The following is a 71,525-nucleotide window of genomic DNA, read 5'->3' as shown; positions in this document are numbered from 1 at the left end:
AGAGCCAGGGAGGTAGCTAGGTCTCTTTTGACCTGCCAGTACCCTGAGACACTTACGCTGCGTGTCAACCTGGAGATGGTGCCTGATGGGACTGGCCTTGTTTTCCCACCTTGAAAGCTCCTCTTATACGCCTTGAAGCTCCCTTTAAAACACTGCTGTTGTCAGGCTTCTACTCATTGCAGGCATGGTTGTGAGAGGGAAAAAGAGGTTACACGAAGAGACAGGGTATTTCAGTTTCTGAGTCAGAGCTCATCCTGTCCTGTTTTATAGCGAAAGGGAAACTCAAGGTGAGCCCTCGCTTCGAAGGAGGACCCTGATATGCCATGCAGCGGGCTAGGCGTGCAACAGCTTCCAGGAGGCCTTAGTCACTCTTCTGCTTTACTTGAACGCTAGGAAGCTTTTCAGGACTCCTAGACCCCTCGCGGAGCACTCCTTTCCGTATAAGGACACTGAGTACTCCAAGGTTTCCCTGGGCTTGCTGGGCCACCATCAGGCCCGTCGGCCCGTCAGGGGGCCACTGGCTAGACCTAGTGAAGGGGAACACGCTGCACTCTTCCTTGGGGGAGCTAGATATCCCCAGCTATCGAAAGGTTTCATGAACACGGTAGTAGAAAGTTCAGCATACCATGGAAGTCGTCCTCGTTGCCCTAGTCTGAGCTGTACTGAGGAAAACTCTCTGCTTCCAAGTCCTTCTAGGACCTCATACCTGAAGTCACCGTATCTCAAGGAGAAAGGAGGCTTGCATTGCAACTTCCTCTACAGCACAGTTTTGTGTGTAATACTTCAGGCTTTAGGGAGAGGCACAGGACCCTAGGAGTCCTAGGGCACTCTTTCGTCTAGGCAGTTCGTTAAAGCAGAGCCCCCTGTGTAGATAAGTTGAATCAGGGAACAGCCAGGGAGGTAGCTAGGTCTCTGCTGAGCTGCAAGAATCCACGGACTTTTACACTGCGTGTCACCCTGGAGATGGTGCCTGATGGGACTGGCCTTGTTTCCCCACCTTGAAAGCTCCTCTTATGCGCCTTGAAGCTCCCTTAAAAACACTGTGGTTGTCAGACTTATGCTCACGGCAGGCATGGCTGTGAGAGGGAAAAAATGGTTTTACGAAGAAACCGGGTATCCCAGTTTCTCGGTCAGAGTTCATCCTGTCCTGTTCTCTAGCTAAAGGGAATCTCAAAGTGAGGCCTAGCTTCGAAGGAGGGCCCTGATATGCCATGCAGCAGGGTAGGAGTGCGCAGCTTCCATGAGGCCTTAGTCGCACTTCTGCATTAGTTTAACGGTACTAATCTTCTCAGGACGCCTGCTTCCTTGCGTCTGCACCCGTTTCCGTACAAGCACACTGAGTACCCCCAGGCTCTCCTGAGTTGAAGATCAACATTCAGACACGTAGACCCTTCGGAGTACCCGTGTCTGTGCCGAGTGAAGGGCAGCATGATGCACGCTCCCTCGGGGGAGCTCGATTGCCTCAGCTCACCAACAGCCTCAGGAACACGGTTGTAGTAGGTGCAGCAGGCCATGCAAGTCTGCCTGCTTACACTAGTCCGAGCTGTACTGAGAAAAACTCTTTGCTTACAATTCCTTCTACCGGCTCCTAGCTGAAGTCAACCAACCTCTAGGAGAAAGTCGGCTTGTGGTCCAAGTGCAACTAGAGCACACTTTCGGGTGTAACGCCGCAGGCTTTCGGAAGATGCCCAGGAGCCCAGGACACCTAGGGAATTCTTTCATTTAGGCAGTTGGCTACACGCAGAGCACCCTGCATAGAAAAGTTGATTCTCCAAGGACCCAGTGAGGAGCTAGGTCTCTTTTGACCTCTTAGAAACCACAGATACTTCTGCTGCGTGTCAATCTGGAAACAGGACCTGATGGGGCTAGCCTTGTTGTCCCGTCATGAAAGCCCCTTTCATGCGCCTAGAAGCTAACTGAAAAACACTGTTGGTGTCGGGCTTATACTCACGACAGGCATGGCTGGGAGAGGGGAAAAGAGGTTTCACGAAGAAACACGTAGTCCAGTTTCTGATTCAGCGCTCATCCTGTCCTGTTCTCTAGCTAAAGGGAAACTCAAAGTGAGGCCTAGCTTCGAAAGAGGGCCCTGATATGCCATGCAGCGGAGTAGGCGTGCAGCAGCTTCCAGGAGGCCTTAGTCACTCTTCTGCTTTAGTTGAACGCTAGTAAGCTTTTCAGGACTCGTAGACCCCTCGCGGCAGCACTCGTTTCCGTACAGGGACCCTGAGTACCCCCAGGCTCCCCTGGGCTTGCTGGGCTTGCTGGGCCACCCTCAGACCCGTAGGCCATTCAGGGTGGCCCTGCGGAGGTCGAGTGAAGAGTCACACGCTGCACTCTTCCTTGGGCGAGCTAGATATCCCCAGCTCACCAACGGCTTCATGAACACGGTCCTAGCAAGTCCAGCATACCATGGAAATCGTCCTCGTTGCCCTAGTCTAGGCGGTACTGAGAAAAACTCTCTGCTTCCCAGTCCTTCTAGGACCTCATACCTGGAGTCACCGTATCTCTAGGAGAAAGGCAGCTTGCGTTGCAACTTCCGCCACAGCACAGTTTTGTGTGTAACACTTCAGGCTTTGGGGAGAGGCACAGGACTCTAGGAGTCCTAGGGCAGTCTTTCATCTAAGCAGTTCGCTACAAGCAGAGCACCTTATGTAGAAAAGTGGAGTAAGGGAAGAGCCAGGGAGGTAGCTAGGTCTCTTTTGACCTGCCAGTACCCAGAGACACGCTGCGTGTCACCCTGGAGATGGTGCCTGATGGGACTGGCCTTGTTTTCCCACCTTGAAAGCTCCTCTTGGGCGCCTTGAAGCTCCCTTAAAAACACTGTTGTTGTCAGGCTTATACTCATTGCAGGCATGGCTGTGAGAGGGAAAAAGAGGTTACACGAAGAGACAGGGTATTTCAGTATCTGAGTCAGAGCTCATCCTGTCCTGTTTTATAGCTAAAGGGAAACTCAAAGTGAGCCCCCACTTCGAAGGTGGGCCCTGATATGCCATGTAGCGGGGTGGGCGTGCAACAGTTTCCATGAGGCCTTAGTCGTTCTCTTGGTTTAGTTGAACGCCAGTAAGGTTTTCAGGACTCCTAGACCCCTCGCGGCAGCACTCGTTTCCGTGCAAAGAACCTGAGTACTCCAAGGCTTCCCTGGGCTTGCTGGGCCACAGTCAGACCCGTAGGCGCGTCTGGGGGCCCCTGGGTAGGCCGAGTGAAGGGTAACACGCTGCACGCTTCATTTGGGGAGCTAGATATCCCCAGCTACAGAAGGGTTTCATGAACACGGTTCTAGAAAGTCCAGCATACCATGGAAGTCGTCCTCGTTACCCTAGTCTGAGCTGTACTGAGAAAAACTCTCTGCTTCCAAGTCCTTCTAGGACCTCATACCCGGAGTCACCGTATCGCAAGAGAAAGGCAGCTTGCATTGCAACCTCCACTACAGCACAGTTTTGTGTGTAACACTTCAGGCTTTTGGGAGAGGCACAGGACCCTAGGAGTCCTAGGGCAGTCTTTCATCTAAGCAGTTCGCTACACGCAGAGCACCTTATGTGGAAAAGTTGAATAAGGGAAGAGCCAGGGAGGTAGCTAGGTCTCTTCTGACCTGCCAGTACCCTGAGACACTTACGCTGCGTGTCAACCTGGAGATGGTGCCTGATGGGACTGGCCTTGTTTTCCCACCTTGAAAGCTCCTCTTATACGCCTTGAAGCTCCCTTTAAAACACTGCTGTTGTCAGGCTTCTACTCATTGCAGGCATGGTTGTGAGAGGGAAAAAGAGGTTACACGAAGAGACAGGGTATTTCAGTTTCTGAGTCAGAGCTCATCCTGTCCTGTTTTATACCGAAAGGGAAACTCAATGTGAGCCCTCGCTTCGAAGGAGTACCCTGATATGCCATGCAGCGGGCTAGGCGTGCAACAGCTTCCAGGAGGCCTTAGTCACTCTTCTGCTTTACTTGAACGCTAGTAAGCTTTTCAGGACTCGTAGACCCCTCGCGGCAGCACTCGTTTCCGTACAGGGACCCTGAGTACCCCCAGGCTCCCCTGGGCTTGCTGGGCTTGCTGGGCCACCCTCAGACCCGTAGGCCATTCAGGGTGGCCCTGCGGAGGTCGAGTGAAGAGTCACACGCTGCACTCTTCCTTGGGCGAGCTAGATATCCCCAGCTCACCAACGGCTTCATGAACACGGTCCTAGCAAGTCCAGCATACCATGGAAATCGTCCTCGTTGCCCTAGTCTAGGCGGTACTGAGAAAAACTCTCTGCTTCCAAGTCCTTCTAGGACCTCATACCTGGAGTCACCGTATCTCTAGGAGAAAGGCAGCTTGCGTTGCAACTTCCGCCACAGCACAGTTTTGTGTGTAACACTTCAGGCTTTTGGGAGAGGCACAGGACCCTAGGAGTCCTAGGGCAGTCTTTCATCTAAGCAGTTCGCTACACGCAGAGCACCTTATGTGGAAAAGTTGAATAAGGGAAGAGCCAGGGAGGTAGCTAGGTCTCTTTTGACCTGCCAGTACCCTGAGACACTTACGCTGCGTGTCAACCTGGAGATGGTGCCTGATGGGACTGGCCTTGTTTTCCCACCTTGAAAGCTCCTCTTATACGCCTTGAAGCTCCCTTTAAAACACTGCTGTTGTCAGGCTTCTACTCATTGCAGGCATGGTTGTGAGAGGGAAAAAGAGGTTACACGAAGAGACAGGGTATTTCAGTTTCTGAGTCAGAGCTCATCCTGTCCTGTTTTATAGCGAAAGGGAAACTCAATGTGAGCCCTCGCTTCGAAGGAGGACCCTGATATGCCATGCAGCAGGCTAGGCGTGCAACAGCTTCCAGGAGGCCTTAGTCACTCTTCTGCTTTACTTGAACGCTAGGAAGCTTTTCAGGACTCCTAGACCCCTCGCGGAGCACTCCTTTCCGTATAAGGACACTGAGTACTCCAAGGTTTCCCTGGGCTTGCTGGGCCACCATCAGGCCCGTCGGCCCGTCAGGGGGCCACTGGCTAGACCTAGTGAAGGGGAACACGCTGCACTCTTCCTTGGGGGAGCTAGATATCCCCAGCTATCGAAAGGTTTCATGAACACGGTAGTAGAAAGTTCAGCATACCATGGAAGTCGTCCTCGTTGCCCTAGTCTGAGCTGTACTGAGGAAAACTCTCTGCTTCCAAGTCCTTCTAGGACCTCATACCTGAAGTCACCGTATCTCAAGGAGAAAAGAGGCTTGCATTGCAACTTCCACAGTTTTGTGTGTAATACTTCAGGCTTTAGGGAGAGGCACAGGACCCTAGGAGTCCTAGGGCACTCTTTCGTCTAGGCAGTTCGTTAAAGCAGAGCCCCCTGTGTAGATAAGTTGAATCAGGGAACAGCCAGGGAGGTAGCTAGGTCTCTGCTGAGCTGCAAGAATCCACGGACTTTTACACTGCGTGTCACCCTGGAGATGGTGCCTGATGGGACTGGCCTTGTTTCCCCACCTTGAAAGCTCCTCTTATGCGCCTTGAAGCTCCCTTAAAAACACTGTGGTTGTCAGACTTATGCTCACGGCAGGCATGGCTGTGAGAGGGAAAAAATGGTTTTACGAAGAAACCGGGTATCCCAGTTTCTCGGTCAGAGTTCATCCTGTCCTGTTCTCTAGCTAAAGGGAATCTCAAAGTGAGGCCTAGCTTCGAAGGAGGGCCCTGATATGCCATGCAGCAGGGTAGGAGTGCGCAGCTTCCATGAGGCCTTAGTCGCACTTCTGCATTAGTTTAACGGTACTAATCTTCTCAGGACGCCTGCTTCCTTGCGTCTGCACCCGTTTCCGTACAAGCACACTGAGTACCCCCAGGCTCTCCTGAGTTGAAGATCAACATTCAGACACGTAGACCCTTCGGAGTACCCGTGTCTGTGCCGAGTGAAGGGCAGCATGATGCACGCTCCCTCGGGGGAGCTCGATTGCCTCAGCTCACCAACAGCCTCAGGAACACGGTTGTAGTAGGTGCAGCAGGCCATGCAAGTCTGCCTGCTTACACTAGTCCGAGCTGTACTGAGAAAAACTCTTTGCTTACAATTCCTTCTACCGGCTCCTAGCTGAAGTCAACCAACCTCTAGGAGAAAGTCGGCTTGTGGTCCAAGTGCAACTAGAGCACACTTTCGGGTGTAACGCCGCAGGCTTTCGGAAGATGCCCAGGAGCCCAGGACACCTAGGGAATTCTTTCATTTAGGCAGTTGGCTACACGCAGAGCACCCTGCATAGAAAAGTTGATTCTCCAAGGACCCAGTGAGGAGCTAGGTCTCTTTTGACCTCTTAGAAACCACAGATACTTCTGCTGCGTGTCAATCTGGAAACAGGACCTGATGGGGCTAGCCTTGTTGTCCCGTCATGAAAGCCCCTTTCATGCGCCTAGAAGCTAACTGAAAAACACTGTTGGTGTCGGGCTTATACTCACGACAGGCATGGCTGGGAGAGGGGAAAAGAGGTTTCACGAAGAAACACGTAGTCCAGTTTCTGATTCAGCGCTCATCCTGTCCTGTTCTCTAGCTAAAGGGAAACTCAAAGTGAGGCCTAGCTTCGAAGGAGGGCCCTGATATGCCATGCAGCGGAGTAGGCGTGCAGCAGCTTCCAGGAGGCCTTAGTCACTCTTCTGCTTTAGTTGAACGCTAGTAAGCTTTTCAGGACTCGTAGACCCCTCGCGGCAGCACTCGTTTCCGTACAGGGACCCTGAGTACCCCCAGGCTCCCCTGGGCTTGCTGGGCTTGCTGGGCCACACTCAGACCCGTAGGCCATTCAGGGTGGCCCTGCGGAGGTCGAGTGAAGAGTCACACGCTGCACTCTTCCTTGGGCGAGCTAGATATCCCCAGCTCACCAACGGCTTCATGAACACGGTCCTAGCAAGTCCAGCATACCATGGAAATCGTCCTCGTTGCCCTAGTCTAGGCGGTACTGAGAAAAACTCTCTGCTTCCCAGTCCTTCTAGGACCTCATACCTGGAGTCACCGTATCTCTAGGAGAAAGGCAGCTTGCGTTGCAACTTCCGCCACAGCACAGTTTTGTGTGTAACACTTCAGGCTTTGGGGAGAGGCACAGGACTCTAGGAGTCCTAGGGCAGTCTTTCATCTAAGCAGTTCGCTACAAGCAGAGCACCTTATGTAGAAAAGTGGAGTAAGGGAAGAGCCAGGGAGGTAGCTAGGTCTCTTTTGACCTGCCAGTACCCAGAGACACGCTGCGTGTCACCCTGGAGATGGTGCCTGATGGGACTGGCCTTGTTTTCCCACCTTGAAAGCTCCTCTTGGGCGCCTTGAAGCTCCCTTAAAAACACTGTTGTTGTCAGGCTTATACTCATTGCAGGCATGGCTGTGAGAGGGAAAAAGAGGTTACACGAAGAGACAGGGTATTTCAGTATCTGAGTCAGAGCTCATCCTGTCCTGTTTTATAGCTAAAGGGAAACTCAAAGTGAGCCCCCACTTCGAAGGTGGGCCCTGATATGCCATGTAGCGGGGTGGGCGTGCAACAGTTTCCATGAGGCCTTAGTCGTTCTCTTGGTTTAGTTGAACGCCAGTAAGGTTTTCAGGACTCCTAGACCCCTCGCGGCAGCACTCGTTTCCGTGCAAAGAACCTGAGTACTCCAAGGCTTCCCTGGGCTTGCTGGGCCACAGTCAGACCCGTAGGCGCGTCTGGGGGCCCCTGGGTAGGCCGAGTGAAGGGTAACACGCTGCACGCTTCATTTGGGGAGCTAGATATCCCCAGCTACAGAAGGGTTTCATGAACACGGTTCTAGAAAGTCCAGCATACCATGGAAGTCGTCCTCGTTACCCTAGTCTGAGCTGTACTGAGAAAAACTCTCTGCTTCCAAGTCCTTCTAGGACCTCATACCCGGAGTCACCGTATCGCAAGAGAAAGGCAGCTTGCATTGCAACCTCCACTACAGCACAGTTTTGTGTGTAACACTTCAGGCTTTTGGGAGAGGCACAGGACCCTAGGAGTCCTAGGGCAGTCTTTCATCTAAGCAGTTCGCTACACGCAGAGCACCTTATGTGGAAAAGTTGAATAAGGGAAGAGCCAGGGAGGTAGCTAGGTCTCTTCTGACCTGCCAGTACCCTGAGACACTTACGCTGCGTGTCAACCTGGAGATGGTGCCTGATGGGACTGGCCTTGTTTTCCCACCTTGAAAGCTCCTCTTATACGCCTTGAAGCTCCCTTTAAAACACTGCTGTTGTCAGGCTTCTACTCATTGCAGGCATGGTTGTGAGAGGGAAAAAGAGGTTACACGAAGAGACAGGGTATTTCAGTTTCTGAGTCAGAGCTCATCCTGTCCTGTTTTATACCGAAAGGGAAACTCAATGTGAGCCCTCGCTTCGAAGGAGTACCCTGATATGCCATGCAGCGGGCTAGGCGTGCAACAGCTTCCAGGAGGCCTTAGTCACTCTTCTGCTTTACTTGAACGCTAGTAAGCTTTTCAGGACTCGTAGACCCCTCGCGGCAGCACTCGTTTCCGTACAGGGACCCTGAGTACCCCCAGGCTCCCCTGGGCTTGCTGGGCTTGCTGGGCCACCCTCAGACCCGTAGGCCATTCAGGGTGGCCCTGCGGAGGTCGAGTGAAGAGTCACACGCTGCACTCTTCCTTGGGCGAGCTAGATATCCCCAGCTCACCAACGGCTTCATGAACACGGTCCTAGCAAGTCCAGCATACCATGGAAATCGTCCTCGTTGCCCTAGTCTAGGCGGTACTGAGAAAAACTCTCTGCTTCCAAGTCCTTCTAGGACCTCATACCTGGAGTCACCGTATCTCTAGGAGAAAGGCAGCTTGCGTTGCAACTTCCGCCACAGCACAGTTTTGTGTGTAACACTTCAGGCTTTTGGGAGAGGCACAGGACCCTAGGAGTCCTAGGGCAGTCTTTCATCTAAGCAGTTCGCTACACGCAGAGCACCTTATGTGGAAAAGTTGAATAAGGGAAGAGCCAGGGAGGTAGCTAGGTCTCTTTTGACCTGCCAGTACCCTGAGACACTTACGCTGCGTGTCAACCTGGAGATGGTGCCTGATGGGACTGGCCTTGTTTTCCCACCTTGAAAGCTCCTCTTATACGCCTTGAAGCTCCCTTTAAAACACTGCTGTTGTCAGGCTTCTACTCATTGCAGGCATGGTTGTGAGAGGGAAAAAGAGGTTACACGAAGAGACAGGGTATTTCAGTTTCTGAGTCAGAGCTCATCCTGTCCTGTTTTATAGCGAAAGGGAAACTCAAGGTGAGCCCTCGCTTCGAAGGAGGACCCTGATATGCCATGCAGCGGGCTAGGCGTGCAACAGCTTCCAGGAGGCCTTAGTCACTCTTCTGCTTTACTTGAACGCTAGGAAGCTTTTCAGGACTCCTAGACCCCTCGCGGAGCACTCCTTTCCGTATAAGGACACTGAGTACTCCAAGGTTTCCCTGGGCTTGCTGGGCCACCATCAGGCCCGTCGGCCCGTCAGGGGGCCACTGGCTAGACCTAGTGAAGGGGAACACGCTGCACTCTTCCTTGGGGGAGCTAGATATCCCCAGCTATCGAAAGGTTTCATGAACACGGTAGTAGAAAGTTCAGCATACCATGGAAGTCGTCCTCGTTGCCCTAGTCTGAGCTGTACTGAGGAAAACTCTCTGCTTCCAAGTCCTTCTAGGACCTCATACCTGAAGTCACCGTATCTCAAGGAGAAAGGAGGCTTGCATTGCAACTTCCTCTACAGCACAGTTTTGTGTGTAATACTTCAGGCTTTAGGGAGAGGCACAGGACCCTAGGAGTCCTAGGGCACTCTTTCGTCTAGGCAGTTCGTTAAAGCAGAGCCCCCTGTGTAGATAAGTTGAATCAGGGAACAGCCAGGGAGGTAGCTAGGTCTCTGCTGAGCTGCAAGAATCCACGGACTTTTACACTGCGTGTCACCCTGGAGATGGTGCCTGATGGGACTGGCCTTGTTTCCCCACCTTGAAAGCTCCTCTTATGCGCCTTGAAGCTCCCTTAAAAACACTGTGGTTGTCAGACTTATGCTCACGGCAGGCATGGCTGTGAGAGGGAAAAAATGGTTTTACGAAGAAACCGGGTATCCCAGTTTCTCGGTCAGAGTTCATCCTGTCCTGTTCTCTAGCTAAAGGGAATCTCAAAGTGAGGCCTAGCTTCGAAGGAGGGCCCTGATATGCCATGCAGCAGGGTAGGAGTGCGCAGCTTCCATGAGGCCTTAGTCGCACTTCTGCATTAGTTTAACGGTACTAATCTTCTCAGGACGCCTGCTTCCTTGCGTCTGCACCCGTTTCCGTACAAGCACACTGAGTACCCCCAGGCTCTCCTGAGTTGAAGATCAACATTCAGACACGTAGACCCTTCGGAGTACCCGTGTCTGTGCCGAGTGAAGGGCAGCATGATGCACGCTCCCTCGGGGGAGCTCGATTGCCTCAGCTCACCAACAGCCTCAGGAACACGGTTGTAGTAGGTGCAGCAGGCCATGCAAGTCTGCCTGCTTACACTAGTCCGAGCTGTACTGAGAAAAACTCTTTGCTTACAATTCCTTCTACCGGCTCCTAGCTGAAGTCAACCAACCTCTAGGAGAAAGTCGGCTTGTGGTCCAAGTGCAACTAGAGCACACTTTCGGGTGTAACGCCGCAGGCTTTCGGAAGATGCCCAGGAGCCCAGGACACCTAGGGAATTCTTTCATTTAGGCAGTTGGCTACACGCAGAGCACCCTGCATAGAAAAGTTGATTCTCCAAGGACCCAGTGAGGAGCTAGGTCTCTTTTGACCTCTTAGAAACCACAGATACTTCTGCTGCGTGTCAATCTGGAAACAGGACCTGATGGGGCTAGCCTTGTTGTCCCGTCATGAAAGCCCCTTTCATGCGCCTAGAAGCTAACTGAAAAACACTGTTGGTGTCGGGCTTATACTCACGACAGGCATGGCTGGGAGAGGGGAAAAGAGGTTTCACGAAGAAACACGTAGTCCAGTTTCTGATTCAGCGCTCATCCTGTCCTGTTCTCTAGCTAAAGGGAAACTCAAAGTGAGGCCTAGCTTCGAAGGAGGGCCCTGATATGCCATGCAGCGGAGTAGGCGTGCAGCAGCTTCCAGGAGGCCTTAGTCACTCTTCTGCTTTACTTGAACGCTAGTAAGCTTTTCAGGACTCGTAGACCCCTCGCGGCAGCACTCGTTTCCGTACAGGGACCCTGAGTACCCCCAGGCTCCCCTGGGCTTGCTGGGCTTGCTGGGCCACACTCAGACCCGTAGGCCATTCAGGGTGGCCCTGCGGAGGTCGAGTGAAGAGTCACACGCTGCACTCTTCCTTGGGCGAGCTAGATATCCCCAGCTCACCAACGGCTTCATGAACACGGTCCTAGCAAGTCCAGCATACCATGGAAATCGTCCTCGTTGCCCTAGTCTAGGCGGTACTGAGAAAAACTCTCTGCTTCCCAGTCCTTCTAGGACCTCATACCTGGAGTCACCGTATCTCTAGGAGAAAGGCAGCTTGCGTTGCAACTTCCGCCACAGCACAGTTTTGTGTGTAACACTTCAGGCTTTGGGGAGAGGCACAGGACTCTAGGAGTCCTAGGGCAGTCTTTCATCTAAGCAGTTCGCTACAAGCAGAGCACCTTATGTAGAAAAGTGGAGTAAGGGAAGAGCCAGGGAGGTAGCTAGGTCTCTTTTGACCTGCCAGTACCCAGAGACACGCTGCGTGTCACCCTGGAGATGGTGCCTGATGGGACTGGCCTTGTTTTCCCACCTTGAAAGCTCCTCTTGGGCGCCTTGAAGCTCCCTTAAAAACACTGTTGTTGTCAGGCTTATACTCATTGCAGGCATGGCTGTGAGAGGGAAAAAGAGGTTACACGAAGAGACAGGGTATTTCAGTATCTGAGTCAGAGCTCATCCTGTCCTGTTTTATAGCTAAAGGGAAACTCAAAGTGAGCCCCCACTTCGAAGGTGGGCCCTGATATGCCATGTAGCGGGGTGGGCGTGCAACAGTTTCCATGAGGCCTTAGTCGTTCTCTTGGTTTAGTTGAACGCCAGTAAGGTTTTCAGGACTCCTAGACCCCTCGCGGCAGCACTCGTTTCCGTGCAAAGAACCTGAGTACTCCAAGGCTTCCCTGGGCTTGCTGGGCCACAGTCAGACCCGTAGGCGCGTCTGGGGGCCCCTGGGTAGGCCGAGTGAAGGGTAACACGCTGCACGCTTCATTTGGGGAGCTAGATATCCCCAGCTACAGAAGGGTTTCATGAACACGGTTCTAGAAAGTCCAGCATACCATGGAAGTCGTCCTCGTTACCCTAGTCTGAGCTGTACTGAGAAAAACTCTCTGCTTCCAAGTCCTTCTAGGACCTCATACCCGGAGTCACCGTATCGCAAGAGAAAGGCAGCTTGCATTGCAACCTCCACTACAGCACAGTTTTGTGTGTAACACTTCAGGCTTTTGGGAGAGGCACAGGACCCTAGGAGTCCTAGGGCAGTCTTTCATCTAAGCAGTTCGCTACACGCAGAGCACCTTATGTGGAAAAGTTGAATAAGGGAAGAGCCAGGGAGGTAGCTAGGTCTCTTCTGACCTGCCAGTACCCTGAGACACTTACGCTGCGTGTCAACCTGGAGATGGTGCCTGATGGGACTGGCCTTGTTTTCCCACCTTGAAAGCTCCTCTTATACGCCTTGAAGCTCCCTTTAAAACACTGCTGTTGTCAGGCTTCTACTCATTGCAGGCATGGTTGTGAGAGGGAAAAAGAGGTTACACGAAGAGACAGGGTATTTCAGTTTCTGAGTCAGAGCTCATCCTGTCCTGTTTTATACCGAAAGGGAAACTCAATGTGAGCCCTCGCTTCGAAGGAGTACCCTGATATGCCATGCAGCGGGCTAGGCGTGCAACAGCTTCCAGGAGGCCTTAGTCACTCTTCTGCTTTACTTGAACGCTAGTAAGCTTTTCAGGACTCGTAGACCCCTCGCGGCAGCACTCGTTTCCGTACAGGGACCCTGAGTACCCCCAGGCTCCCCTGGGCTTGCTGGGCTTGCTGGGCCACCCTCAGACCCGTAGGCCATTCAGGGTGGCCCTGCGGAGGTCGAGTGAAGAGTCACACGCTGCACTCTTCCTTGGGCGAGCTAGATATCCCCAGCTCACCAACGGCTTCATGAACACGGTCCTAGCAAGTCCAGCATACCATGGAAATCGTCCTCGTTGCCCTAGTCTAGGCGGTACTGAGAAAAACTCTCTGCTTCCAAGTCCTTCTAGGACCTCATACCTGGAGTCACCGTATCTCTAGGAGAAAGGCAGCTTGCGTTGCAACTTCCGCCACAGCACAGTTTTGTGTGTAACACTTCAGGCTTTTGGGAGAGGCACAGGACCCTAGGAGTCCTAGGGCAGTCTTTCATCTAAGCAGTTCGCTACACGCAGAGCACCTTATGTGGAAAAGTTGAATAAGGGAAGAGCCAGGGAGGTAGCTAGGTCTCTTTTGACCTGCCAGTACCCTGAGACACTTACGCTGCGTGTCAACCTGGAGATGGTGCCTGATGGGACTGGCCTTGTTTTCCCACCTTGAAAGCTCCTCTTATACGCCTTGAAGCTCCCTTTAAAACACTGCTGTTGTCAGGCTTCTACTCATTGCAGGCATGGTTGTGAGAGGGAAAAAGAGGTTACACGAAGAGACAGGGTATTTCAGTTTCTGAGTCAGAGCTCATCCTGTCCTGTTTTATAGCGAAAGGGAAACTCAATGTGAGCCCTCGCTTCGAAGGAGGACCCTGATATGCCATGCAGCGGGCTAGGCGTGCAACAGCTTCCAGGAGGCCTTAGTCACTCTTCTGCTTTACTTGAACGCTAGGAAGCTTTTCAGGACTCCTAGACCCCTCGCGGAGCACTCCTTTCCGTATAAGGACACTGAGTACTCCAAGGTTTCCCTGGGCTTGCTGGGCCACCATCAGGCCCGTCGGCCCGTCAGGGGGCCACTGGCTAGACCTAGTGAAGGGGAACACGCTGCACTCTTCCTTGGGGGAGCTAGATATCCCCAGCTATCGAAAGGTTTCATGAACACGGTAGTAGAAAGTTCAGCATACCATGGAAGTCGTCCTCGTTGCCCTAGTCTGAGCTGTACTGAGGAAAACTCTCTGCTTCCAAGTCCTTCTAGGACCTCATACCTGAAGTCACCGTATCTCAAGGAGAAAGGAGGCTTGCATTGCAACTTCCTCTACAGCACAGTTTTGTGTGTAATACTTCAGGCTTTAGGGAGAGGCACAGGACCCTAGGAGTCCTAGGGCACTCTTTCGTCTAGGCAGTTCGTTAAAGCAGAGCCCCCTGTGTAGATAAGTTGAATCAGGGAACAGCCAGGGAGGTAGCTAGGTCTCTGCTGAGCTGCAAGAATCCACGGACTTTTACACTGCGTGTCACCCTGGAGATGGTGCCTGATGGGACTGGCCTTGTTTCCCCACCTTGAAAGCTCCTCTTATGCGCCTTGAAGCTCCCTTAAAAACACTGTGGTTGTCAGACTTATGCTCACGGCAGGCATGGCTGTGAGAGGGAAAAAATGGTTTTACGAAGAAACCGGGTATCCCAGTTTCTCGGTCAGAGTTCATCCTGTCCTGTTCTCTAGCTAAAGGGAATCTCAAAGTGAGGCCTAGCTTCGAAGGAGGGCCCTGATATGCCATGCAGCAGGGTAGGAGTGCGCAGCTTCCATGAGGCCTTAGTCGCACTTCTGCATTAGTTTAACGGTACTAATCTTCTCAGGACGCCTGCTTCCTTGCGTCTGCACCCGTTTCCGTACAAGCACACTGAGTACCCCCAGGCTCTCCTGAGTTGAAGATCAACATTCAGACACGTAGACCCTTCGGAGTACCCGTGTCTGTGCCGAGTGAAGGGCAGCATGATGCACGCTCCCTCGGGGGAGCTCGATTGCCTCAGCTCACCAACAGCCTCAGGAACACGGTTGTAGTAGGTGCAGCAGGCCATGCAAGTCTGCCTGCTTACACTAGTCCGAGCTGTACTGAGAAAAACTCTTTGCTTACAATTCCTTCTACCGGCTCCTAGCTGAAGTCAACCAACCTCTAGGAGAAAGTCGGCTTGTGGTCCAAGTGCAACTAGAGCACACTTTCGGGTGTAACGCCGCAGGCTTTCGGAAGATGCCCAGGAGCCCAGGACACCTAGGGAATTCTTTCATTTAGGCAGTTGGCTACACGCAGAGCACCCTGCATAGAAAAGTTGATTCTCCAAGGACCCAGTGAGGAGCTAGGTCTCTTTTGACCTCTTAGAAACCACAGATACTTCTGCTGCGTGTCAATCTGGAAACAGGACCTGATGGGGCTAGCCTTGTTGTCCCGTCATGAAAGCCCCTTTCATGCGCCTAGAAGCTAACTGAAAAACACTGTTGGTGTCGGGCTTATACTCACGACAGGCATGGCTGGGAGAGGGGAAAAGAGGTTTCACGAAGAAACACGTAGTCCAGTTTCTGATTCAGCGCTCATCCTGTCCTGTTCTCTAGCTAAAGGGAAACTCAAAGTGAGGCCTAGCTTCGAAGGAGGGCCCTGATATGCCATGCAGCGGAGTAGGCGTGCAGCAGCTTCCAGGAGGCCTTAGTCACTCTTCTGCTTTAGTTGAACGCTAGTAAGCTTTTCAGGACTCGTAGACCCCTCGCGGCAGCACTCGTTTCCGTACAGGGACCCTGAGTACCCCCAGGCTCCCCTGGGCTTGCTGGGCTTGCTGGGCCACACTCAGACCCGTAGGCCATTCAGGGTGGCCCTGCGGAGGTCGAGTGAAGAGTCACACGCTGCACTCTTCCTTGGGCGAGCTAGATATCCCCAGCTCACCAACGGCTTCATGAACACGGTCCTAGCAAGTCCAGCATACCATGGAAATCGTCCTCGTTGCCCTAGTCTAGGCGGTACTGAGAAAAACTCTCTGCTTCCCAGTCCTTCTAGGACCTCATACCTGGAGTCACCGTATCTCTAGGAGAAAGGCAGCTTGCGTTGCAACTTCCGCCACAGCACAGTTTTGTGTGTAACACTTCAGGCTTTGGGGAGAGGCACAGGACTCTAGGAGTCCTAGGGCAGTCTTTCATCTAAGCAGTTCGCTACAAGCAGAGCACCTTATGTAGAAAAGTGGAGTAAGGGAAGAGCCAGGGAGGTAGCTAGGTCTCTTTTGACCTGCCAGTACCCAGAGACACGCTGCGTGTCACCCTGGAGATGGTGCCTGATGGGACTGGCCTTGTTTTCCCACCTTGAAAGCTCCTCTTGGGCGCCTTGAAGCTCCCTTAAAAACACTGTTGTTGTCAGGCTTATACTCATTGCAGGCATGGCTGTGAGAGGGAAAAAGAGGTTACACGAAGAGACAGGGTATTTCAGTATCTGAGTCAGAGCTCATCCTGTCCTGTTTTATAGCTAAAGGGAAACTCAAAGTGAGCCCCCACTTCGAAGGTGGGCCCTGATATGCCATGTAGCGGGGTGGGCGTGCAACAGTTTCCATGAGGCCTTAGTCGTTTTCTTGGTTTAGTTGAACGCCAGTAAGGTTTTCAGGACTCCTAGACCCCTCGCGGCAGCACTCGTTTCCGTGCAAAGAACCTGAGTACTCCAAGGCTTCCCTGGGCTTGCTGGGCCACAGTCAGACCCGTAGGCGCGTCTGGGGGCCCCTGGGTAGGCCGAGTGAAGGGTAACACGCTGCACGCTTCATTTGGGGAGCTAGATATCCCCAGCTACAGAAGGGTTTCATGAACACGGTTCTAGAAAGTCCAGCATACCATGGAAGTCGTCCTCGTTACCCTAGTCTGAGCTGTACTGAGAAAAACTCTCTGCTTCCAAGTCCTTCTAGGACCTCATACCCGGAGTCACCGTATCGCAAGAGAAAGGCAGCTTGCATTGCAACCTCCACTACAGCACAGTTTTGTGTGTAACACTTCAGGCTTTTGGGAGAGGCACAGGACCCTAGGAGTCCTAGGGCAGTCTTTCATCTAAGCAGTTCGCTACACGCAGAGCACCTTATGTGGAAAAGTTGAATAAGGGAAGAGCCAGGGAGGTAGCTAGGTCTCTTCTGACCTGCCAGTACCCTGAGACACTTACGCTGCGTGTCAACCTGGAGATGGTGCCTGATGGGACTGGCCTTGTTTTCCCACCTTGAAAGCTCCTCTTATACGCCTTGAAGCTCCCTTTAAAACACTGCTGTTGTCAGGCTTCTACTCATTGCAGGCATGGTTGTGAGAGGGAAAAAGAGGTTACACGAAGAGACAGGGTATTTCAGTTTCTGAGTCAGAGCTCATCCTGTCCTGTTTTATACCGAAAGGGAAACTCAATGTGAGCCCTCGCTTCGAAGGAGTACCCTGATATGCCATGCAGCGGGCTAGGCGTGCAACAGCTTCCAGGAGGCCTTAGTCACTCTTCTGCTTTACTTGAACGCTAGTAAGCTTTTCAGGACTCGTAGACCCCTCGCGGCAGCACTCGTTTCCGTACAGGGACCCTGAGTACCCCCAGGCTCCCCTGGGCTTGCTGGGCTTGCTGGGCCACCCTCAGACCCGTAGGCCATTCAGGGTGGCCCTGCGGAGGTCGAGTGAAGAGTCACACGCTGCACTCTTCCTTGGGCGAGCTAGATATCCCCAGCTCACCAACGGCTTCATGAACACGGTCCTAGCAAGTCCAGCATACCATGGAAATCGTCCTCGTTGCCCTAGTCTAGGCGGTACTGAGAAAAACTCTCTGCTTCCAAGTCCTTCTAGGACCTCATACCTGGAGTCACCGTATCTCTAGGAGAAAGGCAGCTTGCATTGCAACCTCCACTACAGCACAGTTTTGTGTGTAACACTTCAGGCTTTGGGGAGAGGCACAGGACTCTAGGAGTCCTAGGGCAGTCTTTCATCTAAGCAGTTCGCTACAAGCAGAGCACCTTATGTAGAAAAGTGGAGTAAGGGAAGAGCCAGGGAGGTAGCTAGGTCTCTTTTGACCTGCCAGTACCCAGAGACACGCTGCGTGTCACCCTGGAGATGGTGCCTGATGGGACTGGCCTTGTTTTCCCACCTTGAAAGCTCCTCTTGGGCGCCTTGAAGCTCCCTTAAAAACACTGTTGTTGTCAGGCTTATACTCATTGCAGGCATGGCTGTGAGAGGGAAAAAGAGGTTACACGAAGAGACAGGGTATTTCAGTATCTGAGTCAGAGCTCATCCTGTCCTGTTTTATAGCTAAAGGGAAACTCAAAGTGAGCCCCCACTTCGAAGGTGGGCCCTGATATGCCATGTAGCGGGGTGGGCGTGCAACAGTTTCCATGAGGCCTTAGTCGTTCTCTTGGTTTAGTTGAACGCCAGTAAGGTTTTCAGGACTCCTAGACCCCTCGCGGCAGCACTCGTTTCCGTGCAAAGAACCTGAGTACTCCAAGGCTTCCCTGGGCTTGCTGGGCCACAGTCAGACCCGTAGGCGCGTCTGGGGGCCCCTGGGTAGGCCGAGTGAAGGGTAACACGCTGCACGCTTCATTTGGGGAGCTAGATATCCCCAGCTATAGAAGGGTTTCATGAACACGGTTCTAGAAAGTCCAGCATACCATGGAAGTCGTCCTCGTTACCCTAGTCTGAGCTGTACTGAGAAAAACTCTCTGCTTCCAAGTCCTTCTAGGACCTCATACCCGGAGTCACCGTATCGCAAGAGAAAGGCAGCTTGCATTGCAACTTCCACTACAACACAGTTTTGTGTGTAACACTTCAGGCTTTTGGGAGAGGCACAGGACCCTAGGAGTCCTAGGGCAGTCTTTCATCTAAGCAGTTCGCTACACGCAGAGCACCTTATGTGGAAAAGTTGAATAAGGGAAGAGCCAGGGAGGTAGCTAGGTCTCTTTTGACCTGCCAGTACCCTGAGACACTTACGCTGCGTGTCAACCTGGAGATGGTGCCTGATGGGACTGGCCTTGTTTTCCCACCTTGAAAGCTCCTCTTATACGCCTTGAAGCTCCCTTTAAAACACTGCTGTTGTCAGGCTTCTACTCATTGCAGGCATGGTTGTGAGAGGGAAAAAGAGGTTACACGAAGAGACAGGGTATTTCAGTTTCTGAGTCAGAGCTCATCCTGTCCTGTTTTATAGCGAAAGGGAAACTCAATGTGAGCCCTCGCTTCGAAGGAGGACCCTGATATGCCATGCAGGGGGCTAGGCGTGCAACAGCTTCCAGGAGGCCTTAGTCACTCTTCTGCTTTACTTGAACGCTAGGAAGCTTTTCAGGACTCCTAGACCCCTCGCGGAGCACTCCTTTCCGTATAAGGACACTGAGTACTCCAAGGTTTCCCTGGGCTTGCTGGGCCACCATCAGGCCCGTCGGCCCGTCAGGGGGCCACTGGCTAGACCTAGTGAAGGGGAACACGCTGCACTCTTCCTTGGGGGAGCTAGATATCCCCAGCTATCGAAAGGTTTCATGAACACGGTAGTAGAAAGTTCAGCATACCATGGAAGTCGTCCTCGTTGCCCTAGTCTGAGCTGTACTGAGGAAAACTCTCTGCTTCCAAGTCCTTCTAGGACCTCATACCTGAAGTCACCGTATCTCAAGGAGAAAGGAGGCTTGCATTGCAACTTCCTCTACAGCACAGTTTTGTGTGTAATACTTCAGGCTTTAGGGAGAGGCACAGGACCCTAGGAGTCCTAGGGCACTCTTTCGTCTAGGCAGTTCGTTAAAGCAGAGCCCCCTGTGTAGATAAGTTGAATCAGGGAACAGCCAGGGAGGTAGCTAGGTCTCTGCTGAGCTGCAAGAATCCACGGACTTTTACACTGCGTGTCACCCTGGAGATGGTGCCTGATGGGACTGGCCTTGTTTCCCCACCTTGAAAGCTCCTCTTATGCGCCTTGAAGCTCCCTTAAAAACACTGTCGTTGTCAGACTTATGCTCACGGCAGGCATGGCTGTGAGAGGGGAAAAATGGTTTTACGAAGAAACCGGGTATCCCAGTTTCTCGGTCAGAGTTCATCCTGTCCTGTTCTCTAGCTAAAGGGAATCTCAAAGTGAGGCCTAGCTTCGAAGGAGGGCCCTGATATGCCATGCAGCAGGGTAGGAGTGCGCAGCTTCCATGAGGCCTTAGTCGCACTTCTGCATTAGTTTAACGGTACTAATCTTCTCAGGACGCCTGCTTCCTTGCGTCTGCACCCGTTTCCGTACAAGCACACTGAGTACCCCCAGGCTCTCCTGAGTTGAAGATCAACATTCAGACACGTAGACCCTTCGGAGTACCCGTGTCTGTGCCGAGTGAAGGGCAGCATGATGCACGCTCCCTCGGGGGAGCTCGATTGCCTCAGCTCACCAACAGCCTCAGGAACACGGTTGTAGTAGGTGCAGCAGGCCATGCAAGTCTGCCTGCTTACAGTAGTCCGAGCTGTACTGAGAAAAACTCTTTGCTTACAATTCCTTCTACCGGCTCCTAGCTGAAGTCAACCAACCTCTAGGAGAAAGTCGGCTTGTGGTCCAAGTGCAACTAGAGCACACTTTCGGGTGTAACGCCGCAGGCTTTCGGAAGATGCCCAGGAGCCCAGGACACCTAGGGAATTCTTTCATTTAGGCAGTTGGCTACACGCAGAGCACCCTGCATAGAAAAGTTGATTCTCCAAGGACCCAGTGAGGAGCTAGGTCTCTTTTGACCTCTTAGAAACCACAGATACTTCTGCTGCGTGTCAATCTGGAAACAGGACCTGATGGGGCTAGCCTTGTTGTCCCGTCATGAAAGCCCCTTTCATGCGCCTAGAAGCTAACTGAAAAACACTGTTGGTGTCGGGCTTATACTCACGACAGGCATGGCTGGGAGAGGGGAAAAGAGGTTTCACGAAGAAACACGTAGTCCAGTTTCTGATTCAGCGCTCATCCTGTCCTGTTCTCTAGCTAAAGGGAAACTCAAAGTGAGGCCTAGCTTCGAAGGAGGGCCCTGATATGCCATGCAGCGGAGTAGGCGCGCAGCAGCTTCCAGGAGGCCTTAGTCACTCTTCTGCTTTAGTTGAACGCTAGTAAGCTTTTCAGGACTCGTAGACCCCTCGCGGCAGCACTCGTTTCCGTACAGGGACCCTGAGTACCCCCAGGCTCCCCTGGGCTTGCTGGGCTTGCTGGGCCACACTCAGACCCGTAGGCCATTCAGGGTGGCCCTGCGGAGGTCGAGTGAAGAGTCACACTCTGCACTCTTCCTTGGGCGAGCTAGATATCCCCAGCTCACCAACGGCTTCATGAACACGGTCCTAGCAAGTCCAGCATACCATGGAAATCGTCCTCGTTGCCCTAGCCTAGGCGGTACTGAGAAAAACTCTCTGCTTCCCAGTCCTTCTAGGACCTCATACCTGGAGTCACCGTATCTCTAGGAGAAAGGCAGCTTGCGTTGCAACTTCCGCCACAGCACAGTTTTGTGTGTAACACTTCAGGCTTTGGGGAGAGGCACAGGACTCTAGGAGTCCTAGGGCAGTCTTTCATCTAAGCAGTTCGCTACACGCAGAGCACCTTATGTAGAAAAGTTGAGTAAGGGAAGAGCCAGGGAGGTAGCTAGGTCTCTTTTGACCTGCCAGTACCCAGAGACACGCTGCGTGTCACCCTGGAGATGGTGCCTGATGGGACTGGCCTTGTTTCCCCACCTTGAAAGCTCCTCTTATGCGCCTTGAAGCTCCCTTAAAAACACTGTGGTTGTCAGACTTATGCTCACGGCAGGCATGGCTGTGAGAGGGAAAAAATGGTTTTACGAAGAAACCGGGTATCCCAGTTTCTCGGTCAGAGTTCATCCTGTCCTGTTCTCTAGCTAAAGGGAATCTCAAAGTGAGGCCTAGCTTCGAAGGAGGGCCCTGATATGCCATGCAGCAGGGTAGGAGTGCGCAGCTTCCATGAGGCCTTAGTCGCACTTCTGCATTAGTTTAACGGTACTAATCTTCTCAGGACGCCTGCTTCCTTGCGTCTGCACCCGTTTCCGTACAAGCACACTGAGTACCCCCAGGCTCTCCTGAGTTGAAGATCAACATTCAGACACGTAGACCCTTCGGAGTACCCGTGTCTGTGCCGAGTGAAGGGCAGCATGATGCACGCTCCCTCGGGGGAGCTCGATTGCCTCAGCTCACCAACAGCCTCAGGAACACGGTTGTAGTAGGTGCAGCAGGCCATGCAAGTCTGCCTGCTTACAGTAGTCCGAGCTGTACTGAGAAAAACTCTTTGCTTACAATTCCTTCTACCGGCTCCTAGCTGAAGTCAACCAACCTCTAGGAGAAAGTCGGCTTGTGGTCCAAGTGCAACTAGAGCACACTTTCGGGTGTAACGCCGCAGGCTTTTGGAAGGGGCACCCGGAAACTTTTCTGAGTGATGGAAATATCTTCTATCTTGATTGTGGTGGTGGTTACATGACAGCGTGTTTCTGTCAGAATTCATAGTACTGTACACTTGAAAAGATGGATTTTGCTCTATGTGCTTTACTTTAATTTTTGTTAAGAAATTAAATATATAAAATGCATATTCAAACCCTCTTTGGTCTGTGTAGCAAAGTCCAAGTAATTTTTTTAATGATTTACTCTTGACTCTTAAAAAAATAAAACTTTCTCAAAATGAAATCTCAGAGATGGTGGTTTCTGCACTCTCATGTTCATTGCAGCATTGTTTCCAATAGCCAAAACATAAAAGTGTCCATTAACACATGAATGGATAAAAATGTGGCGCATATATATATATAGTGTGTGTGTGTGTGTGTGTGTGTGTGTGTGTGTAAAATTAATAAACAGAAACCTCAATCAAATACAGCTGGGAGACCAGAGGGGGAGCTCTCACCTCCTGCACCTATAGCAGAGCCCCACAGGAATAATGACTCCTCCTCATTCCTGGCAAGGACTCAGCCAATGAAAAGCCATGGACTCTTTGTTTACTGTAGCCCTCCCTGCTTCTGTTTCCCTCTCTTAAAGCCTGTTCCTTCCTTTGCCCAGTGGCTTGCCATGGCTGGAGACCCCAAATTGCAATCCTTTGCTGATCCCAAATAAACCCATCTTTGCTGGAGAAATATCTGGCAGTCTATTTGTTTCAGGTCAACAAATGGAATATTATTCAGAAAAAAAAAGAAGGAAATCCTGCCATTTGCAACAACGTGGATGGACGGTGAGGATATTATGCTCATAGTGAAATAGATCAGAGAAAGACAAATACCACATATGATCACATATGATCTCACTCATATGTGGAATCTAACAAAACCAGACTCATAGAAACAGAGAACAGATTAGTGATTGTCATGGGCAGGGCTGTAAATGAGTGAAGGTGGTCAAAAGGTGCAAACTTCCAATTATAAGATGAATAAGTTCTGGGGACTTAATATACAGCTTGGTGACTAGAGTTAACAATACTGTGTTGCGTACTTGAAAGTTGCTGGAAGAGTAAATTTTAAATATTCTCACCACACACACGTACACAAAGTTGTAACTACGTGAGGTGATGGATGTGTTAACTCACCTTATTGTGGTAAACGTTTCACAATATATGCATATATCAAATTATTACATGTACCCCTTACACTTACACAGTGTTATATGTCAATTACATCTCCATAAAGCTGGAAGAAGTTCTTCTCAAGATCAGTAAAATAATTTCATAAGCTTGTGGATCTCACATTTTAAAAAGTGAAACTATTAATAAGAAGAAAATGCTAGAATAGAGAAATGAAACAGTTGGTTTTGCTAAAAATAATATCTAACAAGCACTATGCTATGGGCTTTACATGAATTATCTCATTTAAAGTGTACAGCCCTTAATGGGTTGCTACCACTATTCAAAAAACGAACAAAACAAACAAAACAAAACAAACAGACAAAAGAAAACAACAAACCCCCCCCCCCAAAAAAACCAAGAGGCTTAGGACCATTAAGAAACTTAACCAAGAATCCACAGATGTGGACTTCCCTGGTGGTGCAGTGATTAAGAATCCACCTGCCAATGCAGGGGACATGGGTTCAATCCCTGGGCCAGGAAGATCCCACATGCCACAGAGCAACTAAGCCCACAAGCCACAACGGCTGAGCCCGCGCACCACAACTACTGAAGCCTGCGTGCTCTAGGGCCTGCGTGCCGCAACTTCTGAGCCCGCATGCTGCAACTACTGAAGCCCACGCACCTAGAGCCCGTGCTCCACAACAAGAGAAGCCACTGCAATGAGAAGCCCGTGCACTGCAACGAAGAGTAGCCTCGACTCGCCGCAACTAGAGAAAGCCTGTGCGCAGCAGCGAAGACCCAACACAGCCAAAAAAAACCCCCAAAGAATCCACAGATGATAGGTGATAAAACCAGAACTCAAATCTAGATCAATTTGGCTCCAAAGTACAAGCTTTTTAATTTTACTTTATTACATTTTTTCTAATCAAGGGGGCGCTTCCTCTATTTCCTTGAGTATTATTTCACTGCTGAAATATAGTTTGCTAGGAAAGCTCAAAATAACTTGGAAACCGTGGCACAGTACGCATGAGGTCAAGGGGCAAGAGAGTTTCTGGAAGCATACATTAGTGCTGCTGGCAGAAAGGGCAGAAGAAACCTTTGAGCCGAGCTTGGTGCTTCTAGGCCATCCCTTGAGAAAGCAGCGTCTTTTTGTTCAAGGGGGGACACTGATAGGCACTGTCATAGGCTGAATTACGGGGCGCGAAGATACCCAGATATCTTTCTAGTCCTTGGAACCTGGGAAAGTTACCTTACATGGCAAAAGGGACTTTGCAGATGTGGCAAACTTAAGGATTTATTGAAATGAAGAGATCATCCTGGATTATCTAGGTGGCATGTCCTGAAAGTTTTCCCCCAAGGCAGGTCAGTATTGGTATATTAGATCTGGACTCACTAAATTTGTTTGTTACAGGATGGAGCACTTTTTTTAAACCCTCATGACATTAGTTATCTGAGCAAAAACATAGACCAGCTCCCCAATATTTAAATAACAATCTGAAGCAGCTTTGCAGCCCCATGTCAGAAGTGCTCGAGGTATAAAGAGTGATGGATGTAGGAGTTCATTCCGGGATTACGCTCATCCATTTACGTAACCTGAGGCCCAAATGCAGCCAGGATTTGAACCTGGCTTTAGAGTTTGGACTCACATAATGAGTAAATTACAGGTTCCGGAATGAAAGGCTTACCTCCAGCATTTACTGTTAGGTGACCTTGAGCAGGTCATTTTACCTCAAAAGGCTCATCTGTTAAACAGGGAAATAGTATTTAGCTCAAAGAGGTGTTGCGGAGGACGAAGTAAAATAAGGCATGTGAAGCATTTGGCCCAGTACTGACTTGATTCAAGTACTCAATAAACCTTAGCTCCCGATGCTGGTATTGTTATTCAGGGCTATTATTTCGTCTTTCTGCCTGGGAGGTTCAGGGAAGAGTGCCCTCTGGAGTTGTGCAGTGGCCAGCTTTCTCTCTCTGGTCCTACAGAGACCACTGCCGGCTGCCAGAGAGAAAGATGTTGTCCCTGCTCATGACCGAAAGGTCCCACCAAGCATCGTCCCCCCATGACCTACATCTGGATTTACACTCTGTGCTTGGCACCCTTTCCTAGCACATCCCCTCTGCCTCAGTGGAGGGACCAGAAATAAAAGAGCCCCAAATCTAGAAGGCAAGTCCTTCTTGGTCTCCATTTCACTTATCTAGACCTGAGAAGAGTTTAGCTCTAGGACTATGCCAGGCACTCCGTGGATGGGCATCTTGTCCCTGTTCACAGAATCACAAGACTTTTAAAAGTGCAAAGGCTGGGTCTTACGAGCTCTTGTCAACTTAGCTCCTCATTTTTCAGTTGAGGAGAGAGAGGCCCTAAGAGTAAGTGGGTTGCCCAGACTCACACCAGAAGCTTGCATCAGAGCCAGGATTAGACGCCTAATTCCCATCCATGCTGCCTACCTGCCTCTCCTATCGCTGATTCAGGTAGAACCTCATCACCCTGCCAGGGACTTTGATCCCAGCGAGGGTCAGGGGACTGGGGCTGCCCAGAGCCCCCAGCTGGGGCGCACTGGAGACGCCCGGCTCTGTCCCCTCTCTCCTTGCTCACTCTGGCTCACACACCCTCGTTGTCTGCTCTTTCTGCCCCACGGACAGCTTTTCCTCCAGAGGAAACAATACCCTGAAATCCCCTCAGAGCCACAGGGGCCTGGAGTAGGAGTGGGGGTGGGTTAGGAGAGTAGGGAAAGCAAACTCAGTGACTCCAGGGCTTCAGAGGACTGAAATACACCTGGGCCTGGTGGCTTTGTTTCCCCAAAACCCTGAGCTGCTCAGTGAAGGAAGTCACCCTTTTCTGCTCTGCCTTTCTGTCCCTTTAGACCATCAGTCAGGGCTGGGAAGGCCTTCCTTTCGAATTGCTCTCACCTACACTTCAAAGTAGATATGTTTCTGTGGGTTAAGCTTTCACAACCTTTGTAACCCTCCTTTAAAATGAGTCCTCTAAGGAGTAATGGGTCCTCAGACACACTTTGGTATGTTAGTTAATCAAACTGATTCTTTCTCCAGCAAGAAGAAGGCAAAACAGCAGGAGTCTTGCTTCCCGCCTTCCTCCAGTGCCAAGATCATCGTGTCTGGGATTACTTCTTTCATGCCCACTGAGGGCCCGTGTGTCTGGGTGCAGAGGTGGCTGAGTAGGGCAGAGAAAAGGGAGGTGAGGGGTTTCTGAGGACAAGCTTCCCCTCTGAGCACGTTTGCTCGCCTCCCACCCGGCAAGCTGGTGGACGACATCCGGCATCTAGACATGCCCAGCGTCTGGACAGTGGTGGCCAGAAAGGGGGAAGACACCTTCTTTCTGCGAGCTGGCTTTTCTCCTTAAACTTACCCAACACTCTCTTCTGTGCGGTCAGTGAATCTCAATGAGCTATTTCCTCCTGCTTCAGTGACATTCTACAAATCCCCTTTTCTGATCAAGTTTGAGTTAATTAAATGTGGAGAGTTTATGCTGCATTGTGTTACAGGGCATTTTGTGATATAAAGTGTCTGAGATAACGAAACCTTTGAAATCATCATCTGAGCTTCAGAAAGGATGTCACAACCACCCTGACACCCAATCTTACTTTCCTAGAGTGCTGTTATGTGTGTAGCTTGGTAGAGTTGCATATTTATTATTCTTCTTTTCATCTTTACACAATGGTCTTTTGACAATAATTGCATAACCTTCTTGGGCTTCTTATTCCTGGCTTGACAGCCAAATCTATGGCACTTTATTGATGTTTCCTAATTTTTAATCATTTTGAGGTTTGTGTGATCTGAGACTTGAGGAAATTTGATAATAATAACACCTTGCATTCCACTATTAAAAATGCCATCTCCGAGGTCACATGTGACCGACCACCTACTCCCCAAACTCGAAGTACCTTCCCATCCTCTGTCAGTTGATGGTTGAAAAGGACAAAAGAACCAAAGTAAACCAGCTGAAGCAAACACTGGAGAGTCTGAAAGAGGGGACATCAGGCATGGCTGGTTCCAGGAGCACCAACGGTGTCATGAGAACCCAGTTCCTCTCCATCTCTCCTTCCTGTTCTCTGTGTTGGCTCTGTTCACAGGACTATTCCCTTGTTGTCTTTTACTCCCTCCAGGATTCAAGTCCAGCAGGAAAGAGAAAGCCCCTCATCTGCTCAACCTAACACAAGTTAGGATCAGCTCTCACTGAGCACAGTTAGTCTTCTTGGGACCCGTGTCATCCCCGAACGCATCACCGTGGCCGTGAGGACTTCCTGCTGTGATTGGAAGTGCTTAGATAAGCAGATCAGTCCCAGAACCGGAGGTCCCATCAGTTCCACCCAGGCGAGTGTTCTGAGAATGCACGGGGAGGATTTCCTGCTAAAGAAACTCCAGTGACTGTTGGCAGAACGAGGAAGAGAATAGACGATGCAGCAGCATGCGTCCACCACGCTCCCCACGGCATTCGATCTCGGTGCTCTTGAAATCCCGCATTGCCGTCTTCCCCCATGCAGGGCTCCCCGAGCTCCCTTCTCTCTCACGGCTCCTCCTCTGCCTTCTCTTCATCCTTCTCACCTGGGAGGAAGGGGGTGGTCCACAGCTGTCCAACCCTATCCCCTCAGCTTGACCACGTGGAGGTCACACTCAACTTGCCATCACCTTCTTGGCGCCTTTATCCAGCTGTTCCCTCACCCAGAGCATCGTCCCTCTTCCCACCCCTCCTCTCTCCATGTCCACGTCCTCTGCGTCCTGCTTCAGATACCTCTTTGTGAATCTTCCATAGCTAATTTCCTTCAAGGCAGAAATAAACTCCCCCTTTCCTCTCAACTCGTATCTTTAGCCTCTCTCGAAGGTAGAATTTTCTGGTTTCTTTATTGTTATCCATTGAAATATGTATGTGTGTCACTGTTGGCTCTTAGCTCCTTGACGACGAGAATGTCATTTATCTTTGTTCCTCACATAGTTAAGAATATTTAAAAGGAAATCCAGATCAAGTGGTTCTTTGGGGCGTGGGTATTTTCATTGCTGCTGGTGGTGTCTGTCTCCCTCCCTTCCTCTCTCTCTCTGCCTGTCTCTCTGCGTTTTGGTACAGACACACTCTTCATAAAGGGAAGAAATGAGGTGGATTTCTTTCCCCAAAGTGCCTTTTCTTAGAAAGGAAAACAAACGTCCCTCATCTTTAAAAGTGCCTCCAAGATTTTTCCCTTCCAATGACTGGAAGGGAAAAAATCTCGGTGTACATCCAGGGTCTGGACATACACCTGGATTCAGGTCGGCGGAACTTTCAGGTCAGAACCCCGCTGACCTCTGCGCCCGCCCCAGCCTTTCGCGCAGGCCCAGCCCCCCGGGGGGTGGAGCCGCTCCTCCCCCACCCCCTCGCAGCGGGTCCTTGGTAAACCCGGAGCCGGGCCAGAGCGCCCGCCCCGTGCCGCCGGAAGGAGGGCAGCTCCGCAGCGTGTGCGCCCCTCGCCATGGCGGCGCCGTCGCGGCTCCTGATACGCGGTTGGCGCGTGGTCAACGACGACTCCTTGCAGGTGGCCGACGTGCTGGTGGAGGACGGCGTGGTGCGGGCGCTGGGGCGCGACCTGCTGCCGCCCGGGGACGCGCCGGCCGGGCTGCGGGTCCTAGACGCCGCCGGCAAGCTGGTCTTGCCTGGCGGCATCGACACGCACACGCAGTTCCCCTTCATGGGCTCGCGGTCCGTGGACGACTTCTACCAGCGCACCAAGGTACCCGCCTCGCCGCGCCCTGCACCCCGGGACGCCCGCCGAGCCCTCAGCCGCCTCTGAGGCTGCCCCCCGGGGTCTGGCCGGGCCGGCTCGCGCCGGCGTCGCGCGGGGGCCTGAGGGGGCGGGAGCGAGGCGCGGGGGCCTGAGGGGGCGGGAGCGAGCCTCGGGGGTCTGAGGGGGCGGGAGCGAGGCGCGGGGGCCTGAGGGGGCGGGAGCGAGCCTCGGGGGTCTGAGGGGGCGGGAGCGAGCCTCGGGGGTCTGAGGGGGCGGGAGCGAGGCGCGGGGGCCTGAGGGGGCGGGAGCGAGCCTCGGGGGTCTGAGGGGGCGGGAGCGAGGCGCGGGGGTCTGAGGGTGCGGGAGCGAGCCTCGGGGGCCTGAGGGGGCGGGAGCGAGCCGCGGGGGCCTGAGGGGGCGGGAGCGAGCCGCGGAGACCCGAGCGGGGTCAAGGCGCCCACGCTGAGCTTCCTTCTTCTAGGTGGCCCTCCTCGGTGGCATCAGCCCGGCTTTGGCCAAGCCGGGCGCCCCCTACTCACTTTGGGTATTTGTCTGGTTTACGGCAGCCTATTCCCGCACCCTCGTTTCTCTGCACCCCTCCTCCCGAACCCCTCTTTTGCACTGGGTGTTCTGTGGAAGTCCACAAGTCCTCCATAAAATGGATAGACTCTTTTAAGTCGACACTCCCAGACGTTTGTCCCCATCATCCATCCCCAACCCAAATCGAGTGAAAAATCCATTCACCCGGAAGTTACTGCCGTCACTCAAAAGTTGCCAGTGCGCGGAGGGTGATGGTGATGAGCCCACGCGTCCACAGTCTTTGCCTCCACCCACCAGCCGAAAAAGTACGACGCGGACAGGGGTTTCCTAGAGAACTGTTGCAGGAACGGTCTCCCAGCGCTCGCACTTGACCTGTCCCCACCCCTCCTCCGACGTGCTTGCCCCGGGGACATTAAACACAGACCCTGATTCTTGCAGTTTGAGCACCTGCATCTTTACTGATGGTGTAGGAGGGTCAGATCACAGGTCCCCAGGTGAGGGAGGCTTGGGTTTCTCTAGACACAAAGGCCTAGAGGCTCAGTCTATGAAAAGAACCTTAAATGGATCTTCAGAGCTCCCGAAACCAAGATCAGGAGATGAACAGGGCAGCCTTACAGGAACGTAAAGTTAAAACTGCCCGCAGCACTTTGGCCGGAGCCAAACCTACACCCTCCTTGAGGCTTGCGTTTGGGGATGTGGTGGGAGCAACGGCTCCTTGCAAAGTGGAAGTATCGATACCCTTAAGGTCTAAAATGTCACTCACGGATGCGCGGGTTTTTTCCTCGTGGGCCACGCCCTGGTGTGTGTGAAACAGATCGGGCTGTTTAGTGCAGGTACAGGCTGCAAACACTTTCAGAGCAGTTTTGAGGCTATATCCGTTACCCAGCCGATTTCTAACCGTTTTCCTCTCCTTACACCTCTCTCCCTCCACGTTCCCCAGTCCTCTATAGACCAGAATGTTTCACAGAAAAGAGAACCATCTGACCCAGAGAGAGGGGTCTGGGGCAGGCTGCTGACGCCAACATTTGCAAAGCGTCCTCCTATTTACTAATTATCAACCTTTATCATCAGGCCAATGGTCAAAGTCGTTTGTAGGAAGGATCGTTATCTGTTTTGAAGAGTATTCATTTTTCTCTCTTGCTAAAACGTGAAATTTGCTAAATTTCATTGAATTTATGTTGACATTTAAAATACGTTTTTTAGATATCCAAGCAATACACGATTATAGACAATTGGAAAAAAATAATAGGAAAGTAGAAAGAGGAAAAGTATTACCCATAATCTCCCAGTCAGTGACAACCCACGTTTTGGTGTATTGTCTTTATGGTTTTCATATGCTTTATTTTACATAATTGAGGTTGTATTGTGCATGTGTGTATGAATGTGTGTACCTGTATTACAAAAGTTTTGTAACCTGTTGTATTCAGTTATAGTACATGCACTTTCTGTTATCACAGACTCGTCATTCACTAAGTGCATTGCTGATGGCAGGGCATTCCATTGACACCCCCGTTTGCCAAGTGGGGACCTGCTGCTATGGCTGACCATCAAGTCACCAGACCCACTAGCGTTATTCCCCCTTATTATTTCCCTTTCTCTGATCAGGGTTCCAGATGAAGCAGCCAAGAAGAGGGGTTAGAATGTTGCCAGGGCAGGACATTCCTTCTCATTCTCAAGTTTATCTGTGCATGCCCCAAGACCCTGGGAGGTGGTTCTTAGTTTTCTATCTGTTCTTGGCCATTCTGGGATTCCAGTGTGGAGAGATTTACGGTTCCATACTTAGAAGGCAGGTTTTTGTAGCATATATATATATATAGTCTGTTCTCACCATTTGAAAGAACTTACTCACCAGTTGATTCTGTAGGCGTTTCTGTACTTAAAGGTTGTCAAAACATTAAAGGAAAACATGTTTTTCATGAGCTTAGGATCACAAGCGGAAAATGATATGGCCCGAGATAAGGTCAAAGATTTAGCAAAGACTAAATTCACGTGGAACATTAAACAGTACTCACAAAAGGGCCAAGTTGCAAAAGTCTACTGCAAAATTGGTTGGTTGAATCCCAGGACATCCCCATCCCCCAAACAGATGAGGCTCCGTAAAATGGAACCAGCCAGGTAAATACAGATAAACATGAGCATTAAAGTATTGGCCTGAGTTCTGAAAGAAGGGCATTGTGGAGTTATTTTGTCTTCTTTTCTAGAGTCTTCACGATAATTCCCAAGGCAATGTTGATGGAGTTTCTGGTTTGGGGAAACAGGGACAAAGAAGTCTTTTGTAAATGCTCATCATATTATATACCAAACTTGAAAAACATCTTATGAATACTGTTAAGTAACATTTACTTTATCAAGTCTGTGCTATGTACTAGACACTGTGCTAAACTGTGCATTGTCTTCCAACAATCCCAGGTGCCATTGTCTACTCTTCGCAATTGAAGAAACTGAAACTTAAGTCACTTGCCCAAGGTCGCACACCTGGTAAGTGGTAGAGTGGCTCTTCAAATTCAGGACTGCCTGCCATCCCTAGAGCTCTTACCTACTAGGTTCTCTTCCTTTCTGAAATGATGATTGAAAAAAAGTCTAATGTTTAGATTCGTCAGAATGGCAGTAGGTAGATGAAAAAGCTGTAAATGTAAAGTGTGTGTTACTGTGAGAAGTCTTTTGTCAAAGACAGAGCAAAGTCATCTTTCAGAAATACACTAGGCCTTCTTTACCTTCCCGACACTGGAGGCAGTTAAGGTTGTCAAAATAAATACACATCTCATGGTGTGGGTTTGTGAGACATTTATACGTGCATTTATAGCCACATCATCCCTAAGGCTACAGAAATGGGTACCTTAAGTACAGAAAGCCATAAAGTAAGAACGATATATCATGCTTTCAGGAGATGGGCCCCAAAAGGTTAGATCAATAGCTGTGTGCTTCCTGCAAGCATAATGCTAATCATTTATAATATCTGACAAACAGAAGGGATACTATTTGTGGTGGTCTATGTATTGATCACTAGATTGTGATGGACCCCAGTTTTAAAAATGAAATATAGGTCAACCAAAGGTTACATATTTTGGAAATCTAATTTGTGTCAGAGGTAGGTTTAAAGCTTATAATTGATTTAGTTAATTACAGGTAAAAGCTTTCCATCTGATGTAAGTAATGGAAATAGCGTTCTGCTTTAAAGAAATCATATTTCATTTTGTTGGTCTAGACTGGATGTACAGTGGTCTTCCAGTAATTCAGTATCCATCGTGAAAGACAGTGGGATTTTTTTATTCAAATGGGTATTGAAAATTAGATAAACTTGAAGGAAATACGACTTTGCTTTTACTACATCCTGTGATAAGAGAATGAATTAAAAGGACTTGGCCAGTCTTCAAATATATGTATTTGTATTCAGACATAGATACAGCTTGGCGTGGGTGGACTCACATTGAAAACCTGGCAGCATCAGTAGCTGGCAAAAGGATCTTTTTTTTTTTTTTTTTAATTGAGAAAATGCAGAACACTTTTTTTTGTAAAGGACAAAAAGTCCTCAAAATTATCAAGAGAGAAAATTATACTTTGCTCTGGAACATTTTGGTAAAATGCCATGGAGGTGATTACTTATAATAAGGCAGTGGAAGGTACATGATTAAGCACATATTTATGGTTGTATTTATAGAGCTTCCTCACCTGGTAGAAGAGCTGTGATTCAGAGAGCTTGGTTACAAACCAAATCCCTTTTTTTGTTTCTTGCTGGTGCTCCAGGATGGTTTTCAGAAGCTGTGCATGCTGACTGCATGACCTTGGGCAAGTCACTTCCTCTACTGGTGTTGTCAGCATTTCCGTATCTGTAAAACAAGGCAATAGTTAGAACATCTCGGATTAAATTTTTTTTCTAAGTAATGAAAAATACATATATTTATCGTTCAGGAAAATGCTGGAGCATTATATTCGCTGATCATACATAGTTGAATGAAGACACTGCTTTTTTTTTTTTTTTTAAAGGAAAATACAGAAGAGTATAAAGAAAAATAATATATAAATCATCTATAATTTCAGCATTTTGCTTTTAACATTTTCCTTTCAGATTTTTCTTTTTGGGCGCACATATAAACATTTTTCCTTCTACTAAATGGTGCGTACACTTTGGAATCAGCCTTGTTCGTTAAACCTTTCCCCCACGGCCTTCACTGTTGTCAGAGAACGTGATTTCTGTGGCCTGTTGACATCTCCGAGGCTAAGTCCCAGATCTTTCTCTCTGGTCTTGTATCTCTTCCGCATCAGGCTTCCATTTCTGCCCATCGACAATGAATGTCCCACAGGCGCCTCAAACTTCAAGTGCTCGACCCATTTTTCATCCTCTGTTTCCCCAACTGTTAACAGCTCCACTCTCATCTTGTTCGTGTTGGACATTTTGGTGGTTTCCAGCTTTTTTGGCTTGTGCATAACAATGTTGTGACGTAATTCATCACTCAGATTCCTGATGATTGACGTAGAAATCACCCCTCAGGGTGAAATGCCTGGGCCAGTGAGTGTTAGATCCATCCTAAAGGAGTCTAACATACATCCAAATTGCCTTTCAATTTATGCCCCCCTCACAGCAGTACATCCTAATTCCCATCTCACTGCATCCTAGCTAATTGTGGATATTGACTTTTTTAAAATCTATGCTCATTTAATAGGAAAAACATAGAATTTCATAATGTTTTTAAACAAGCATTTCTTTAATTGCTTGTAAGGCTGAGCTTTGAACATTCTTGTGTTAATAACTTCCATGTTCCAGCTGTAAGAGTGTATAATTCTGTCATTTCCTTCAGTGGCTATTTACTGATTACAAAGTTAATCTTTGCACTAATCAGAGGAAGAAAATAAAACCATCTCAAAGATTAATTCGAAACCACTTGACATTAAATAGGGCTTTGGGCCTATTGAAGGTATTGTGTGTTAGGAATCCTTTCACTGAATTTTACAGAATCTGGGACTTGCCTTCTTTCAGTTTTCATACTTGAGTTTTGCAGGCTTTTCACTTCCACTGCTTGTTTTCTCCCCCATTTATCTGGACTGCATGCCTTCAGTGTCTGACAGGGGTAGTCAGGATTCAAGGTTTCCTTGACGTTGCTGTCGGGAAAGAAAAATTTTTCCTCTAACCTCTTATGTTTAGTTTTTGGGGGCCCACAAATTAAACTGACAAAAGACAGATTCACAAGAGAAAAGACTGATTTTTAAAATTCATGTACATTCAGTGCAAGTTCACAGAAAAATGTGCTTCAAGGAGGCAGTTAGAATTTGGGGCTTCTATATCACCTTAACAAGGGAAGGGGAGGGGAAGAAGGGCACTTACGGAAAAGCAAATGACTTTTAGGAAAGACCAGTGGGTTCTTAGGGGAATAGATGGAGATACGATAGTTCATGACGAGGTCTATTTAGGTGCAGTGCAGGCTTCTAGTCTCAGGTGGTAAGAGTCATCTTCCTGGAAAGGCATTTATGACAATTCAGTTCTTTTGAAAAGCTGTGCTTTTAGGCAGGTAAGGGAGTTCAGGAAAAAAAGCCTATTCTCAAATGCCTTCAGCTCAAAATGATTTTTATGCCGCGGTGGCACATTCTGGACCTTGTCACTGCCGTCTAATATGGAATAACCTTAAGCTAAGGAATTTTCAAGTTGATAGTTATGTTCCGTGAATTCAGTCAACAAATAGTTCTTGGGAACCCACTACGAGCCAGGCATTATGGTTGGGGTTATAGAGATGAAAACTGTGGTCTTTGCTCGCAATGGCAGACAGACTGGAGGTATAGGGGGTTCTAATTTATCTTGGCTTTAATAATAAATTCTATACAGTGGACTTTTGGACTTGTAGACTTAACTTGGACAATTTGTGACTATTTTTGAGTGAACAATTTTTGATCTGGCATTTCCCCTTGTGCTTAGTAACCATTTATAATTGCTGGCATCGCTGGGCTGCATTTCCAATAGGTGAGCCTCAGCAACTCCTCAGAGCCTTCTCTTCAACACCGTTCTGTGCTTTTTCTCAGATGTCAAGTGACAGTTGAGGGAGGACACTGCAATTTTTCTGTTATGCTTCATTGCATCTAATAGAGGAATTTCATGTTATAGTGATAGTCATGCGTTCCTGAGCCCTGAGGATCTGTTCACACGTAAAAGCTTAAAATAAACCATAATCTTTTTTTAAAAACAGGAAATTATTGGAGGCATAGATATAGAAATAGGCTATAATTCTGTTCTGTTAAAAGTCCTCGTTAACGCTGATGAGGTAATGGGCTTGGGACAAAACTGAGCGTTCAGCTTTCAAGTGTGCTCAGAGTCTACATTCTACAGTAACATTTTCATAGAAGGATTTCAGAAACCACACAGCCAGGGCTAGCAATATTTTTGAGAAACAAAATCTCACATGAATATGCAACTTGCGCAGCTTTCCCACTTTGCTGTTGGAAAAGTGAACCATCTTAATTCTTCCATCTCATAATTTCTGGGAGACATTCATTGGCCTCTCTTCCTTTCTTCCTTCAACATTTAAAGAGTATTTATGTACCAGGCACTGTAACAGACACAGGGCCTATGGAGATGAAACTACATCAGCTAAATCAGAATATCTGGGGGGCAGGAGAAAAGTTCCCTAGACCATACCAGTGTGCAACCAGGGTTAAGAGTCGCTGGACTAGGTAGAGTGGGGACAGGGAGAGAAGAGTATGGGTGACTTGTCTCTCTGAGGTGGAAAGGAACTCAGATCATGCAGGGCTTTATGGGCTGTGTAATAATTGTTTTCTTCATCCTGAGAGCAGAGGGAAGTCAATAACAGATTGGAAGTGGCCCAGACTAACTGGTCTAGTCTAGTCAGAAGATGAGGGTGGCACAGGGCAACGGAGGTGCAGACGCAGGAAGTATGGAGACTCATGGAGTATGTAGGGGAAGGGATAGGTTGCTGATGGATTGGATTTGGGGATGTAAGGAAGGGAACAGGTAGACGTCAAGGGTGCCTCTGGAGTCTGTGGTTTGCACAGTGGGATGGGTGATGGTGTGATTAATATTTCACATTTGGGGAGGCAAGGAGTGTGGAGAGGCACTGTGGAGGACATCTTTACAAAGCTGGATATGCTTCTAGAGTTGGAACGTAAACTGGGATCATGAAGTTTGTTCTCGTAAGTCTTAGTGACTATGAGAAATCTGAAAATTCAGCCACGTGTTTTTCTCCCTAAGGCTCAAATGTACTGTTGGATTTCTTTTTGTTTTATTTGGGTCGAGCAGGTCCTCTGATCAATTTTAGTGAAACAAAGTCACTTGTTCTAGGATGAGCTTAGAAATGAAAATTCAGTGACCCCATAAAAGGAAAGAAAATCCTTGGGATGCTTTCAATAATGATTTACAACCTAATACAGTCTTAAATAAAGTCTTGTGTTCTGTCATATTATGACCCCACTGTTGGTTAAGAGTTTATCCCAATTTATGTTCTATCACGTTTTCACCTAAGACAGCACATGCTCTTTTCCCCTCAAGACAAGGTTTTAGACAAATTGGAAGGTTTTCAAGGGAGAACAGCCAAAGTAATTAGGAGCTGAAAGAACTGATTTATGAGCCAAGATTAGAAAAGGCAAACGCATTTTGTTTGGCTAACTGACAAATTAAAGGAGAAGTCAATCAGCAATAAATACAAAGGAAACAATTAGGTTTTATATAAAAATATGAAAGAAATTTTCACCCTTTACTGGTTCTTCCTCCCCTAAACTCTCTTCATTCTTCAAATGTTGATCCTGGTGAACATTTTGTGAAGTGAATCTAGAAGCATCTGATGTTAAAAGCAATTCAATGAATACTGAAAATATCCAAGGTGAGCTAGGAATGAGATGTTCTGATGAGTTGGTTTGCTGGATAAAGTTAATTATCCCATGGCTAACAAGTGTGTGGAGGCCAAGAAGCACTGATATGGGCCTTTCCTTGTAACTCTTCTAGGGGCGCATTATTTCAATGGCAGCTGTCGCAGTGATGAACATCACATGAGCTTAATGAAGTTGCGTCTCATTTGTGAATTACAATTTATAATTTGATGGGACTTGTTTTGTTTTGGTATGGCTTTGGGTTTCCTAAATGCTTGATTCATTTTACCAACCTATGCCTTTCTCCAAGTAATGATTCACTGATGACCTGGGGCAACAGGCTGGAAGTCAGATCACACTAAATGGAAGATGGGATAAGGGGGAATGGCCTGCATAGGGTTGAGGCCCAGAGTAGGCTGAATGTAAGACCTCTTGCTCAAAGCTGTATCCTCCTCCATGTTCCCAATGAGGATTTACCAGCTGTGAGACCCTGGAGAGTCATTTGACCTCTCTGAGCCTCATTATTGTCAACTGTAGAATAAGAAAAGCAATTTCTACCTCTCAGGACTATAGCAAGGCTTCGTTCAATGAGCTAACGTGTGTAAGATGCTTAACCCAGGACTGGGCATTTGAATAAGCTCTTCTTTCAAGAGGCAGATACTTCCCGGGAGGGGCAGGTCTCCTTCACAGCTCCTGGTGTCCCCTCTATTTGGGATTATAGAACTGCAGCTCTGGCACGTGGCTCCCTGGATCCAGTGGAAAGAAGGCAACGTTTCAGATCTTGAAATAATAGGGATTTGAGATAACTTTGGGCAGCCAAGGGACCCTGGATAACCAGAGAGAACCGAAGAGGCAGGAGGAAGAAAGAGGTTCCAAGGAGGCTGGGGCGCTGACTGTCCGGCCACTGTTTGCCAGGTCCCAGGGTAGCAGCCAGGATCCCTGCGGCAGGTGGATGGATAAAGCCCCAGGGGTTTGGAAAAAGACAGGTTCCGTTTTCAATCCATTGCCTAGGATTGGCCCAGGCTATCCTGTCCCAGGCACTATACTTTTTCTAGATCTGTTCCCATTTTGAGGGTGAGGAGAAGGAGGAAATTAGGGAGGAGAAACAGAACAAGAAGAAACCAAAGAAGACAAGTGGCTGCTCCTTTACTGTTCATTAGGGAGATAGAGCATTTGTGATAAATCCTTATTTATGGGCTTTTTTTTTTTTAAAGTTACCTTACTTTAAATTATTAGCACCTTTAATTATTGTTTATTTATTTATTTATTTATTTTTGGCTGTGTTGGGTCTTCGTTTCTGTGCGAGGGCTTCCTCCAGTTGCGGCGAGCGGGGGGCCACTCTTCATCGCGGTGCGCGGGCCTCTCACCATCATGGCCTCTCTTGTTGCGGAGCACAGGCTCCAGACGCGCAGGCTCAGCAGTTGTGGCTCACGGGCCCAGGTGCCCGGCAGCATGTGGGATCTTCCCAGACCAGGGCTCGAACCCATGTCCCCTGCATTAGCAGGCAGATTCCCAACCACTGCGCCACCAGGGAAGCCCTATTTATGGGCTTTTAAATGATAGCCCCAGGAATTTCAATTTGCTGTAGTTTAAAAAGAAAAAAAAAAAAAAAGTGGCCATTTGACCATCACATCTTCAGTCTCATAAGAGGCCCATCGATGTTGAACTACTTAATTTATATGGCATATGCATGCATACCTGGATTTGTATCACATATATGTAAAATCTTTATTTTTTCTTCTTTTGAAAGTTAGGCTTTGTTATAGAAAATGTAGCAACTACTGAAAATAAAATTTAACTGGAGGAAAATTAAAAGGATCTGTAGTCACTCCACCCAGAAACAGCCACTGGTCAGACCTGTTTTGTTTTCTTGCTAAGGGTTGGTATGTTCTGGAGCATGTTGCCATGGCGTCTCTCTCTCTCTGGTTATTTCCCCTGACCTTGGGACCCCTCTGGCCTCCTCTGCAAGGTGACTGCCACATCTTTCTCCTGCGTTTGAGTGCTCTTCTGCATCGGGGCTGCGTTTCTCTGTCTGCAAACACACAGAGTGGACATGTGCCTGAGCACCTCATGCTCAGGGTGCTCTCCGCAGAATTCATGCTCCCTCCAAAGACCAGATCGGCTGCCCTCCTCTGTCCCCTCATCTGCCACCTCTCAGTCACTCCAGCCAAAATCAGCTCCTGGACTCCCGTCACCCCCGCAGACAGCCAGCCACTGCCTTGCCTTCTGGGAACCATTGCTTCACACATCCCAGTCATCTTCTTTTGAAGTACAGTTGGTTTACAGTAGTATGTTGGTTTCAGGTGTACAGCATAGTGAGTCAGTGTTTTTGCAGATTATACGCCATTATAGGCTATTACAAGATAATGGGTATAATTCCCTGTCCTGTACAGTATATCCTTGTTGCTTATCTGTTCTATGCATAGTTGTTTGTATCTCTTAATCCCATACTTCTTATTTGTCCCTCCCCATCTTCCTTCTCTCCTTTGATAACCACAAGTTTGTGTTCTCTATCTGTGAGTCTGTTTCTCTTTTGCATGTACATTCTGCCCTTTACCACTTTTCTGCTGATGCTTCCTCACGGACCCTTTTCTCAGAGTTTCTCCCCTGCTGTCAACTGTTACTGAAAGCACTGGCTCTGGAGCCCAATGACCTGCGTCCAATCTTGCCTTTGTTACTCTCTAGCTGTGAGATGTGGGGAGTTATTTCATGGTGCTGTTCTCAGTTTCCTCAACCCTGAAAAGGGGTTAACAATGCGACCTGCTGCAGAGCTGATGAGATGGTTAAAACACTTAGGACATCAGAATAGTTCCTGGCACATAATAAGCACTCACTACAAGTTAGATACTTTTATCCTTATCGGCAACTGCACATTTATGTCCTAATGCTAATTCAAATCCCAGCTTCCTCTGATCTGTTTCCTTCCCCTGAATTCCCAGGAGTCTTTTCCTCTTCTAGGGAGCTTAGCAATTTTAACTTCCCTTTAGCAATTCCTATACCACATTTACTATGGAAGTGTACTTGCTACCTATTATTACCATCTGATTATTTTATTATAATTGTTTGTGCATGTTTCTGTCTCCCCCTCTAGACGGTCTGATTATTTGTGTGTGTCTGATTATTAGTGTGTCACATGGTGGAGTGACCAGGTGAACCACTGGGGGGTCCAGTTTCTTCCGTTTAGTCCCTTAGTCCTTGCTCTGTACAAGATCAAGAAATGGGCAGATCAAGAAATGGACGGTGTCAAAACACAAGAAACTGGTGATGTTGGTTGCTTCCTGGAAGTCAGAATTGGAGGGAAGACTTTTCATTGCATTGTGTGTAACAGCCCACTCACTCCCTGTAATGGCTTACTTGGGTAGACATTTTTTTGGTAATAATTTTATTAAGATGTAATTGATATACAATACCAGTTAGCCATTTAGAGTGTACAGTTTAATGTTCTTTAGTATATTCACAGAGCTGTGCAACCATCACCACAATCAATTTTAGAACATTTTTATCTCCCCAGAAAGAAGCCCATACCCTTTAGCTATCACCCCAACTTTCCCCAACCCCCCTGGCTCCAGGCAACCACGATTCTACTTACTGTCTATGGATTTATCTCTTCTGGACATTTCATATAAATGGAATCATATGATATGTGATCTTTTGTGACTGGATTCTTTCACTTAGCATCATATTTTCAAGGTTCATTCAAGTTGTAGCAAGTGAATCAGAACCTCATTCCTTTTTATGGCCAAATAATATTCCATTGTATGAATATACCACATTTTGTTTATCCATTCATCAGTAGATGGGCATTTGGGTTGTTTCCACTTTTTGATTATTATGGATAATGCTGCTCTGAATATTTGTGTACAAGTTTTTGTGTGGACATGTTTTCATTTCTTTTGGGTATATACTTAGGAGTGGAATTGATGGGTCATATGGTAACTCTATGAGGAACTGCCAAACTCTTTTCCAAAGTGGCTGCATCATTTTATTTATATTTCTACCAGCACTGTATCTAGTTTCCCCACATCCTGCATGTGATAGACATTTAATATGGAAAGAATTGCTCTTTAAGCTTGATTTTCTAGTTCAGTAGACACTAAAAAAGTACTTTCTTCCAACACTTTAATTAACAGCACTTTCTATTAGAAAAATGCCCTTCAGCCTCAAGGGATATCTGTCAGAAGACATTTTAGAAGGAAGAAGGTGAGAAGGTTAATCTGCATTCGAATAAAAATATAGAGCCTAAGGAATTTTTTCTGGTATTGTCATGATACCAATAGGGATTTCTTAAGAAATGCAAATATGCATTGTTTTGCCATGCATAAGGCAATTGTTATCGAAAGATAAAGTACAGGATCCTGTATAAATAGTGAGATTTCTGAGAGCAAAAAGAGTTGGAGTGGGACCAAGTGACTTAAGGACAAATAAAAATCCATTGAAGTAAGCAAGAACAAGGAGATAGAATAGAGCTCATGTAGCAGCTGGGACCTTGGGAGCACTTGGCATGTCTGGGGGCCTGTGAGTTGGGGGGAAGGTGACAGGGGTGCAGACCTGGGAGGGAAGCTGGTGGCACTCCCTTCTTTGTTGTAACATGACCATGTTTCTGGTGGTGAGATAAGTCAATGTATGAAAAGTGGGGAAATGCCTGATTCTAAAGCAGTGGTGCAAAGGCTCATCACTCATTGTGGGCTGAAGCTTATGAAGCACTTACCGTGAGTCAAACACGGTATTAAGCACTTTATATACGTCACCCCAGTTTAATCCTCCTAACAACCCTATGGTTCAGGTACAATTATTGTCCTCACTTTACAGGTTAGGAATCAAAGGCACACAGAGGTTAAGAAATTGCTGTCTACACTCCCATGTTCATTGCAGGATTATTCACAATAGTCAAGATATAAATAAATTAACGTGTCCATCTGTGAATGAGTGGATAAAGGAAATATGGTGTATGTGTACAATGGAATATTATCCAGAAAGAGGGAAATCCTGCCATTTGTGACAAAGTGGATGGACCTTGAGGACATTGTGCTAAGTGAAATAAGGCAGACAGAGAAACACAAATATTACATGATCTCACTTATATGTGAAATCTAAAAAAACCAAACTCAGAGAAACCAAGAGTAGAATGGTGGTTGCCAGGGGCTGGGGACGGGGCGCATGGGGGGAATGAGGAGCTGTTGATCAAAGGACACAGACTTCCAGTTATAAGGTGAATAAGTTCTGGGGATCAAATGTGCAGAATGTACAGAACAATACTGTACAAGGAAAGAAGGAAGGAACGAATTAAGGAAGGAAGGGAAGGAGGAAGGACGGAAGGAAGGAAGGAGGGAAGGAAGTGGTTAAGGAATTGCTCAGAGTACCATAGCTGATAAGTGCTGAATCTGAGCTGTGCCCTGGAACCAATAAGCCTCTTTGGTCGGTGCCCTTAACCAGTGCACTAGTATATCCCTGCCTATGTTTTTTTTTTTTTTCACCTACATTGTCTGAACACAGCAGTTAAAACCACATTTAACCATCTTTTAATCTTAGTTTAAATAAAATCAAAGCCAGTAATTAGTCAAAGACGTGATTTAATAACTTAATAGTTTTTAATCCAGTTGTAATGTAACATAGTGTAACATGCCAGGGAAAATAGAAGCTTCGAGGCAGATCGCGCAGGGCCTTGTAGATCATGTTAAAAAGATTAAACGCTATTCCAGAGGCAGTGAGAAGCATTCAGTTTTAAGTCTTGGAGTCAAGGGGCCCCATCTGTGCTTTGGAATTTCCCCCTAATTGCAAAAAGGGGTTTGCATTGGAGGAAGTAAGAGCAAAATTGGGGACATAAAGATCAAGCTGAGGGGTGACACTAAGACCAGAGCATTGGAGATGGATTACAGGGGACAGCTGAGAATTAAGGAGTCACCAGTTGGTTGTGGGGAATGAAGGCGAGGTGGGAATCACGTGAGTCTCCCAGGATTCTGTGTGGAACACAGTGTAGTTAGAGATACAGTTCACCAAGATTGATTCTAATGAAATGGATTGTACAATGATGTTTTCTTGAGAAGAAAAATGTTTGAATCTTCTCTGTTTTTCCATTTTGGTTTTTCTTTACAGCCTTCACTATTTTCTTTGGTCAAAGCCATTTTCATTTCATCAGACGTGTCATTCTTTTTGCAGAAGCAATTCCAGCTCTTTTAATACTTCAAACTTTAATTTATGGGACATCTATTCATGTCTCTCTAGATCTTTTAAACAGGCAGCATCTTTGTGCAATTTCCTGGACCCATCAAGTTTGCCCGAGTGCTTGCAAATGAATGTTGTTCAAGGAGATAAATGACTCAACTAGAAAACTGTTGGCTAACCTGTTGAAACTCTCTTGTGATTCCAGGCTGCCCTGGCAGGAGGCACCACCATGATCCTCGATTTCGCCATTCCTCACAAAGGCCACTCCCTCATCGAGGCCTTCGAGACCTGGCGAAGCTGGGCTGATCCCAAAGTCTGCTGTGACTACAGCCTTCATGTGGCGGTGACATGGTGGAGTGAGCAGGTGAACCACTGGGGGGTCCAGTTTCTTCCATTTAGCCCTTTAGTCCTTGCTTTGTGCAAAGATCAAGGAACAGGCAATGTCAAAACATAAGAAGCTGGTGATGTTGGTTGCTTCCTGGAGGTCAGAATTGGAGGGAAGACTTTTCATTGCATACTCTTTTGTACTGTTTGAATTTTGAATCATGTGAGGTATTATCAATTTAGAAAACTAAAAAAAATTTTAAAGCATATGAAGGTGGTAGGATAAATCCCTTATACTCATTCACAAAAGACTTTCCTAATATTTAATTCATGAATTGTAAATACTTTAAATGTAATTTTTAAAAGTACTGGACTTCTCAACTTCAACAATACAGGACACTTTTAAGCAGTCTTTTCCCACAGATCAGAACTTTAGTTAGAAATGTTTTTAATATCTGGGAAAAAACCAAGGAAGCGACAGACTGGGAATGTGTTCAAGGCCTTCTCCCAGCTGTGCACTAACCTGGTGCTCTGCGAACATCAACACCTGGTCAAAGCATTTCAGAACAGAGCTTACACAACCTTCCGTATCTGCTAATTATTTAGGTCATGGCAGAAATGATAACATGATTCAGACAGAAAAGACAGTTTTGAGAGATGTTAAAATATGTTTATTTTTTTTCCCGTGAAAACATGTATGTGTACTTTGGAAGAAACTTTTACTTGTGGTTTAAATCAATAACATGTTTTTCCACATTGAACTTAATTCAGAACTCGTTTTGCCAGAAAGGGCTCACGGGATGACTTTATTTGAAGTTACCATGTAATTTAGGTCCCTCCTTCCTCCCAAAATTTGGACTGTAGACACCAAGTTAATATAAAACAAGTAATCAGTCTTTAACAGATAGTTCAGCAAACATACTAGCAAGGTTTATAGTCCAGAGAAAAAGTTAATTTTTCCCCAGAAACGCCATTCTAACTGAGGCATCTTATCTCTTTCGTGCTTTTAGGGTCCTCCTACCTTCCTACCTTCCTTCTTCCCTCCCTCCCTCCCATCCTTCCTCTCTATCTCCCTTCCTTCTTTCCCTTCTCGCTTCCTCCTTTCCTCCCTCTCTTGTTTTATAAGATAGAGCAAAGGTGAAGATGTTTGCCCTTACCAGTGTTTCTCACACTTTAATATGCAAATGATTACCTGGTGAATATTGTTAAAGCACAGATTATGTTCAGTAAGTGTATTAGTTTGCTAGGGCCGCTGTAACAAAGAACTACAAATTGGGTGGCTGAAACAACAGAAGTGTACTGTCTCACAGTTCCGGAGGCTAAAAGTCTGAGATCAAGGTGTTGGCCGTGTTGGTTCCTTCTGAGGGCTGTGAGGAAGAATCTCTTTCATGCCTCTCACCAGCTTCTGGTGGTTTCCTGACAATCTCTGGTATTCTTTGATTTGTAGGAGCATCACGTGAATTTCTGCCATCATCTTTACATGGTGTGTGTGTGTGTGTGTGTGTGTGTGTGTGTGTGTGTGTGTGTAAATTTCCCCTTTTAATAAAGACACCAATCTTATTGGATTGTGGTCCACCCTGCTGACCTCATCTTTTTTTTTTTTTAAAGGTTTTTTTTTTTTTAATTTATTTATTTTTATTTATTTTTGGCTGTGTTGGGTCTTCATTTCTGTGCAAGGGCTTTCTCTAGTTGCGGCGAGTGGGGGCCACTCTTCATCGCGGTGCGCGGGCCTCTCACTATCGCGGCCTCTCTTGTTGCGGAGCACAGGCTCCAGACGGGCAGGCTCAGTAATTGTGGCTCACGGGCCCAGTTGCTCCGCGGCATGTGGGATCTTCCCAGACCAGGGCTCGAACCCGTGTCCCCTGCATTGGCAGGCAGATTCTCAACAACTGCGCCACCAGGGAAGCCCCTTCCTCCCTTTTTATTAGCATCCTTTCTGTGTTCTCGCAGTCTTACACGTCTGTCTGTTTCTGCCCTCTTCAGCCGCAAGCCCCGCCCTTCACACCACTAACTGCCAACTCTCCAGTGAACTTTACAGAAGCTTCCCTGGCTCTTAGGCACCTCCGCTAGCCCTTCCAGTACCTGAATCAGGGTCAGGCAGGGCACACAGTAGGTGCTCCACAAATTTCTTTTGAATCGAATTGATTCGTCTCACAGCAACTTGGTTGTTGGTGCGATTGAAGCAATTATCCAAATAGTGTTTTTATGACAATTATTTTAAGATTTTTAAAGCAAAGTTATGTTTACTCCAAATTGCTTAATTGCCTCACTTCTATAGTGTAATTTTATATGGAAACAGTCATCTTAAAAGAAAGAGAAAATCTCCTATTTTTGATAAGAATTGAACATGGAAATAATTTTATTCATTGGCCAGTACTGGGAAAGGAAGAATGAAAAACAAATAAGGTGTGTTTTATTCAGTACTTTAGACCCTTCTGGGATGTGGTACTGGTTTCTATCTTTCACTTTTAGGAACCTGGATAATCAGAAATCGTTGTGTAAATCATCCTGGCTATTTGTTTTTTTAAACTGAAACTGGCTGCATTTTTATAACATGGATCTTAAAAACTATGAAAATAGATTTGGCATGTCTATAATTGACACTAAAATAAATTTTTTCAAAATTGCTTCTTGTTGCTTGAGTTTCAATAAGGATTTTGTGCAAGCTAAATGCATTTTTAAATGTAATATATCAGTATCGTGTACTAAGAGTCACCTCAGTTTCACACAGGAGTTAATAAGGTCTTACTACCAGCCATTTCTGGTTGCTTTTTTTCCCCACATATAGTATAATTTCGGTATAAAAGAGCACACCACTTCAAAAAGAATCTGTACTTCAATTTTAAGTTATAGCTTTAGGTTTTGCCACCAGATGGCGCCGTTGCTAGCTCTATGAAATTGGTTTTCTCTATTTGCTTTGCAAGTGGTGTACCGTGTGTCCCATAGCCTGTCAGTTAGGTCCGTAATGTCAGAATATGGTTTAACAAACAGCAAAATCAGCAGAAATGGTCAATCTTAACCCACCAGCAATCTGTGATTTTGCCAGTTCTGTCAGGAAACAGTTTCTCGATTAGAGTATTTATTTTGCATTGGGATAGAATTCCATTAGCAGCGGAGTAAGTCTAGGGAAGGTTTTAGAATGTAAATCGTAGGCAGAAAACTATTAAAATTAAATATGAATATTTTAATTTTATTTTAAATTATTTTTAAATATAATTTTATATTTTGAATATGTAAAACGTGTACCTGGCCCAAAAGTCAAAATGATATATTAAAAGATATATTCTCAGAGATATCTTGCTTCCTTCCCTAGCTTCTTCATCACATACCCCATAAGTAATTATTTTTATTAATTTATTTCTGGCCTACCTTGTAGTGTTTCTCTTTATGAAAAAGGAACATATCTATATTTTTATTTCTCTTTCTTTCCTACTTGAAAGGTAAAATCCATAGTGTTCTGTATCTTGTTTTTTCCTACTTGAAAATATGTCCTAAAGGTCAGCTCATATTAGGTATAGAGAGCTTCCTCATTCTTGTTTACAGGTGCAGAGCATGCCACTGTATTTGTTCAACTAGTCTCTAATTATGGATATTTGGGTCGTTTCCAATCTTTAGCTGTTACAAATAAAACCACAGTGATGTCCTATGCCTATGCTATTTCATATTTGTGGAAGGTGTATTAGTCTCCTATTACTGCTGTAACAAATTACAGCAAACCTAATGGCTTAAAACAACACAAATTTATTATCTTATAGCTCTGGAGGTCGGAAGTCTGCAATCGGTCACACTGGGCTGGAACCAAGGTGTTAGCAGGGCTGTGTTCCTTCTGGAGGCTCTAGGGGGTATGCCCTTCCTTGCCTTCTCTAGCTTCTAGAGACCACCTACATTCCTTTGTTCCTGTCTCCCTTCCTCCATCTTCACAGCCAGCAATGGTGGATGGAGAACATTGCATTATTCTGATCTCTCTCTTCTACTTTAAGGGTCCTTGGATGACATTGAACCCACCTAATTAATTCAGGATAATCTCCCTATCTCAAGATCCTTAATTTACTCACATCGGTGAAGTCCCTTCTGCCAAGTAGGGTTAACATATTCACAGGCTATGGGGATTAGGACATGGACATCTTTGGGGCACCATTATTCTGTCTCCCACAAAAGGGTAGCCTCAGGGTAGAGTCCTAGAAATGAGAACCTGGAAATGGTTCAAAGGGCAAGTGCATATCTACTTTTTGGACGTTGCTAAATCCCTTTGCAAAGGGGTTGTAAACATGAAATACTTAAAATGTCAGCCCAAATGATTTACCGTAATAACACTTGTGAAAATACTCTAACGTGCAATTTTCAGAGGCAGCAGAGGTCCAGAATAAATTAGCACGAGAGATTGTTCCATCGCTGGCATGTGACCTCTCACAGGTGGTCAAGCAGTGTCAATCCATTCACATGGTGACTGCATCAGCCAATCCAAGGGCAGATCCATGGGGAGTACAGAGTGACAAGAGCTGGTGGACACACTGACCTTTTAGAGAAGATTCCTCTACTCTGTATGCATTTATTATCTAACGTAATTTCTGAACATAAAAGAGCAAGATACATCTATTCATTGTTATCTTGTTTAAAGAAGAAAAAATTCAGCCTTATAGATTTGTAATATGAACATCTGTAGATACCTTTGCCAGCCCATTCCATCATCTAGGGCCTTGCCACTCAGAGTGTGGTCCCTGGAACACAGTGCTGACATCCCGTGAGAGCTCGTTAGCGATGCAGGTCCTTGGACCTCATCGCAGATGCACTGAATCAGAATGTGCCCTTATAACCAGAACCCCAGGTGATTCCTGTGCGTATTGAATTTGAGACTCACTGCCCCAGGAGGCACAAAAGATACCCGATTAGTAACTGTCTCTATTATAGTTGCCTAGCAATACAATGCTCTTATTACCTTGCATTTTATTGTTGAATTGCCAACTATATACCCCAAAGATAGCGACCTGAGGGTTAATGATTATAACAGCTAACTTTGTTGAGTGCTTAATATGTGCTTGGCACATATTTTAATATATCCTTTATCTCGTTTCAAGTTTTATTATATATTATCTCATCAATGCATTGTAATATACAATATTTTTTTAAATTGTCATAACAATGCTTCAAGCTAAATTTTTTCACTGTTTTGTGACTGATGAAATTGAGGCTTGGAAAAGTTTGGTAAATTAAGCCCATGATCACTTTACTAGTACGTGCTAAACCTGAAATTCAAGTCTATCCAACTCCAAAGCCCACATTTTTTATTACCGTCCACCCTGTTCCAGAAGAAATCAGTTTACAGAGTTGGGAAATGCAGATACCAAGTTTATATTTAATTGGTTTTGTTTATTGGCCTTACATTTTTAACAAATTTATTTAAAATATTGCCATCATTTTGTTATTTTTTTATCATTGTTAAAAGGAGAAAACATTCCAGAAATGGAAATGATCAAGAATCTATTAAGTGAAGAGTAAACATCTTCTATCTCTCTCAGCTCAGTCCTTGGAACTAGCAATTTTTAACCATGTCTGTTTTTTTGGTGGTTTCCTTCAAATTTCTAAACCATAAATTTGTAAGTAGTGACTTATAAATTTTTGACAGTATCACTTGACTCTGAGTGATGAAAAAAGAACAGTCTAGGGCTTCCCTGGTGGCGCAGTGGTTGAGAATCTGCCTGCTAATGCAGGGGACACGGGTTCGAGCCCTGGTCTGGGAAGATCCCACATGCCGCGGAGCAGCTGGGCCCGTGAGCCACAATTGCTGAGCCTGCGCGTCTGGAGCCTATGCCCCGCGACGGGAGGGGCCGCGATAGAGAAAGGCCCGCGCACCGCGATGAAGAGCGGTCCCCGCACCGCGATGAAGAGTGGCCCCCGCTTGCCGCAACTGGAGAAAGCCCTCGCACAAACCGAAGACCCAACACAGCCAAAAATAAATAAATAAATAAATAAATAAATAAATAAATAAGAAAATCCTTAAAAAAAAAAAAAAAAGAACAGTCTAGCCTACATAAATCTTACCTCTCACCTCCTGAGTTTTGTTAGTAGTAAATGTTCACTTCAGGTAATATTACTTAAATTTATGTATTTTGGCTATTTTTTGTGTGTGGTATCTCTTTATTCTCTACTAGGCTGAGAAGGAATTGAGAGGCCCAGCATCACCCTCTCTGCCCCCTCCCGACTTCTTTCAGCCGTATTATTATCTTTACATGGACAGGAGTTACCACATTTTCAGTTGGCTCTAGAACTAGAATCAGGTCTTCCAAGCTTTGTCTATAGGTTAGGTCTAAAATTTAGAACTGTTTTAAAGTAAGATTGTGGAAATATTCTTCTTGGTAGAAACAATTCAGGAGAAGAGAACCTCAGAGGAATTTATATCACTAACTTGAGAGTGAAAGCTAATGTCATTTAACTCTTGGAGAGGCCATCGCCAAGTGTCAAGGTGAAGTGGGTTTCCTTTCCTACACTCCCATAAGATTAACGGCATGCCTTATTTTAATTGGCTACATATTTAGACCATTATTGTCTTGTAAAGTTTTTTTGGGCTTGGAATTTTTCCAGTTAGCTCTTTTGAATATAGGTTCAGAAAAGAAACATGTACACCTTCTTTACTGTATCATGAAGATTTTCCAGCTTCTACCTCATACCTTCTATTGAATGGAATCAGCTTCTATTGAAATGAATCAGCTCTTCTTGCAGAGATATTTTTTTAGGAGGAGAATCTTTTTGGCTTTCTGCTTTATTTTTATACTTTCCAAGCTGTAGAGATGCCATCCTTGGATTTCTTTTCACAGAATCCTAGGTTGGATATACTGTTTCTTGGATCCCATCTCTCCCCTTTCCTTGAATTACTGTGAAGATTCTCATGTAATTTTTTTTTTTTTAAATACTAATTGTAAAGTCTGCAGTGGATATATAGGTGTTCAACTTTTTTCCAGATTTTATGTTTTTGTTTTTAAATTTTGTATTTATTATTTATTTATTATTTTTATTTTTGGCTGTGTTGGGTCTTCGTTTCTGTACGAGGGCTTTCTCCAGTTGCGGCAAGTGGGGGCCCCTCTTCATCGTGGCGCGTGGGCCTCTCACTATCGCGGCCTCTCTTGTTGCGGAGCAGAGGCTCCAGACGCTCAGGCTCAGTAGTTGTGGCTCATGGGCCCAGTTGCTCTGCGGCATGTGGGATCTTCCCAGACCAGGGCTCGAACCCATGTCCCCTGCATTGGCAGGCAGATTCTCAACCACTGCGCCACCAGGGAAGCCCCTCTCATGTGATTTTTTAAAAAAATATTTATTTAGTTAGTTATTTCGCTGCATCGGGGCTTAGTTGCCCTGCAGCATGTGGGATCTTAGTTCCCTGTGTCCCCTGTGCTGGAAGGCAGATTCTTAACCACTGGACCACCAGGGAAGTCCCTCTCATGTGAGTTTTAAAGGAAGAGTGTTAGAAGGTAAATTTTCTGATTCTTTGTCCTCAAGCTTGTTTGCAACTTGAATGGACATAGAATTCTAGGTTCAGAATTACTTCCTTGTGAATTATAAGGGCACCATTTCATTCTCTTCTGGTGTCTAGTGTTACTGATACATAGACAAATGCCAATAAAATTCATGTCCGTTTGCTACTTTTTTCACCATCCGGAAGATTTTTATATTTCCTCTTCATTTTAGACTTCCAGAAATTATATTAAGACTATGTTTAGCAGTAGGATTTTTAAAAATTCACCTTCATGTTCAGATGTCTGTTTAATCTGAAGGCTGATCTTTTTTTTTTTTTTTTTAATTTATTTATTTATTTTTGGCTGTGTTGGGTCTTCGTTTCTGTGTGAGGGCTTTCTCCAGTTGCGGCAAGCGGGGGCCACTCTTAATCGCGGTGCGTGGGCCCCTCGCTATCGTTGCCTCTCTCGTTGCGGAGCACAGGCTCCAGACGCGCAGGCTCAGTAGTTGTGGCTCACGGGCTTATTTGCTCCGTGGCATGTGGGATCTTCCCATACCAGGGCTCGAACCCGTGTCCCCTGCATTGGCAGGCAGATTCTTAACCACTGAGCCACCAGGGACGCCCCTGAAGGCTGATCTTTGATTCTGAAAATTTTTCTTCTATTATTTCCTTCATATTAATTTTCTCTGTTCCTCTCTTGGAACTCCAGTATAAGACCTCTTGAACTAAGCCTCCATGTCCTTTAACTACTTTCACCTTTAAAAAAAACCTGCTTTTTGCTCTGTATTTTAGGAAAGGATTTTGTTTACTTCTTCTTTCCTTCTAATAAACTTTAATTTTGGTAATCATATATTTATTTCCAAGAAAACACTTGTTCTCTGATAGCTCTTTTTTTTTCCTACAGTTGCTTACTTTTAAATTTTTTTCCTTCAATAGATGAGATCTTTTTGACCTCATTAGAATACTAACAGAGATTTTTTTCTTTTTTTAATTCTGTTTCCTGGATTATCTTTGTTTCTTGCTGAGTCAATTTTTCAGTTTTTTTTTTAAACATCTTGGCCCTTCTTTTTATGTTGTTTGTTTTTTCTTTAAGTGTCTGGTGATCTTGGGCTGTCTGTATTCATGACTGGACAGTTCAGGTGATTAGAGTAAGGAGCTGGTGTGGATTCCCTCTGCTGTTGAGCAGGCCCCGCCCCCAAATGAGAGCAGCAACAATGAGACTATGAACTTTGTGAATGTAAATGGGGCGTGGTCACTGGTGAGCTTCGGTTTTCAGGTGAGCGTCACTCTGTAGCATCAGCACCACCTTAGAAAGCTTTGTTCCCCAGGCAGAGGGTGGGATGAGGGCTAACTGCCCCAACTCATCCCCTTCCCCACACCAGGAGGAGTGTCTGTCATGACCCTTCTGCTCGTTTGAGTTCAAGCTGTAGCTGCTTCTACTTTCCTTTATAAACATTGCCATCCCATCAGCTTTCTGTCTTCCTACAATCTGTCATAACCTCTGGTCGGCCATGGTTCCTCTTTTTATTCTCAGCACAGTTTTGGATTTTGTTCATCTGTTGTACATCTTCACCAGGGTTTGATGTGAACTGGGAAGCAAGAGACGGGAATGCATGTTCAGTCCATCAACTTTCTTTCAAAGCCTGCGGTTTCCCTACCATGATATTTCCTTTTAGCATTCAGCACCTGCAATAAAAAGTGAAAAGCAGGTTACAGGGAAAAGAAGAAAGCTTTCACATGCAAGCCATGGAAAGCTGAGTTGCCTTTGACCGTTTGCAAGGAATTTCAATTTCATGCTTATTTCAAGTCTCAGTTAATCTAAGTTGAGTAACTAGGTTAGTTCCCATCTTTACTGTGAGAAGCCACTTTTGCAAAAAATGAGGCAAAGGAATCAGAAGGCTGTCCCTAGAGTGTTATCCTTTTCTTCCAGAAGCAGAATCCCCCCTCCCTTGCTCCATACCCCCAGTATAAAGTTGGACAAACCAGCTGAAGTTGTATCTCATATACAAGTTCCCACCTACCACTCTCAGACCTCTCTCACTCACTGTACTCTAGTCTTTGTCCAAATAGTATATGTGTCAATATATGTCATTTGTTTCAGTGGCAGAGGTACTTTTTACTTTGGTTTGAGTAGCTTTGGGTATCGATGTTCCTTTTCTGCTGTGTATTGACATATGGAATTAATAATGTTTAAAAAAACATATTGTTCACCTCTCCTTCCCACCTCCCAGTAAAACTTGCATGCATATGGATTCATTACTTTTCTGGTGCTTTGCTTAGAATGGTGGCGATTTCTCCCAGCAACTTACTTGATGCTCTCTTTGGTGTATATCTGTTATAATAAATTTGTTTACCAATTAATGACTGAAATTTTCAGTACTTTTTTTTAGTTCCCTGTTTAACTTGTTTTAATTTACCTTAATAAAGCTAATTCTATTTTATATCCATATTTGTGTCTTTAGGGTATAAATATGACTGTCACTTGAACTTATTAATAAAATGTTTTCTTTATGCTTTTCATAAAAAACCAAGTTATTGGACATCTAATATATGCTTGGCACTGTGCTCTTGGCATTGGATTTGCAAAAATGATTAAGATAACTTTGGTTCTCAGGTAGCTCACAGTGAACTGGGCTACATGATGGTTGGGGGTTTTTGTTTGCTTCGCTTTGCTTTGGTTTTGGTTTTCCATGTTGTAGAAAGCTTTATTTTCTAGGCTTATTGCTGTAAAATATAAACTTCTCTTACAGAGAGGTTTAGATGTCCTATTTTCCATTTTATTTAAACTCTGCCCCCCCCACAGCGTATTTCTTTTGTATTTGGGGACTAACAGGGAAAAAGGGCCACACAGAGGCCACTCTCTGCCCATGTGGTCACACTGCCCCCTGCTTGTTGGTGCTAAATAGAGAAACCAAATCTCACGCAAGTACTATGAGCTGATGCTTGGTAACCAGTGCTTTTCCTAAGAAAGGGTTGATGTGTGCCCGAGTTAAGGTGGATTTGAATCTCAGGCTTCCTTTTTTCTCTCTTGTGCATGAACATTCGAACATCCCTTGTCCTTTAAATTTAGAACAAGATGATTTACCTTATGTCCAACTGCAAAGCAGTTCAAGACTGCCCATTTTAAAAGATTAAAAAAAAAAAAAAGAATTGTGTAACCATAAGGAAACTAACATTTGTAGAATGTATTTGTTTGCTGCTCTAACAAAGTACCACAGACTGGGTGGCTTAAAACAACGGAAATTAATTTTCTTACAGTCCTGGAGGCTAGAAGTTCAAGACCTAAGTGTTGGCAACATTGGTTTTCCTGTGGGCACTGAAGGAAGGATGCGTGCGCTCCAGACCTCTCTCCTTGGCTTGGAAGGGCTGTCTCCTCCCTGTGTCTTCACGTTGTCTTCCCTCTGTGTGTGTGTGTGTGTCCAGATTTCCTCTCCTTATAAGGACCCCAGTCGTATTGAATGAGGGCTCACTTCTAATGACCTCATTTTAACCTAATTACCTCTTTAAAGCGCCCTATCTCCAAATACAGTCACATTCTGAGATACTGGGGGTTAGGACTTTAACATGTGAATTTTGACAAGGGACACAATTCAGCTCATAACATGAAGTGACTGCAGGATCCCAGGAAGATGCTAGGTATTTTCGTATACGTTAAGTTGTTTGATCCTCACAAAATTGCCACACTAGAGGGACTTTATGATCCCATTTCATAGATGAGAAAAACTGAGACCAAGAGCAATGACTTATCATGCACAAGGTCACCAACTAAAAGCAAGATCAGGATTTGAACCTAAATCTGTGTGATCTACTTTATTATGCTGCTTCTACATATTTTCCTTCTCAATTATTTTCTTTCTTTGTAAGTGTAATATTTTGAATGCAAGCAAAGCCCAGGAAGGTTCTACTTTATCCTTCTAGCTGGGAGAAATTATTTTTATAAAAGTGTTTGGCCTTGTGTTTGGCAGGCAGTGCTTCCACTCCTGGGCACCTATGCCAGCTTCTCTGCATCTTTCAACCTTTTCTAAAAGATCCCATGACTTGATTACATGCTGCTCCCAAATTCAGACAAGATGTTAACATCTGCTCTGTCACTTTCATCTAATAAACAATGGGCTGTCTGGTCAGGGATGGGGCGTAGTTTTGGTTGGTTTGACATGTTTCACTATTTGGAAGTTGTAACAGTCTCTCAGAGAGCGGAACTCCTTTAACTGGGAGATTGCATCATAAGTGAAGACTCTTTTGGTTTTGAGCTAAAGGATGGAGAAAGAAGGAGAGAACACGTATGGGGAGACAGGATACAACATAATGTGAAACTTGCCGAGACAGTGGGAGGATATTAATGATGGATATGTACTGTCTCCCAGGAGTTGCTGAAATCGTCTGGTCTCGAATGTAATCAGGAGAGTATCAGACTAGAACAGATTTAGGACTTTTCATTACTAACCTGTTAAGTGTAGCAAATCAAACCAGTAAGTGAAATTGGAAAATTGCTTAACCATGTCCACAGATCTTATGGTTGACTTTTAAAAATACATGCTCTTTACCAAGAAATGAAAAATGATACTTTTCCTACTAACATACTGCGTATGTATGGTATGTTATCAGTATACTAGGATTCTAATTCTAATGTACCACTCACTACCCCTGTGTCATAGACAAATTAGTCCTATTGAGTGTCAGTTTCTTTGTCTGTCAAATCAGTGTTTGCGTTGCCATGAAGGTCAAGTAAGGTGTATGATCTTCAAGCTGTATTTGCAAACTCTAGAGTGCTATACATACATTAGATATGTTTATTACTACTTTATTTCTGGCCCAAATCTAACAGAATCCGCCATTATGCTTAATTAATCTAGTTTGATTCTTCAATTTATGTATTATCCAGGCCCCTTGTTTCCTTTCTACAGCTTGCATGCTGTTTAGTCCTTTGAAAAATGTCTTAGAACCATTGTGAAATACAGGGAAGAATAGTTAGAAATTTTTACTTTTTTATTTTTTCATTTTTTAAAGTACTTACAGATAATTAATGGGGAGACAGCTGAAGATAACCCTGTTAACGAAGAGATTGTTGTATATACCCAAAAAGTGGCACGTCATATTTTAAAGGTGCTAAGCCCTTCCAAGGAAATTACCTGTCATCTGGTTTCAAAAGAGTCCTGGCAAACTCCTGGTAGATGCTGACACTTTTAATTTTTCCTGAGAGCTATTAAAATTGTAGAAATTTTGGAACTGTATTCCCATACCACCTTGATGGGCCAAATGATTGAACAGAACATGTGATTAGACTCTTTCCTCTGTAATGAAGTACCAGGAAAAATCCTGAGTTGTCAACTTGTAAAGCGATTGCAGATCAAGAATCTGAGGTTTGCATTGTCCAAGCATCCATAAGAAGTTCTCTTGGAATAGGAAGGTCTCTTTGTACCTGCAAATACAATACCATGCCTGTCCTGTTATCTCTCCAGTAAATAGTGCATTACCTCTTAGTTCATGTTAAAAGTGATTGTTTCTTGTTCGGTACACCAGAAGGAGATACTAACGGCATTTCCTCTTTTCTGGGAATAGGACAGTAAGAAACGGGGTGGGATTCACCGAATGTGTGTATATCGTGAAAGTGAAGGATATTAGCCGTGGCTAAGTTCTTGGAGGATAACTTTTATTAACAGTAGTTTGATGCTAGGTTACATAAGAGGCAAAGTTGGTTAGGCTTCAAGCAGCCTTGCTTTCAGGGTTTTTCAAATCCCTAGGCTCACTGGAGGAAGATGGCTCATTTTGGGGAGAAATGATCTGTGAGGTAATAGGGTGCTACGTTCCAACTCAATATGACTCAGGCAGCTGGTGGCCATCCACGGTCAGGACTCTGAGGAAATCAGTGCATTTCAGTTGTGTATCAGGATTTTAACTAAAGTCTGGCATCTGGTTAACCAGAGTGAAGTAATTGGGATGCCAGCTTCTCCTTTCTGTGCACTCTCCTTCATGACTGCTTGGATATGAGCAGGTTGGTGCCAAAGAATCTATTATGCTGACAAATCCTAATCAGAGATAGGCTCCTGATTTTAAATTCAAATTCACTACAAGCTATTAACTTTTCTAACATAGTGTGCTTTTGATGGCCTCATTTGCATGATTTTATAAATATGCATTCCTGGCTACAATTTTATTATCTGAGTGTTATTTTATTTAACATAAGTTTTTAGAGGAGGTTTATACCTTAAGGGTGTGCAAAGATGATCAATCTACTTGCAACAGAGATATAGTGTGGTTGGACTCCGTATGACCATATGATCATTGTCATCAGGATAGTATAGTGTAGAGGTTAGGACCACTCAAGTCAAAATGCCTGGATTCGGACCCTACCTTCTCCACCCCATCTATGCTGAGTGCATGTAATTTAACTGTACAGAAGTTACTTAATCCTATAAGCCTTAACCTCATCTTTTTTTAAAAGTTTTATCTTTATTTATTCTCTTAAAATATAGTTGATTTACAATGCTGTGTTAGTTTCAGGTGTACCGCAAAGTGATTCAGTTATACACATATATACATATATATATATATTCTTTTTCAGATTCTTTTCCCTTATAGATTATTACAAAATATTAAATATAGTTCCCTGTGCTATACAGTAGGTCCTCGTTGTTTATCTGTTTTACATATAGTAGTGTGTATTTGCTAATCCCAAGCTCCTAATTTATCCCTCCCTCCCTTCCCCTTTGGTAACCATAAGTTTGTTTTCTATGTCTGTGGGTCTTATTTCTGTTTTGTAAATAAGTTCGTTTGTATCATTGTTTTTTAGATTCCACATATAAGCCATATCATATGCTATTTCTCTTTCTCTGTCTGGCTTACTTCACTTAGTGTATGATAATCTCTAGGTCCATCCATGTTGCTGCAAATGGCATAATTTCATTATTTTTTATGGCTGAGTAATATTCCATTGTATACATGTACCACATCCTCTTTATCCATTCACCTGTTGATGGACATTTAGGTTGCTTCCATGTCTTCCATTTAGGTTGCTATTGTAAATAGTGCTGCAGTGAACATCAGGGTGCATGTATCTTTTTGAATTATAGTTTTCTCTAGATATATGCCCAGGACTCATACTTTAATGGAGATAATAATAGCTTTTCCCAGATAGGGTTTTTGAGAAGATTCCATTAGAATGGCACATATATCAGCCAGCTTTTGCTAGGTTATGCTACAGTTACAAATTAACCAAAAATATCAATGGCTTACAATGGCAGAGATTTATTTCTTATTCATACTCATATCCATCATCGGTTGGCTATGCCTCTGCTCTATAGTCTCTTCATTCTGAGACACACCTGAAGAAGCAGCTTCTACTGGTCTCATGACAGAGGGAGAACTCGTTGTGGCTTTAACAGGTTCTGCTTGGAAGCAGCACATGTTACTTCTATTCATATATAATTGGCCAAAGGAAGCCATGAGGCCAAGCCTAATATCAGCGAGTGGGTACAATCATCTACCACAACACGCAATGCACACTGACTGGAGCATAGTAAAGGCTCAGTAAACAGTAGATTTTACTTTTCAGTCCTGATCAGAGAGGTAAATTGTAGTTTATGTAGGACAGAGAAGACTAATATTTATGTGTTTGTCAAATGGCTCTCTTAAGAGCAAATCGAGGTGCTGAACGCTTCCCTTTGAACTTTCCAGGGAAGGTGGTCTATGGAGAACCCATCGCAGCAGGTCTCGGCACAGCTGGCACTCACTACTGGAATAGAGAATGGCCCCATGCAGCCCATCACGTTATGGGTCCACCCCTACGACCGGACCCTTCAACGCCTGACTTCCTCATGAATCTATTGGCTAAGTAATAGTTTAGTAGATGATTGTAAGATGTTTTGCCAAAAGAAGATGTTTTGCTAGTCCCAAAACTTGAGTGTTTTGAGTGTAGGAGATCTTGTCCTACCATCTGGACCTTCCATTGACCTCCCAGTCTTCTGTTCTACTTGATCTCACAGGCCCTGGGGAATCCTTCATCTGGAGACCCAAAAGCATTGGCTTAATTGTGTTATGATGTGGTGTAAAATCTCTCCTGGCCACAGAGAAATCAGATCATTTTTACTGAAATTTTCCTCTGCTCTGATTTTTTCGTTGTCTTTTCTATCTCTTGCTGCCTAGGACCAGGTCTCTTCAATATGCCCCATTTTTATTGTACAGAATAGTCTTGAATATTTTTCTATGCTGATATAGCCCAGGAACCAGATGTGCTTGTTGTATAGATACAAGAGATGATGATCTAGGGCAGAGCCACTGGAGAGGTGAAAGGCAAAATCCTACCCTCTGAGCAGGTTATCCCCATGAAAGGCCATCCAAACTATTTTCAGATGCTGTTTTGGGAGACATTTTGATCATTTTTTCTTGAGAAATACACCATTCGTGGACATTCAGACATTCCCCATTCACGGATACTCAGATCCAGGTTAACAAAGAGCTTTTCACCACAGACTGTCCAAGAGTTCACTTGCCATTTCCTTTCAGGCTCCTACCTCCTTCAGCCTTCTACATCCCCGAGGTGACTCACAGGTCAAAGCACAATTCCTGTTGCTCGTGACCTCAACATCCTCAGCCAGTGTCCCACCTCTGCTCATCACAACGTTGCCATGTGGCCAGGGGCTGCCTCTGTTCATGTGAATCACCCTGGTTCATCTTTGTGTAGTTCTGTACTCACAAGAAATGTTCACTTATGTTATTGCCAGTGATCCTGAATAATTGTCATCAAGTATATATAATTACCAATTTCTAGATGAGAAACTGAGCATTGGACAAACTCATAGTCATATAACCAATAGGTGATGGAGCCTAGAACCCACTTTTTCTGACCCAAGCACGATCCTTCATCATGCTTCATGTAAGAGTATTATTCTCCAAAAGTGTTTCCTGGAATAGAGACAGGCATGGGTGAAATATGTACTTGAAAAAAGCTGCTCATTCTCCATTGCAGTTTTCTGACTGTCAGTTGAGAATGGGGTCCAGAGACCAGGGAAGGTTATGGTAGCTTCCTCCTGACATATTCTATCTACTCACCCCTATTGCTCTTGTGTGTTTCTCTTTTACAGTGGTGATGTAACCATAACAGGGTCTGACCACTGCACTTTCAACACCTGCCAGAAAGCTCTTGGGAAGGATGATTTTACTAAGATTCCCAATGGAGTGAATGGTGTTGAGGACCGGATGTCAGTAACATGGGAAAAAGGCGTGGTGAGTTTCACAGGATTCAGTCTGTTTTGCCTGATTTTTCAGCCAGAATCTGGCCCATTTTAGGACCAGAGTGGCAAAAGCCTTCATAGAGAAGTTTTTTGATTGTTTTCACTAGAGTGGAAACTGGGAATACAACAGTATCACCACCACCATGCCATCCCCCAAGATAATAATGAAAAACAATTTTCTTCTCTGCATGGTTTAGAGGATGCTTTGCACCATGATGCAGACATTAGGGGATAAATTTAGATTGGGTACCTAGAGGATTATTCTTGAAATCTTTGAAATGTAATAGCACTTCGACTTGATTTCCATGTTTTTGAATCCTAGTTCCTCATGTGTCACTGATATAAATACTTGGAATGATTGAAAGGACATGAAGAATTTTTATTACGTTCATACCTCCTTTTCATATAAAAATGTAGATATCCCTTTTAAAGAACTTTTGGATATTATGTTTTAAAAACTGCTGTATGGGGCTTCCCTGGTGGCGCAGTGGTTGAGAATCTGCCTGCCAATGCAGAGAACGCGGGTTTGAGCCCTGGTCTGGGAAGATCCCACATGCCGCGGAGCAACTCGGCCCGTGAGCCACAATTACTGAGCCTGCGCGTCTGGAGCCTGTGCGCGGCAACGAGAGGCCGCAATAGTGAGAGGCCCACGCACCGCGATGAAGAGTGGCCCCCGCTTGCCACAACTAGAGAAAGCCCTCGCACAGAAACGAAGACCCAACACAGCCATACATACATACATACATACATACATACATACATAAAAAAAAAAGAATGTAAGCAGACAAGAATATCATTAAAAAAAAATAAAAAATAAAAAAAATAATAAATAAATAAATAAAATGAGGATAATATTATAAAAAAAAAAAAAAAAAACTGCTGTATGAGGTTACATAAATAATAATCCAAAATATAGAAAGATTTTTTTAAAAATTTCATGATTTAAAATTTTCTACCTGAGGATGAAGAAGAATCAAATGGCTAAATGTTCATATGTTAGCCTATCCAGCCAGCTGACAAGTGTAGTTGTAAAGATCAGCAGTGGAGACTTGCCTGGTAAGACCTGAGGTCCCCATTGTCATGCCATTCTCACCCATCTCTCAGAACCCCTCCCTTCAATGGCACATTAATCACATCTCACACCTCAGAATCTCTTACACATACCCCTCACTTCTAGCTCTAATATTTTACCAGGTCTTGTCAATTTTATTTCCAAAATGCCTCCTTATTTCCACCATCATGTCCACCATTCTACTTTGAGCCCCATGTCTTGTTTGGACCATTGCAGTAGTCTCACAGCTGGTGCCCCTGCCTCCACTCTCTGGCTTACTACAATCTATCCCATACTCTAAGACCAGAGTTGCCTTTCAAACACCAGGGTCTGTTCATGCTACTTTCCTCTCTAAAATCCTTTAATTTTCAGCATTACTTATTGGATGATATTTGAACAGTTAATTTACATGCAAGGATCTTCAAAACATCTCTACAGCCCTATCTTCTACCAATTGTCCTCTCCACCCCCTGCTACCTCTACCCTAATTCTAAGCATCCCAGATGACTTTTCTTCTCTTTCTCTTTGCTTAGACTTTCTTGATAACAGTCCAACCTTTCACTTTGAACTTGTGTGAATTACAATGAGTACCTTCATTACAGCAGATTTTCATAATATATAAAGTGTATAAATGGCTTTAAAGTGATCAAATACTTCTTCATAATATACAGGAGCCTATGTTATTTTCTGAAACATTCAGATGGTTTATTTAGGGGAAAATTACTTTCAGGACATGGTTCTTAATGTTTTTATGAGATGGGGACCCTTTGGTAATTAAATAAACCTTAAGGATGCTCTTGCCATGTAAATGTACATAGGGATAAATTCTCAACATTTAAAAACAAATCATTTTAGAGGGATCACATCCCACTGAAGTTTGTCCATATTAAAATCTCTTATAGCAGACTGTCCATGACTGTTGGTTCATGTAAATTTCAGTAGCACAAAATTGAACCTCTTAGTTGATTTCTAAAAGCATTGTCACCTGAATTATAGGTCTATCTTATTTTAACTCTATAATATTCCATATAATGTCTACATGATCATCTCATAAATCTTAGGCCCAGATTATAAATGTAGTAGGTGGTGGTAGTAAACTTTAAACAAGAATTGGAAATATTGTTACCAGTATTTAGCTCTTGTCTGTGTGATTTTGGAAAGAATGGGAAAAATTAATGGGGCTGTTTTGTTAAGCTGATAGGTTTTTGAAAAATTATCTTCAGGCTTCCATATATAACCCCATTCATCCCCATCATTATCATTATGATTGTTTAAGATTTATCAGTAGTCACAGGTATGTTTGGCTTCACGATATAAGAAATTAGATGCAGTTTTATTTGGTTCTAAGAGAGAAAATTCTTATACTTTGATTGACAGGAGATTTTTAGTGTTTTATCATTTATCAGGAAAAGAAATGTATTTTCTTCCTTGAATTGTTTTACAGCACAGTGGCAAAATGGATAAAAACTGGTTCGTGGCAGTTACCAGCACAAATGCAGCTAAAATCTTTAATCTGTATCCGAGAAAAGGAAGAATAGCTGTGGGCTCAGATGCTGACATTGTGATTTGGGACCCAAAAGCCACAAGGTAAGTCTAAGTTTTTGTATTGGCTTCTCCATGGAGACAAAGCACTAACTTGCAAAGAAATTTTCATTGGCCTTAATCAGCCATTTCTTATTAGATGATTTATTTAGCCAGGCTCAGGTATTTTGAGCCTATGCACAAGATAAAGGTTTTGATGTACAAACATTCTTTTGTTTTCCTTGGCATAGAGAATGCAAAAGTTGTGTTGCTTCCCATTCCCTGGAAATGCATGTGTGTATAAAACCAGTATGAATTTCCCACTTCAGTGCTTGGCAAACACCTGAGTTCACATGGAGGAAAGGTGCAGAGCAATGAAGAAAAGGAAAGGCTTAGTTTGAAAAGGGCTGCATTGAAAACTCGAAATAATTACAGCCTTTTTGCAGCTTCCAGATAGAAAAATTCCAGCACAAAGGATGTCACTTTTAGTTAGCCAAATTTTCCAGCTGAGTTCATCTTGAGCCTGTCATTCCCAGTAGACTCCAGCTTTTTGCTTCCAATTTCCATAATTCTATGTGAGTATCGCAGGTGTGGCTGATTCCACCAATTCAGAAAAGTATTCAGTAGAAGCTGAAGCTTTGTTAATTTCTCCTTATAGGATGTTGGCACAGACAACACCTGCATCCTGATTTCTGTTTTTCATAAACTCTGCAGCTGTAATGGAGACAATCCCACATACTTTAACATTGCGTGTGTGTGTGCATGCACGCGTACGTGTGCAGACAGGGATACGATAAGACCTTCTACCTTTACTGAATAGGCATTTATTCAAAGTCTATTAAGGGTTATGTTGTAGTAAACGGACGTCTATGTAGGCATACCTTATTGCACTTCACAGATACCATGTTTTTAACTAAGTGAGAGTTTGTGGCAAACCTGCATGGAGCAAGTCTATCAGCACCAGTTTTCCAATAGCATTTGCTCAGTTTGTGTCTCTGCATCATATTTTGGTAATTCTTGCAATACTTCAAGCTTTTTCATTATTATTACATTGGTTGTGGTGATCAGTGATCTTTGATGTTACTATTGTAATTGTTTGGGGACGAACTGAGCCCCTGTAAGACAGTGAACTTGTGTGTGCTCTCACTACTCCACCAAACGGCTGTTCCCCCGTCTCTCTCCCTCTTCTTGGGCCTGCCTGTTCCCTGAAACACAACAATATTGAAATTCGGCCAGTTAATAACCCTACAGTGGCCTCTAAGTGTTCAAGTGAAAGGAACAGTTTCACGTCTCTCACTTTAAATCAAAAGCTAGACATGATTAAGGCAAGTTGAAAGCTGAGATAGGCTGAAAGCTAGGCCTCTTGCACCCAACAGTTAGCCAAGTTGTGAATGCAAAAGAAAAGTTATTGAAAGAAATTAAAGGTGCTACTCCAGTGAACCCACGAATGATGAGAAAGTGAAACAGCCTTATTGCTGATACGGAGAAAGTTTTAGTGGTCTGGATAGAGGATCCAACCAGCCACAGCATTCCCTTAAACCAAAGCCTAATCCAGAGCTTTAACTCTCTTCCATTCTATGAAGGCTGAGAGAGGTGAGGAAGCTGCAGAAGAAGAGTTTGAAGTTAGCAGAGGTTGGCTCATGAGGTTTCAGGAAAGAAGTCATCTCCGTAACATAAAAGCACAAGGTAACGCAGCAAGTGACCCAGAAGATCTAGCTAAGATCATTAATGAAGATGGCTACACTGCACAACAGATTTTCAATGTAGATGAAACAGCCTTATATCGGTAGAAGATGCCACCTAGGACTTCCACAGCTAGAGAGGAAAAGTCAGTGCCTGGCTTCAAAGCTTCAAAGGACAGGCTGACTCTTTTGTTAGGGGCTAATGCAGCTGGTGACTTTAAGTTGAAGTCAGTACTCATTTACCATTCTGAAAATCCTAGAGCCCTTAAGAATTATGCTAAATCTACTCTGACTGTGCTCTCTAAATGGAACAACAAAGCCTGGATGACAGTACATCTGTGGATATTGCTGAATATTTTAAGCCCCGCTGATGAGAGCAACTTCTCAGAAAAAAAGATTCCTTTTGAAATATGACTGCTCAGTGACTATGCACTTGGTGACCCAAGAGCTCTGATGGAGATGCACAACAAGATTCATGTTGTTTTCATGCCTGCTGACCCAACACCCATTCTGCAGCTCATGAATCAGGAGTAATTGCAACTTTTAAGTCTCATTATTTAAGAAATACATTTCATAAGGCTATAGCTACCATAGATAGTGATTCCTCTGATGGATCTGGGCAAAGTCAGTTGAAAACCTTCTGGAAAGGATTCACCATTCTAGATGCCATTAAGAACATTCGTGATTCATGGGAAGAGGTCAAAATATCAACATTCACAGGAGTTTGGAAGAAGTTGATTCCAACCCCCATGGATGACTTTGAGGAGTTCAAGACTTCAGTGGAGGAAGTAACTGCAGATGTGGTGGAAATAGCAAGAGAACTAGAAATAGAAGTGGGGCCTGAGGTTGTGAATGAATTGTTGCAGTCTCATAATAAAACTTTCATGGATGAGAAGTTGCTCCTCATGTGTGAGCAAAGAAAGTAGTTTCTTGAGATGAAATCTACTCCTGATGAAGATGCTGTGAAGGTGTTGAAATGACAACAAAGGATTTAGAATATTCTGTAAACTTAGTTGATAAAGCAGAGGCAGGGTTTGAGAGGATTACCTCCGATTTTGCAAGAAGTTCTGCTGTAGGTAAAATGCTATCAAACAGTACTGCATGCTACAGAGAATTTTTTCGTCAAAGGAAGAGTCAATCGATGCGGCAAACTTTATTGTTGTCTTATTTTAAGAAATTGCCACTGCCACCTCAATCTCCAGCAGTCACCACTCTGGTCAGTCAGCAGCCATTAACATTCAGGCAAGACCCTCCACCAGCAAAAACATTAGGACTTTGCCGAAGGCTCAGGTGATGGTTAGCATTTTTTAGCAATAAAATAATTTTTCATTAAAGTATGTATATTGTTTCTTTAGACATAATGCTACTGCACACTTAATAGACACGGTATAGTATAAACATAAGTTTTATATGCCCTGGGAAACCAAAAAATTCATGTGACTTGCTCTATGATGATATTCAGTTTATTACAGTGCTCTGGAACCAAACCTGCACTATCTCCAAGGTGTGCCTGTATTCTTCCAGATTCCTTATTCTATGGAGCCTCCTCTTCAACCACCCCTTCTATCCCATTTCTCACATTCTGCAGTTTTCACACTGAAAAAGGTGAATAAGCATAGTGCAAAAAATTCTGACGGTGGCTTAGAGAAAATTCTTAAAGGGTTGGAGAAGCAAGATGTAAGTCAAAGAAATCCAAAGAGGGCTAGATCATTTCAACACATCCTCCCAAGTAAAGATAATATTTTTCTCCGTGTTTCAAAAGGAGACATTAAAACAAGAAAAGAAAATCAAAAAGGTCTCCAGTTTTTTAAAAGTCTCCGAGAGTCAGAGAAATAGAACCCTATGGTTCATCTGCCTCCAGCCAAACTAGATAAATATAAAATAACCTTAGTAATTTTGTGTAACACTTTCTAAGGTTACAAAACATTTTTGCATTTCTCATGAGGTTCTAACAAAAACCTTCTGAAGTAGGCATAAAAATTATTAATATCTCATTTTACAGATGAGAGAGTGGACAGACACTCATAGAGACCTTAAATGACATGCCTGGGTTCTCTAGCTTGGCACTGATGAGCTGGGAACAGGATCTACACATCAGGCTCTTGGGCTGTGCTGGTTTTCTTTATGCTTAGCGCTTAGTTATACACAATAAGCAGACATCAATAGAGAAGACTCAGCACTAGTAATCACATGCCAGTATGTATCATTTAACTAAAAGACACATATATAAAAATGTAAATATTTAATTTTCTGATATCATTACTGTTACAAAGTGAAGGAAAGATATTATATAAGAAATACTAGAGAACCGATGAGCGAAAGTGATAGAAACTTAAAAGCACAGAGGCTTTTTAGCTTGACCTTAAGTTAGTTATTCTTAGGCTAGAAATGAAGGAAATTAAGCAGGTAATATATAGACCTTAAAAAAGAATAAGAACTAAACATCTGGATCATTACGGGCTATTCTGAAACAACTGACTAGGAAAAGGAGGACAAAGAATGTTATAGAAATCAGTAGCTAACACTGGTGAGAGAGTGGTCTAAATCTATATAGTCTGAAAACATGACTCAAAGAGACATAATCACAGCCTATAAATATCCTCCAAGCAACAATATATGTGGTAAGTAAAGGAAGTGAATTATTCACAACCTGGAGTTCAGGTCATTTTTCTTTGTCCAGTTGTCTAAGGAAGACAATGCTTTACACCTGAGCTGGTGTTGTCCTCAGACTTTACAACAGCAGAGGAGACTTAAGGCTGGTACCGCTGGAGATACCCAGGTGTAGGGTTAAAAAGAAGATCCACAGGGAATGGCCTTCCTATGGCTCTCCACCTTGCTAGGAATTAGACCGGACAGTTTGAGTGTTTTCATTTCTCCCTCACCTTTGAAAAGGAATACATATTTGGACAAGGAGAAAGTGCATTTATCATCGTTCATATCAAAAGAGAGAATTTGACAGAAACTGAATGCTGATCCCTTATCCAGGTCGATCTATAGCACCAGCCGTCTCTACTCTTGGCCTGCTTGTTAGGAGAAAGTTGCTCATCTGAGCTGGCTGTTCCTGGCCAAAATTTATGCTGATGACCTCAAGGAGGACCTGTCTGGTGCGAGACAATGTTTTAAGCCTTCGCTAACTGTCCGCACGTCACCCATAGCTTCCCCCTGTCTCCAGCCACTCCCCCACCTCCGTGACGGTTTGCCTCTCCTCGCCTCGCAGACTGCGTTCTCTGGAATGCCGCACACCCATCGACCACACTGCGTCACAGCCTTTATTCACTGTCTTTCTCCCTCGTTAACATTCTTGAGGTCTAATTCCATTTTTTAAAATAAATGTGTTGTTTTCAGAATAGTTTTAGATTTACAGAAAAGTTGCAAAGTTAGCACAGAGACTCCCAAATGCCCCACAGTGGGTTTCCGTTATGATTATCTTACGTTGCTCCGATACATTTGCTACAATGAATGAACCAGTTTTGATAGGTTAGTATTAACTAGAGTTCATACTTTGGGACTTTCTTAGTTTTTGCCTAATATTCTTTTTCCATTCCAGGATCTCATCCAGGACACCACATGACATTTAGTCGTCATGTTTCCTTAGGCTCCTTTGGTCTCTGAGAATTTTTCTGACTTTATTTTTTTATTTTTATTGAAGTACAGTTGATATACAATGTTGTGTTAATTTCTTCTGTACAGCAAAGTGATTCAGTTATACACACATCCATATATATATATATATATATACGTTCTTTTTTATATTCTTTTCCATTATGGTTTATCACAGGATACTGAATATAGTTCTCTGTGCTGTACAGTAGGACCTTGTTGTTTATCCATTCTGTATATAACACTTGGCATCTGCTAATCCCAGCCTCCCACTCCATCCCTCCCTCTTGACAACCACAAGTCTGTTCTGTATGTTTCTGACTTTATTTTTGATGACCTTGACAGTTTTGAGGAATTCTGGTCAGGTATTTTGCAGAATGTCTCTCTATTTCTTTTTTTTTGTTTTGACGTTTCTCTCAATGTTAGCCTGGGGTTATGGGTTTGGGGAGGAAGACCATAGAGGCAAAGTACTATTTTCATCACAACCTTTCAAGGGTACCTACTATCAACGTGACTTCTCACTGTCGTTGTTGACCTGGATCAGCTGCATCCATTTTCTCCACTGTACAATTAGTCGTTTCTTCCCCTTTCCATATTGTACCTTTTAGAAGGAAGTCACTATGCACAGCCCACACTTAAGGAGTGGGGTATTATGCTCTAGTTTTTTTTTTTTTTTAATTTTTTTTTTTATTTATTATTTATTTATTTATTTATTTATTTATTTTTGGCTGTGCTGGGTCTTCGGTTCGTGCGAGGGCTTTCTCTAGTTGCGGCAAGTGGGGGCCACTCTTCATCGCGGTGCGGGGACCGCTCTTCATCGCGGTGCGCGGGCCTTTCACTATCGCGGCCCCTCCCGTTGCGGGGCACAGGCTCCAGACGCGCAGGCTCAGCAGCTGTGGCTCACGGGCCCAGCTGCTCCGTGGCATGTGGGATCTTCCCAGACCAGGGCTCGAACCCGTGTCTCCTGCATTAGCAGGCAGATTCTCAACCACTGCGCCACCAGGGAAGCCCTATGCTCTAGTTTTATGTTTTAATTGATTCTACATCCCCAGAGTCTGACCCAGTTCAGCACAGAGTAGAAACACAATAAATGTTGAAGGGGTGAGTGAGAAGGATACAGGTTCCACACTGCATGGAAGATTGATGTGATTAAGACGTGGCATAAACTCTATTATATACTTGAAAGTTGCTAAGAGAGTAGATCTTAAATGTTCTAACCACAAAACAGAAATGGTAATTATGTGACATGATGGAGGTGCTTTGTCAGTAATCATTTTGCAATATGTAAGCGTGTATCAAATCAACACATTAGGGACTTCCCTGGTGGCGCAGTGGTTAAGAGTCCACCTGCCAATGCAGGGGACACGGGTTTGAGCCCTGGTCCTGGAAGATCCCACATGCCGCGGAGCAACTAAGCCTGTGCGCCACAACTACTGAGCCTGCGCTCTAGAGCCTGCGAGCCACAACTACTGAAGCCCGCACGCCTAGAGCCCGTGCTCCGCAACAAGAGAAGCCACCGCAATGAGAAGCCCATGCACCGCAACCAAGAGTAGCCCCCGCTCTCTGCAACTAGAGAAAAAGCCCGCACGCAGCAACGAAGACCCAACACAGCCATAAATAAATAAATTAATTAATTAATTTAAAAAAAAATCAATACGTTAAACTCACACAATGCTATATGTCAATTACAGTTCAATAAAGCTGAGGAAAAGTAAAGAAATGACAAAGGAAAATTGGAAAGATTTTATTCAACGACAGTTATAGTGAGAGGAAAAGTAAGAAGAATAGCATTTTCTCACACTTTTAACGTATTGCAAGTTATCAATAATTGTTGAAATGAATGAAGATGAATAATGGAGAAAAGATTCTCTAAGGAAAGAAGAAAGAACTGCTTCACAGGTCTTCTTTTCCTTGTGTCCCCTTCATTTTTTTTTTTAATTCTTTTTTTCTCACGTCTTTTTTTTTAATACATATTTAATTTAATTTATTTATTTATGGCTGTGTTGGGTCTTCATTTCTGTGCGAGGGCTTTCTCTAGTTGTGGCAAGCGGGGGCCACTCTTCATCGCGGTGCGCGGACCTCTCATTATCGCGACCTCTCTTATTGCGGAGCACAGGCTCCAGAGGTGCAGGCTCAGTAATTGTAGCTCACGGGCCCAGTTGCTCCGCGGCATGTGGGATCTTCCCAGACCAGGGCTGGAACCCGTGTCCCCTGCATTGGCAGGCAGATTCTCAACCACTGCGCCACCAGGGAAGCCCCTGTCCCCTTCATTTTTGAGGTTGGGGCGCAATTAGCTTTTTAAGCAGCTCTTATAATAAATAAGAGAAGAAAATGAAGTTAACAGAGGGCTATCTTCCTGGTTCTTTCATTCAGTCAGCAAGGAGCACCGCTGAGAGCCAGGCATGAGGATCAAGGTTGTACAAGAGCCAGGCCCTGCCTTTGGGAAGCTGACAGTCTATGGAGAGGAGATAAGAGATAAAGTCAAAGGGTCTCAGCCTCAGGAGGAATGTGTTAAGGGTATCACGTGGGAGGCAGAAACAAGATGCTACGGAAGCCCAGCGAGGAAAGATCATTCTTGCACTAGTGCAGTCGATGGCATAGGACCTAGGGTCACATTAGAGAGGAGGGGAAATGAGGCTTCTGACCCTGAGAGTCAAGGCTAAACATGGAGGTGAGGTAGACTGAGGCATTGGTAGCAGGGTCTGGGTGGAGGCAGTTAAGGCCGGGGATTACAAGCAGGAAGACCAGGTTCAGGCTGTGGAAGGGAGTGGGAGGATGAGGAGGTCGTGGGCTGCCTATCTCCAGTTTTAATCTTGTTCATTACAGACACAGGCAATTTTAAAAAGAGCTTATCTAGTGAAGAAGCATCATTTAATCCAATGAACAAATCTATATATCTGTAGGTTTTTTTGTTCTTGCAAGATACTCCTTTTGATTTTACCTAATTTTAGTATTAGCTAAAGGCTGGTGATGTGAAGGCTTTCTGTCTGACCACAACATTAGAGTTGGAACAGAATTTTCCTTCGAAATTTCCTGAAAGGTTTTTAGCAAAAGCAATTAATTGCCCTGCTGACTAACTAGTTAGTATGTCAAATGACAGCAATGTGCATTTCACCCCAGAGCCTGAAGGGGGCGCCCACAGCCCACATTGAGCCAAGGGCCCCAA

At 45.3% G+C, this 71,525-nt stretch overlaps 1 protein-coding gene across 1 annotated transcript; it reads left to right on the top strand.

The window, feature by feature from the left end:
- The first annotated feature begins 28,747 nt into the window (after positions 1–28,747).
- On the top strand, positions 28,748–64,745 carry LOC130708491 (dihydropyrimidinase-like). Its single transcript, XM_057549138.1, has 6 exons — positions 28,748–29,005; positions 43,713–43,944; positions 58,950–59,106; positions 60,356–60,497; positions 63,001–63,143; positions 64,661–64,745. The coding sequence occupies exons 1-6, from the start codon at positions 28,748–28,750 to the stop codon at positions 64,719–64,721; spliced, it is 993 nt and encodes a 330-aa protein (XP_057405121.1). The 3' UTR covers positions 64,722–64,745.
- The last annotated feature ends 6,780 nt before the right edge of the window (positions 64,746–71,525 follow it).

This window comes from Balaenoptera acutorostrata, chromosome 6 (assembly GCF_949987535.1).
Source record: "Balaenoptera acutorostrata chromosome 6, mBalAcu1.1, whole genome shotgun sequence".
Classification (NCBI taxonomy): Eukaryota; Metazoa; Chordata; class Mammalia; order Artiodactyla; family Balaenopteridae; genus Balaenoptera; species Balaenoptera acutorostrata.
Note: the sequence above shows the minus strand (reverse complement) of the source record. Positions and strands in the feature narration are given on the sequence as shown.

What these genes read in the sequence shown, in the direction of transcription:
- LOC130708491 (XM_057549138.1), top strand. Translation starts at nt 28,748, where the DNA reads ATGGCGGCGCCGTCGCGGCTCCTGATACGCGGTTGGCGCGTGGTCAAC. An exon ending in CTCATGAATCTATTGGCTAA is followed by an intron (nt 59,107 to 60,355) that starts GTAATAGTTTAG and finishes TCTCTTTTACAG; the next exon opens with TGGTGATGTAACCATAACAG. An exon ending in TGGGACCCAAAAGCCACAAG is followed by an intron (nt 63,144 to 64,660) that starts GTAAGTCTAAGT and finishes CATTCTATGAAG; the next exon opens with GCTGAGAGAGGTGAGGAAGC.